The 56,061-nt window shown below is 44.3% G+C and overlaps 3 protein-coding genes across 4 annotated transcripts; 2 read left to right on the top strand and 1 right to left on the bottom strand.

Annotated features, from left to right (window-relative positions):
- The first annotated feature begins 8,432 nt into the window (after positions 1-8,432).
- PWP1 (PWP1 homolog, endonuclein) lies at positions 8,433-24,621 on the top strand. Its single transcript, XM_068664826.1, has 15 exons — positions 8,433-8,571; positions 8,714-8,772; positions 9,484-9,668; positions 10,109-10,194; positions 12,053-12,149; positions 12,713-12,823; positions 13,507-13,637; positions 14,981-15,054; positions 17,052-17,148; positions 17,784-17,845; positions 19,533-19,644; positions 20,659-20,749; positions 21,629-21,750; positions 22,173-22,278; positions 23,050-24,621. Exons 1-15 carry the CDS (start codon positions 8,506-8,508, stop codon positions 23,163-23,165), a joined length of 1,515 nt encoding a protein of 504 aa, XP_068520927.1. The 5' UTR covers positions 8,433-8,505; the 3' UTR covers positions 23,166-24,621.
- A 187-nt stretch (positions 24,622-24,808) lies between these two features.
- On the bottom strand, positions 24,809-39,752 carry PRDM4 (PR/SET domain 4). Of its 2 annotated transcripts, none has more exons than XM_068664805.1 (11): positions 39,540-39,752; positions 38,983-39,116; positions 38,172-38,357; positions 35,245-36,039; positions 32,452-32,601; positions 31,120-31,259; positions 30,291-30,376; positions 29,473-29,600; positions 28,904-29,218; positions 27,340-27,508; positions 24,809-25,986 (listed from the first exon to the last, which is right to left on the bottom strand). In XM_068664805.1, exons 2-11 carry the CDS (start codon positions 39,113-39,115, stop codon positions 25,680-25,682), a joined length of 2,409 nt encoding a protein of 802 aa, XP_068520906.1. In that variant the 5' UTR covers position 39,116; positions 39,540-39,752; the 3' UTR covers positions 24,809-25,679. The 2 variants fall into 2 exon arrangements, with proteins under 2 accessions (XP_068520906.1, XP_068520916.1); XM_068664815.1 differs by having other exon boundaries at positions 31,120-31,238; positions 39,540-39,751.
- Positions 39,753-42,399: 2,647 nt separating this feature from the next.
- ASCL4 (achaete-scute family bHLH transcription factor 4) lies at positions 42,400-46,814 on the top strand. The gene has a single exon (XM_068664833.1). The coding sequence runs from the start codon at positions 45,699-45,701 to the stop codon at positions 46,263-46,265; it is 567 nt and encodes a 188-aa protein (XP_068520934.1). The 5' UTR covers positions 42,400-45,698; the 3' UTR covers positions 46,266-46,814.
- Positions 46,815-56,061: the final 9,247 nt, after the last annotated feature.

Consider the following 56,061-nt stretch of genomic DNA (forward strand, 5'->3'; position numbering starts at 1 on the left):
GAGAAGACAGAAGAGCTGCACCGTCCTTATGACAACTCTTTGCTTCCTTCATCCCTCTTAACATCCACACCCACTTGTCTCTGAGATATCTTTGAAGTTCAAGACAGAAGAGAAAGATGAAAGCTAGAGGAAAGGATGTGTTAGAAATAAGATGGTTTCTGGAATGGTGCAGAACCATCAAGTGAGTCTTGATTTTTTTATTTTTTTTTTTTTTTTGCGGCTTTTGGGCAGACTCCTCATTTGTGTTATATAAAAGCAGGAATGGTTATGAATGTTTTGCGTTTGTTATGGTTTTCGTGTGTGTATGTATGTTTTTATTTTCCTAGCAGAGTAGTTTTCTTCGCTGCCATCCATTGTTGTGGTTTTATGGGAAGGTTTCTCTTCACTTTTTATTGAGAAACAAATGAAAGATCACACAAACCACCAGTAATCGGCAACAAACACAGAGATATTGTCTTCCGTCCCACAGATGTAGCTTCAGTACTGGCTTGTGGCTTCACGGACGCGTTTGAGGTCATCTGCAATTAGCAACACAGGTGAAACTCTCCTTCCCTTTGCTTGTCCTTCTGTGAATGTTCAGCTTCTAAAATGGCACAGACAGAGGACAGAAATTAGGATGGCAGATATCTGTCAGTAGACAAAAAGTAGAGCTAAGAAAGAAAAACCAAGTTTTTCACCTCAAAAAGACGGACGGATAACTCTGGCTTATTCAAAGGTATCAGTCTCTCAGTTCTGCTAGATGCCTCTGAAAATTGCCCATTTTTTGCTGTTAATGCTCCAGAGGAAACGTTTCCACTGAAGACACCAACTTAGGGCACTTTGAAACAAGCTAGGAGGAAATGCATTAAAAATAGAGGAGCTCAGCCATAATTCAAAGTGGCAGCTTTAGCCCACTGTGTCCACAGCTTTAACGTTACTTTGAAATGTGTGTTTATCTTATATTTCTTTTTCTTTTCTTTTTTTATTTAATATGAACATAATTCTCCCTTGAGCATAACATATTCCTTCAGTCGGCTGGATGGGAAAGCTTGACGTGTTCCATCACGTAATGAGGTCCTTAGCACAAACGTAGTGAAAACTGAAGGCCTGTTCTCTGAGTGCACCTTATGGTATCTTAAACCCCCTTCAGCCTGACGCTAATCCTTTTAAAACCTCCAATTAGATTTTAATTCATCATTGCTAAGTGTCCTTGTGTTAACAGCACTGTAAAAATGCAGGGCAGCATGCGAAAGCAGTGAGTTCTTCTTTACATTATTGCATTACTCTGAAAAAGAGAAAAACTAATCAGATTGCTGTTCCCAGTGTAAAACGCTCCCTGTAGCTTGAAAGTACGTGTGCAAAGCCTCTCCTTGGATGTCTTGTTCAAATCAAGTCACAAAAATGGAGGAAAATGGTATTAGAGGAAGATTTTTGGAAAAAAAACCCTTACCTCCAGTGGTGCTGAGCGTGCACTTGTTAAAGTCTGGCCTGTTTCTCCTTCAGTCAGTGGGAGCACAGCAAGGCTGTAAGGCGTTTTAGTGCTCTAGCAGACAGAATTTCCCATCCAGTCGTCGGCGCGGCTGTGGTTGGCACACCAGCAGGGCTGAAGGCCAAACCCTGCTGCCCTAGCCCAGCACAGCCCTGTCTCAGCAGGGATCACAAACATCTACTGCAGTTACATGAGCGAGTTGCACAATTTTGAGGTTTCTGCTGAGCAGAAACGGGAGAGGGAAGGCTCCCCTTGTGCTTGTTGATCACAGCCCCTACATTTCCAATGACTTTATTAGAAGCATCTTATATTTACGTGCTGTGGAGTGAGCCCTGCGTGGGGTGGGAAAGATTTTTATAAATTTAGACCTGCCCAAGAAAACATCAACCATTCTAATTTTAGACAAGTTGCATCCCATATCCATCTGGTTAGTGGATCAGGCTGATGTTTACTGTTTAGTAAATTGCATTTGATCTATTTTTTTTTTTTTATAAATGTTTCTTTGAGGGCATTGCCTGCCATCAGCTAATGTAAAATAGTGCCAAGGACTTAAAAATAAACCCTTAGGGCCAAGCTGTGCTAGCTTCACATACCACAAACAGTCCCATCGAGCCAGGGAAGCTGGACTGGGCATATGAACCACAACCCCCCCGATGTCCAGTTACAAGTCCTGCTTCATTTCATAGAGATTGATGACTTCCTGCGATTAAAAAAAAAAAAAAAGAAAAAAAAAAAAAGGTGCCAATTCACCCCAGTTAAAAATATATTGAGGTCAAAAAATTATATTAGACATGACTGTAGTCTACCAAATCCAGTCCTGTGCATGGGCAAAACTCCAAGGGAAAGGGATGGGAGTTTCTGCTCCGGAGCTTGCAGAACAAAGCTTACAGAGAACTATGACAAAACATCAACTTTGTGTAAAGTCTCCCGGTGCGTTTGTATAAAGGTTTTTGAGAAATCTTCGCTAGAACACACCGGAGAATAATAAACTTGCACCTTGATAGAATAGCTTTATTTGTATATACTTTGTGTAAATTTTTAACCGGAGGGGACGTGTCATGCCTTGTACATAGCTGACGAGAACGGTGGCAGTGCTGTGCACTGCTGTTTAGGGGATCCAGGTTCTCCCGTCTTGGGTTTCCAACTGTAAAGGCGACAGGAGACTGCTTGGGACCAGCCAAAACGTAGGATGGATAGATGCTCACCACCCACTGCTTGTAAACACAGCAATAGGATTGGAACAGGTGTTATCCATGGAGAAGATCGCTTGCCTCCGCTCCTGGCTGAAGGACAAGTGCCTCTTTTGCTGTCACCTCCAGCAGAAGTGATTTGTGGTTTCAGATGGTCAAAGAGCGTGGGGGACGTTCAGAGCCCTGTTTGGAACGGTCTTTCGTAGGAACCTGAGCTTACAAGGAACCGGCGCTTCTTGTGTAACAGGGGAAGGTCCACGAAAAAGCAGTGTGTCCGTACATCTACTTATCTGTCTGTCTGTTTATCTAATATCCCGGTGTTTCTGTATTGAATGGTTTCAGTAACCCGTAAACAAGTGATTGCTCCTGTTGTGTTACTGCTTCGAAATTCTCTGCATGCACTCCAGCATATAATTCTTTAAGGAAAGAAGTTATACATATTATATATATATATATATATTGTAGCTTGCAAAATATTCATGTTGAAGAGCCATGTTTTGTGCAAATTGTACATTTATGTTGTGAGCAATATTGCAATATGAACTTTTATCAGTTGTTGGCATTAAAACACGTTTTTATTGGTAGTAAATTTGTCACATTATTTTTGACCGTAGGTATGTATCCCAAGCTTCCAAACTCAGGCATTAGATCAACTACTGAAGGAGACTTCTTTCTGTGCAGTAGAAATAGCGCAGACTTTTTCAGCAAATAGACAGGTATGCGAATCCCGTGCTGTTTCACGCAAGCTGCAAGGCTGATTCTTCACGCAGTTTATCTGTCAGGCAATACTTCTCTTCCGTCAGTGCTGGAATTTGTGTCTGATGTGAGGATGCTGTTGCCCTCACCTGTACCAGAACTAAAACCTCAACCTAGCAAAGCAAAGTGCTTAACTCCTACTGCCCTCTGTCTCCGCAGGTGCTTTAATATAAATACAATGAGGACTGAAGAAACTTCCAATTTCCTGTCGGATAGCAAATGTCGTATTTTCAAATGTTCATGCTATGTAGTTTTCAATTTAGGGGCTAGATACAAGTGTAATACCACTATGGCTTTAGGAAAGCTACAGTGTTTGGAGCTTGACCTTAAAACTTTTACCTGACTTCTGAACATCATTGGTGGCTTTGTTTGCTCAATGTTTACCTCTGAGAAATGTATGCTATTGATTTAAATGTTTAATATATTGACTGCCTTTTTGTATATTTGTTATCATAAAGGTTTGGTTTAAATGCTAACAACTGTAGTCTATTTTCAGACTTTAAATAACATACGGTTCTGTATTTGGAAGGCAAAGTTATTAATGAATATAGCGATTTGGTATTTTATTCCTATTTTATACAGCTGCCCCCATAGGTTATTATCAGACGGCAATGAGTACTGCTGAACAGCAGGTGGAACTCTCTGGAGCGTGTCTATGAGCCATCTCTGTTCAATAAAAATCCCATTGTTTTCTAGCCTAGACAATGGCTGCTGTGAGTGTTTTTGTTGTTCCTTCTCTTGCTCAGGTGTTTCTTGGTGTACTTCAGACAGCAGCAGGATCGTGGGGGCTCCCCCAAGAAGCATCTCCCAGAAACTACCTGGGTTCAGTGTTTCGCATCGGGAACTTTTGGTGCTTTTTCTCCCCACTCACTGCTGTCAGTATGGCCACTGTGCCTCTGACAAAGTGACATGGAGGCTGTTTCCAAAAATTTCTGTCTGAGCCCTGATCTGTTAAAAAAAATCATGTCAGACAAGGGAATGGAGTGCCATGGTGCTTAAAATTAAGCATCTGCAGACGCATGGTAGCCAGCCAGTTTGGATTTGTGAAGACCCAAAAGTCTGGGAGCTTGCTTTGTTATGCAGTGTTGCTGTAAGTGCATACAAATAAATGCCAAATGGTTATCAAGGAGAATTCAGAATATGGGGAAATGATTAATTCTAGAATGACAGTGAAATCAAGCTTTGAAAAAATCTTTTCATTTGAGTGTTTTTTTAACTTCTATGTTTGAATTTATTTTTTTTTTGTTACCTTGTAAGATTTAGAGTCAAATCTTTTCTTTAAAATGTATCAGATTATTATAAAACAGGTTGATCCAGGAGGCAAAAGATGGTAATATCCCTTCAAGTATGGCCTAGAAGGAAAAATCCATACATGTGAGTCATGCGAGTGAAACATTGCTCCAAGTGACAGGGTGACTCCAGACCAGGATCCTGGCACTGTCAGGTGCCTGCGGGCTCTGCAAGCCCAGCTGTCCAGGAGCTGAGTGTGGTAAAGACAGGTTGCAAGGCTACAAATGTCAAAATTTAGTAGCAGATGTAGGCCTCCTTGCCTTCCTTTCCCAGTATCATTCACTGGGGAAAAAAGCAAAGCAAGCTTCACTTGTAACAAACTGGTCTGGCCTGTCACCTTTCCCAAGGATAATATCAATACTGGAGCAATTTAGTATTATTTCTGGGCATCTGAGTTAACTCTTCCCTGAGAAAAATAGAGAAGCTCAGACATACCCATTACCAACATTGCTCTGCATTCTCTGCAAAATCATCTGTGCTTCTGTTACTCCTCTCCTCTCCTCTCCTCTCCTCTCCTCTCCTCTCCTCTCCTCTCCTCTCCTCTCCTCTCCTCTCCTCTCCTCTCCTCTCCTCTCCTCTCCTCTCCTCTCCTCTCCTCTCCTCTCCTCTCCTCTCCTCTCCTCTCCTCTCCTCTCCTCTCCTCTCCTCTCCTCTCCTCTCCTCTCCTCTCCTCTCCTCTCCTCTCCTCTCCTCTCCTCTCCTCTCCTCTCCTCTCCTCTCCTCTCCTCTCCTCTCCTCTCCTCTCCTCTCCTCTCCTCTCCTCTCCTCTCCTCTCCTCTCCTCTCCTCTCCTCTCCTCTCCTCTCCTCTCCTCTCCTCTCCTCTCCTCTCCTCTCCTCTCCTCTCCTCTCCTCTCCTCTCCTCTCCTCTCCTCTCCTCTCCTCTCCTCTCCTCTCCTCTCCTCTCCTCTCCTCTCCTCTTTTCAAAAACGAGTGTTTCAAGGGGGCTGTTGTTCCAGACTAAGAGTGTGGGCTGTCTATCTCCAAGCTTTGCTACAAAGATCTAAAATGACATCCACAAATCTGCGCAGATAGCCTTGCAGCCCAGAATGCTGCTTTACATAGCACAGCCCTGCTGCCTCTCTGCCTTTCTAGAGCTTCTCAGCCCCTCTGCTCTATGAGCCAAGAAGCGTGTAAAAAAAAAGGGTCTCTTCCTGAAATCATGAATACTTGAAGCAACTGGTATTGGGCCATATTCTTAGACAGTCAAGTAGCAAGTACGCCCCACCGCTGAGAGAAATAAAACCCTTAGCATCTCCCCTCACTGCACAGCTGGAGGGGTGGGAGTCTTCTGGTGTTTTCATGAGTGCATCTGCCCACGGAGATGTGACGGTGCCCTGACACACTCACACGTACCCCTTCTCCTCCGAGTGCTCACCCGTGTGTACGCTGACACGAAGGCACACAGGCCCCACCCCCTGCCAGCTGTGAGAACAACAATTATAAGTAAAACTTGCATATCTTGGCAGAGCCACAGCACTTGGAGCTATGCCAGTTGGTTTTTCCCATGCCCATATGTTTACTGACTTTTCTTTACTAGCAGAGCCCTAGTGTGTTGTATCATTTTATGCTTATTTTCAACTTCATCCATTTTCTGTGTGAGGCTTGCTGAGGCCCTGACTGTGTCCTACCCTCTTGTCCTTCTTGGTTCTTCACCTCCCACACTACCCTTTTGCCCTCTGCTGGATTTCTACCAATACATTTAAAGTCATTTTTCTCAACTGGGGGACAAACGTGACTGTTCTCCACACCCAGCCACCCTTCTTCCAGCTTGCCAAGTGGTCGCTGACTGGATTTCTCCCTCTTCCTTTGTGTTGGCTCCAGCAGTATCTTACAGCAGTTAGTGCTGGGGTGATAGAGTTTTCCCAAATTCTCAGGGCACGTTTTGGGGAAACAGATGCTCCATAAAGAAATAAAAAACAAGTTAATGGATAAGTAACAGATCTAGTTTATTCCATAAAGGTAAGCAAAACCTAAGATTTTGGAGAATAAGCCTTGGCGCAAGGATGCTTTATCTTCTAAAGCGGGGAGGTTGGTGATCTCCCAGAGAACACCCTGAGATCATGGATGAAAGAAAACCAAAGTGGCCTTGTTTCAACCACCTGAAAACTTGCCCATGCCTAGCTATCAGTATGAGAGTTCTTCCCTCCAGGCTATGCTGCCGTGTGCAAGCAGGGTATGTTGTCTCCCCTGACAAGATGCTGCCCTATTGGGATCTGATCTTCCTTTGGTTTCCTCCGATTCATGCTCTTTATTTCAGAGCAATATCTAGGGAATGCAAACAGAGAATCAAAAGGTAACCTTGAGGACTTTTGTGGCTGCCCTTGGTGTTTCAAAGCCACTCATAAGCCCTTCTTTATGTCTGTCCAAAGTGAGAGGATTTCTTGATGTTGTGACTTCCCTTTTAGCTGTTCAGCATCTCTGGGACTGCAACACATACTTTGCAGCTCATTTGAGAGAAGATTTTTTTTTTGAGTGTTAGTGTATCAATGCCTTTACCCTTGTCTCATCTGAAGAGGTGAGCTGAACCACAGCAACAAGCCTGCAGCATCACTTCTCTCAAAACACATAAAATTCCCTTTGTTTTCTTGCTTACAGCCCGTAGGATTTGTAGTATGAACCTTCTCATGGCCTTGTAGTACCTTCCAGCTGCCACATTAGAAACGCTTACACTGTTTCTGACAGTTTCAAGATATTTCAAGGTCTCTGCAGAGCCCTGGACTCTGGAGCACCCTTTTTTTGCAAGTTTTCAAATAATTATTGGGACGCTTACTGGCACTGGTGGCTTCTGTATCTCTTCAGGTCTCCTCTCTCCTTCGCCCTTACTTAGCATGAAGGGTAATACTCTCCAAGCACCTTGACACATACCCTAAAAAAGAAGTTGGCCCTTCCTTTCAGAGGAGCCGTTTTTTTCCGACTGACCCTGCTCTTCTTCGCTTGGTAAGCCCATGACAGAATAAAAGTTTACTCTGCTTAGCCAGGTACCTTCACCCAGCTGAACCATTATGATGAGACATGGATGAGAACTACCTGGCACTTGTCTCCTCAGGTAGGTTGGGATGGGTCATATGCCTCAAATTCTGCATAAGCGGATCCAGAATTAGGGACAGTGTTTTGGTGCTTTTCACTTTGGACAAGCAGACAGGCAGAAGGCTCTGCCACCAGAATAGGTGGCTAAACTGAAACAGTGAAACTTGCTGCTATCAAGTCTTGCCTTACTCTGCAGAGGTGCCTCGGTAGAAAACGAAATTCAGCTCTGCTCATTAGAGGCTAAGAAATGGGTCTGAGAGAGATTCCAGGCACAAAACAACTCCAGGGAGGTGGTGGAGTCACCGTCCCTGGGGGTGTTCAAGGGAAGGTTGGACGTGGTGCTTGGGGACATGGGTTAGTGGGTGACACTGGCGGTAGGGGGATGGCTGGACCAGATGATTTTGGAGGGCTTTTCCAACCCTAATGATTCTGTGATTGAAAAGAGCAGCTATTCACTGGTACCTGCGGCTCTGTGAGCTGTTTCCGACCCATTTTCCCCCCTTTGTGGAGGCGCGTGTGTGCCCCCTCTGGGCTATGCTCCCACTGCAGGGCGAGCCGGGCACCGACCAATTCCCAAGATCCCTTCCCAGCCCCGCTAATTAACTCCCAACACCCCCCCCACAGTCCCCTCCACACACACACCCCCCTTCCCACCGCCCCTCCTCCCCGCCTCTGCCCCTCCCTCCCGAGGCGCGCGGCGATGACACCACCCACCCCTCCCTCCCCTCCCGTGACGGCAGCGCCGCGCGCCAGGCCCCGCACGCGGCGCCGCCATGAGCTGCCCGGTGCCGTGCGCAGCCTGGGTGCGGCGCGGCGTTGCCAAGGAGACGCCGGACAAGGTGGGGGGGGGGGGGAGCGGGGACAGGACCCCCTCAGCGCCCCCAAATCCCTTCGGTGTCCCCCAAATCCCCTCGGTGTCTCCCCTCACGGTCCCCTCGGTCTCTCTCGGTGCCCCCCTAACGGCCCCGTGTCCCCCCTCAGGTGCAGCTGAGCCGCGACGAGCTCCGGCGCCTCGTCGGGGAGGCCCGCGAACGGCTGAGGTGAGCTGGGGGGGTGGGGGGGGCACGGGGTTAGCGTTGGGGTCAGCCTCGTTCATGGCTTTATGGGGGGTGGGAGAGGGGCTGAGTGCGCCCTCAGCGAGGGGATGGCTCTCAGGCTTCAGTTTAGCATCCATAATTATCTCATTTCCAATTCTGGCACTGTCAGGCAAAGTGCGTCCGCTAAACAGACAGATGATGCTTGCATTAGAAATCACAGGGTCACTGCGGTTGGAGGAGGCCTCCAGGATCACCAGGTCCAGCCACACGTGAGAGCCGCCTTGGCTGGTTGCTGCCTGTGTGTGCAGGAGGGGCCTGGCGCATCCCCATTAGGTCCTCAGTCCACGTCTGCTGTCCAATTCTGCTGGATTCCTTGCAAACATTTACAGAAACTGAATTAACCACAAGGAAAGGCGAGAGAAAGAGATCTAGACACACTTCAGTTTAGTTCCACCAAAGAAAACTTAAGCCACGCTTTGTTGGGAGAATGTGCAAGATAAAACTTTTTTCTGGCAACCTGAGAACAACAGTGTCTTTTATTTTGGGAAAAGACAGGAAAGGAATGAGTAGATCTCCTAATTATTGATATAAAGACTGGAGATTCACGTGAACAGCCAGGACTGTGTGCTGAAATCTTGTTACCAGTCCGCTAAGCGATTTCCTGGAAGTGCTCAGTCTGTGTCGTTTCCTCAAGGGATGTCTGTCTTTGAACAGGGAGGATGCTGATGATAGCGATGAAGATGAGCAGGGCCAGACAGCAGATGGCATGGATGTTGCCGCTGCTGAAAGAGCTGAGTCTTCTCCTAAAAATGACGACCAGGAGGAAAATGCTGAAAAGCTGACTGACGATGAACTGGCTGAGTATGATTTGGATAAGTATGATGAAGAGGAAGACACAGGTAGGAGAAATTTCCATATCAGATACGCATTGTAAATGAAGACCCTTTTTTTTCCACTTCTTGTGGTACATGAGGCATGGGTACCCTAAAACTACAGAGTGCTTTGTTTCCAGTGCTGGAAATTCACGCGTTGAATTATTTCCTCGTCCCAGTTTAGGAAGTGATTTAGTGAGTGTAACAGTTTAGTGTCCTCCTCCCTGATGCTAGAACTGAGCGGCATTGGAAAGGCTGTCACTCCCCCTGCTGCAGTGCCAGAGCACTGCAGCCAGAGTCCCTGAAAGCACTAAACAATGTAGCTTACTGAGGTTCTTCTTGTGTTTGGAACTTGGAAGCTCATTTAGCCCATTCCTGGTATTTCTGCAGTACAGGTACTGATACAAGAGTGTCTAACTTCACCTGTCCTTGACGCATGTAAGATATGTTCTGAAATTCCCATCTAGGTGATACAAAGCTGGGAGAGACTTTAGCTGGTCTGGCAGTGTATGGGAGCAATGATCAGGATCCTTACATCACTCTAAAAAGCACTGTAAGTACTATTCAAATGCTAAATATCTTAAACAGCATTAGCTTAGAATTCATTTAAGTCTAATTCTCTGCCAGACAGCCTTGGGGTCTTAGGTGCTTGCAGCACATTTAAAAGGCTTGCCTGGTTTTTGCTCAGACAGAACTTTTTCCTTTTAAGGCTGCTTTGTGCTGTCCCCTTTATGTGCACTTTTTACCTTGAAGTCAGATGTTAAGGCGAACTGGCTGATGATTTAGGACGTGTGGTTCTGTACATGGAGGTGGCTTGTCAGCTCTCTGATCGGACACAGAAAGTGCTTGAAGAAATAACACGTCTCAGTGTTGTGTGAGACAACAAAGAGACAATATAATCTAGAGAGCTGCAAGGAGGGAGGGACTGTGATCATCTGGGGCAGGGGGATGGAGTAGGTGAATTTTTGAGACCTTTTACTAAGCATAAAGGTTCTGATTTATTTCTGGTTACTGTAGTTTCTGTACTATTTTAGATTCTTCACCAAGATTTAAAAATTAAAAGAGTAGCTGTAGGCTCCTACCACAACATCCAGTTTGTTTGTAAGGGACCCTTGTCAAACGTGTGATCTCACACGAGACGACGTGGTGGCTTCACGTACCATAACAGAGCTCAGGGAGAAATGCAAATGTGCATCTTTAAAACAAGTTCACCTGCTGTGTGCATTTTGGGGTGCTGTATGTTTTGTGTGTGTTCCATTGACTCATTAATGATTTTTCTTGCTCACATGTACCAGCAGAGAATATAAATGCTTTGAAAGGGATTTTATAGTCAGTGGTACCTGCACTGGGAGAATATGAGCTACGTGGGTCCCTTCCAACCTGGGATATTCTAAAAAATTGGCTTTCTTCCAGACAGAGAAAAGGGGAGCTCCCTTTTCTCAGCCCTCTATGCTCAAATCCTTTCCACGGCTTCTGAATACTTTTTAGTACTCTCCAGCATGCAGTTTGTTATTGGTGTTTATTACCACCGCTGTTGAAGACCAAGCACTGCACAGCATTAACTTGACTAACTCAAAGCATTGCAATACCCAGTAGAATTCAAATATTGAAAAAATGCTTGGAGTGAATAAAAAAGAAGTTATTAAAAGCTTGCAACATGAAAGCCGAAAGGTCCTGTATGTGTTGTATATTTGAAGGGCGGTGGTCTGTGCAAGTTTACTGACTTTTATGTACAGTTTTTAGTTTTCCACTAACAAAAATTCCCGAAATGCCTTCCATTCCTCGGTAACAATGGAAATTGTATGGAGGCTACATCTGTTCTGGTGCAGCTCAGTGCCCAGTATAGCTGCAGGCAGTGCTTTTCTGGAAATATTTTCCAGAAAGTGGACAACGCTGTAATGCTCTCGGAATTGCTTCCTGTGTGTGTGAAGAGCAGCCACAGTGTGCTTATTGTGTGAAACTGTGTTACATTACATAAATGCCCCAGGCTTGAGAGCCCAAGGGAAATAAGATACAAATGTGGGCCTCTGGTGGTGATTTTCTTTTCAGCAATGGGTTGCATCGTGGTAGCCTCAAGAGATGGTTTCATGTTTAGTAATTAAACATTTCTCTAAATCCAGCTAGGTCTGCATAAACGCTCCTTCAGCCTGCAGAACAGCTACTCAGTATCCCCACAATGGAGCCTGGTTCCTGCCTTTTTGCATATACCATCAAAAGATTTTTTTTTTTTTTTTTTTTTGGGGTGGGTGGGCTACAGGGTGCTGGTTTTCGAGTGTTTTGAGCTCTGGTTAGAAAACATTACTGATTCAGCCTTTTGTACTTGTGCAGTCGTGTGTGTGTGTGTGTGTGTGTGTGTGTGTGTGTGTACGTGCCTTGCTAACGTCTGTTGTCCTCTCCTTTTCACTGTTCAGGATCAATATGAACAGGAAGACTTTTTGATTAAATCCAGTGACAATCTTGTCCTTTGTGGCAGAGTTGATAAAGACTACTGTAGTTTGGAGGTCCATGGTAAGTAACAGGATTTGTTCCTTACAATGAAGCTAGGAAATAGGTTTTGCCTGGCCTGTTTGTTCCATATGGCTGTGTAGAACAAGGAGTGGGGGTTGTTTTTTGGAGTCTTCAGCTTCCTACTGTGTGAAAACTGTCTTTTACCCTGATTTCCCCTGTGACTGAATCTAGACTTATTTCCTTTTTTTAATTATTGATTCTATAAAATTAATGTTTAAACATCGTTAAAGTCTCCTCATGTAGAAGATGTGTGAGTACAGAGTATTTATTTTGAAGTGATTCTTAAAAAGTAGTATGGAAAGCTAGGAACAAACTTTAAATTTTGCTGAACTTGTCACTTCCGTATCTCAAGTACGCAGGAGAATGTTAGTTCGTTACGTATAATTTTGTGATCCATAACGTAAGTATTTGGAGGCTCTGGCCTTTACGTTGAAACTCTGAACCCATTGCAGATTTGCATTCCAGATCACCTTGGGAGTTTAGTATTTGCCACATCTTCCTTCTATAGAGTTGTGTGGTTTTCCTCTTCATTTATGTCATGTATATCTCTAATTCTTTTCCAGTTTATAATCACGAAGAAGACTCATTTTATGTACATCATGATATTATCTTGCCTGCGTACCCTCTAAGTTTGGAGTGGTTGAATTTTGATCCTAATCCTGATGAATCACCAGGTAAATGACAAAGGATACTGAAATTGTCAAGTAAGAATATTTCTACTTGAAAAGTATGTTACTTTCATGTTGTCACTAGGTAGTTTTCTCCAGTGGGACTAAGAAATAAACCCAAGATGCTAAGAGGGAAAAACTGTATAACAGTTTTAATCTTGGTGCTGCTGGCATAACAAGTCATGTGACTAAAATATTGGTTTAATTAGAAATAGTTATTGTTAATTAGCAGACCAAAACAAGCTCTTCTCTAGTCTGTTATTATTTTTTTTACATTTGTAAAATGTTCCAATTCATTACAGCCAATGCAGTTGGTTAACTTTAAAACACAATTAGATTTATATATACTGATGTTTTTAGTAACCCTTTTCCTGTTTTTACAGACTTTTTCCATATCACATAGAGTTTGTTTTTTTGTTTTCCTTACATGTGGTGCTTTATATGTCTTCAAAAAGGTACTTGTATTCAAGGGGAAGAGTACTAAAGAGCAAGTCAAAATTTTCTGGCAACATCTGCTGCCAGTATTTTTAAACCACTTCTTGTCAGTTGTAATCATCAAAACCATTCAAATAGAAAAATCTGGCATGTAAACATAAATTTTACCTAATCAAAGAAAGCAGCAACATCTGGGTTGCCATATACACTGTTTTTATAACTAAAAGTGGTTGCCTTTGCATTTTTCTGTGTAGGAAATTACGTTGCAGTGGGTAACATGACCCCAGTTATTGATGTTTGGGACCTTGATATAGTGGACTGCTTAGAACCAGTCTTTTCTCTTGGCAACAAGAAAGAGAAAAAGAAGAAAAAGAAAGGAAAAAAAGTAAGTATTGGTTAAATGGAAGAAACATAAAGTAAGGATAATGTTGTTATTACTTCTTTCCTACAGTGAAAAAAATAAAGCCATAGGTAGTCTGGTTTAATTCCCACTGTCGTGTTGAAAGATGGTGTCTAGACAGGTTACAGCAAGTAATGTTAGGGTAGCATGCAGGAGGCTGAAACTGCTATTTTCCCATGACTTAGAGAGTTGATAAGGCATTGAGAAATAAAGGACAAGGTTTACTCTAATAAAACACTGTTAGTCAGGATTCACCTCTGTTAGCTTTATCCATCTAGAACTGAAGCATGTTTTAAGGTAGTCATCAAGATTATCTAGGGTGAATGCATAGAGACACGCCCAGAGAATGACTGTGTTGCTTTTAGTGGACTGCGGAGAAAACCTTAATTACCAAAGAGTAAGGCGTAGGTTTTGACTCAATGCCAGGTTCTGTGATCTGAATCCTACCCTTGTTGTAGACCTGAATGTGCCTTGATTTGTCCAAATTCTTGGGGATGTAGAGCAAATAAGGAAGATAGCAAAACTTAAATCTTCTAGACTTTTATTTATGGTAGATGCTTCATGAATTACTTAAAGATTCTTTTAAACTAATATAGATGTGAACATTTGATGTACAGCTAATCTTGGTTTCCCAAAGGGGCACTTCAGTGTCAGTCAGTTGAAGAACCCACTCTTCAACTGTTTAGGTGGGAAGGTGTTTTACTTCCTGAGCTCTCAAACCTTCTCATTTTAAAAATAGGAAAAAAATACCCCTAGAAAAGGAATTTGTTCTTTGAAACTTGCTTCTGAAAATCCTTGAGTTATTAAAATTGCTTTTGAAGGTAATCATTCATAAATTTTACCTCAGTTTGAAAAGCTGGTTGCTCTGTGTATGGATGTTCTGTGTATGTAGAAGAGAGTGGGGTGACTTACAGGTGGTTTTCAGTTGCTGTGCTGGGAGACTCCTTCGAAGCTTAACCACTTTAAATTAGAATTTGCAGGAGCTGGCAATTAAAAGGGCCAAAAGTGCAGTTGATTAAGAGGAGAGAGAGGAAACCGCCAGCAGCATTTAGAAAAAAGTTGAAGGAGCTGCACATTAGCTGGTGAAAATGAAATTTCTTCTATAGCCTGAAGGGAGTTATGGTTCTGTAAGCTCTCCTGCTGTGGATGGAGCAGGAGACTTGGTGTAGGAAAAGTGCAGGTGCTGCAGTGCTATCGAAAGCCTTGTTGCAGCAAGTGAGAGAAAATATGGTTATTTCTGAGGGCCTTTCAGGAATTCCCATTAATGTTTGATTTCCTTTAAAGGTGTAGCATTCTAAAGCCTGTTTATGTTGTATCCGCACATACAGAATTTGTCTGCAGAAGGAACGGTGGAAGGACACACTGATGCTGTGCTTGATCTTTCATGGAACAAACAAAGCAGGTAAAAGAGTACTTGAATAGCAATGGATGGATACAAATCGGAATACCGAATTAGGCAGATTTTTTTCCCACAAAATCTTATGTAATATAACATTGAACTTGAAAACAGTGCTGAAATGAATCATTTCTCAAAAATGATTTTTTATTTTTACACATTTTATTTGTACACATTTTTATTTGCAAGTTGTCCAGGAGAAGGCAGGGCTAAGGTGTGTCCAAGCCATTCAATAAATCAGCTACATTTAGGTCAGATGGACAAATTGGAATAGCACAAGGTTTGCCCTGATCTGATTTTTTTTTTCCCTCTCCCCTCTTCCTTTTGCCCTAGCGCCGTGAACAGAAACCAGCGTGAAAGCCCTGATAGCACAGCTGTAGAAATGACTCTGGCTTTTGGGAATTCTCTGTTGCCTGAATGCACTAGCAATAAAGTGGTGCTATTGAAGCAATACAAAGCTGGCCCATCCTGGGGGAGAGGTCAAGGGCGATGTGCTGACTGAAATAAAGATGCCACTTGCTGTTATTGCTTAGGTGGTTTTGAACAATTCAGCTGTCAAAGGATCCTCAGAATGGGCCTTGAAACTGTACCAGTCAGATAGACTGATAATTTTTTTTTCCTGCTGTCATAAATATCTCTAAAGATGCACGTAGTCAATTCTGCGTACTCCTGATCAGCAGGTATCAACATTTACTTAAAGTTCCTTGTTATTTAGACAAAGGAGGAAACACCCACATAGACATACAATAAGCATACATAGGCTTCACCCTTAATTTACAGTGCAGTCTGTTGTTCTTAAATTATACATAGGAGCAGAGTGTGTTAAGTTATTGTTCATTCTACCCATCTGACAAAAGACTAACTTTCATATTATCTCACAATGATTGTTTTGTGCTAATATGGAGACAAATCACAAAAATTACAGCTGCAAGAATTAAAGTGTCTGGAATGTATAATTCAGTAACGTACAGAGTTATGAACACACTGATACCAATAGATCTTTCAAGAAATTAAAGCAGCCTTTGAAATGGGAGGCTTATGAAACAAAGAACTCCTTGCAGCAGCTTATATTTGAATGCTTTTTTTTTTTTTCTTTAAGCAAGACATGCTGTGACAGCTCTCTATAAATAACTGTCTGCCTGTAGGTCTTAATGGTACTTACATTCATGTAAAATATTCTCATAGCCTTCACTATGCATTTTTGTAACTTTTTCTTGAAACATTGTTTGGGAGAACAGTTTTTCCAGAAGACTGCTAGGTCTCTCAGTCAGAAACACTTCCTTGCAGGAGGGAACGTGGGAGAAGAGCTGTTTCAAGCAGAAGTAGCACGTTGAGGTTATAGATCTGTTTTTTAAGTGCAGTGGCTGTAGTGTGTATTTGACAAGCTTTAGGAATGTTTTAAGTTCCTTCTGATTAAACCTCAAAACTTATTGCTATTGATGCAGTTGATCAAATTTAAGTTGAAATGTGGGGTCTGTAAACTAACTGTTAAATGTTAGTGGTTCCTGTGAACATTGTAGGATGGGCATACAGTGTTGGGTCTTTATTAGTTATATAAACACTCAGATACCAGAGAGCAAAATATTTTGTTAAAAATAGGTTTGTCTGACTCTTAGTTGTACGTATGTGCTGACAAACGGAAGCTGTGTAAGTAACATTTAAAAAAACCTCTTTTTGTTAAAGGAAACAAAGCACCTAGAAGCCTTTCTCACTTTACTTAGCTCAGAAAGTCTTCCATTAAGTGATATTTTTAAGTGGTGTGGGGAGGAAATGCAAGCAAAAATGTCAGTGATATAATATTTTACTAAAATAACACGGTCTGTTTGTAGTCTTTCCGTGTAACTTAGAATTACCTTCAGGGAAGTTATCCCTTAGGTTTGAGATATATAGACCATAGACAAGTGTGCTTAATCAGGCTCTGTATGTATTTAGGATTTTTGACCACTATTAATTTGTGTCCACATAAAGATTTTTTTTAAACTTAACTTTTGATGCATTATCAGGAACGTTTTAGCAAGTGCCTCTGCTGACAGCACTGTGATTTTGTGGGATATGTCCGTGGGTAAGGCCGCAGCCAGCCTGACGCTACACACAGACAAGGTATGTAGTAATTGCTACGTGTCTTCCACTGTGAAAAACAGAGAGAAAAATACTGCAGTTTTTCACTAGCTGCTTGGTAGCAAACCCATAGAACAACAGTTCTATAATTTTCCAGCCATCTGTGCAGAATTCTTTAGATTTTTGAATTAGTTGCTTTTGCAGACAATATTGTATCTGATTTTAGAAGTGTTACTTTACTTATCCTTAAGGAAGTTTTGGGAAGACTTGCAGTAGGCTTTTGTTGTTTGTTTGCTTGTTTGCTTTTTTAAACACCTTTTGTATAAAAGCCCTGAAGGTTGGGAATCTGATTGTGTTGCTATAAGCTACAAAAAGTAGCTCTCTGAACATAAGTCAAACTGTAAGCCTTCTGTAAGGAAACCAGTGTTGTTTACGGTGTGTTCTAGGTAAGAAAGCTTTAGATAAATTTTACCAAAATGTATAATTTAGAAAATGTATATATGTAGAGTGATAGGTACATCAGAAATGAACTAATCATCTTGTTTCTTTTGGTGAAAGTGCTGGGATGTTGTATGTTTTTTTTTGTGTGTGTGTGTGTGTCTACTATGTCTGTTCAAAGAAAGTCTCTGTGTATTATCTTAATACTTTATTTTTTTATGAAATCTCCTGTTATCTAGGTCCAGACTTTGCAATTTCATCCATTTGAAACTCAGACCCTTATTTCTGGATCTTACGATAAGTAAGTCAGGGTAATATTTTCAAATGTTACACTTAGGATGGCTATTAATATTGAATGAAGTCTCACATTTTCTTTTTTTTTTTTTTCATTTGCTTGTAGCACTGCCAAATTTTAGTAAGGTTATTATTTTTTTTCCATTAAAGTAGCCAGGTTTGTACGTGGCCAAAATGCAGCTTTCCTTACCTCTTTCTCAGCTTAGCTAAATCTTTTAACCATCTGGACTGTAATTTCCTGTGCCAGGTGTCTGCTCCAAACTGAATTTATTTCATAATTTGGCATTTTGGCATTTTCTGCATTAGGAGTGTGCCACTGCTCATCCCTGCTAAAACTTATCTATGTTTTTCCAAACTGTAAGATCAGACGGGAGATATAAAGGGCTTTCAAGTCCCAGTCAGCTCTGCATAGCCCCTGTTGACAGGCACGCCGTGGCCAAAACTTAACAGGCTGTCCTGTAATTGCAGCCTGCAGTTGCTGTGAAATGGTTTGTCCGCTCACTTGGACTAGATACTTACAAGTTTTACCAGCCAAAAAAAAGTTCTCTGTTCTCTAATCTCACAGGGATAACTTTTAAATTTTGTGCTATAACCATGAGTTTTATTTTAAATTAACTTTTATTCTGCTTTTAAGCCTTTGCCTTGTGTTAATGTATTTAAAAACTCATTGGTGTTTGGCCAAGCCTTTATGTTCTCTGGCTTGTATTATGCTCTTGCTACGTCTGCTTAAGTAAAAGTATTGGAGAAAAACCTTGCGTTGTTGTTGGGAACCTGCTTCTGTCTGCTTTCTTCCCCTCTATTTTCTTCCATAAAAATATAGTCTCAGCATTTGGACTTTTTTCAGCTTCTCAATTCCTTTTTAGCTACCCCTTTAATCCCATGCACACCTATAAACCAGTATATTGTCCATAAACTAGTACACTGCCTCTGTGGATTTCTCTTGTAAAGCATCCAAGGACTGCAGGCAATTCAGTGAATGATGGCAGATGCTTTCAAAACCTGGAAGTTAGACCATAAAAAATTCTGTATGCACTAAAACAGCTTTAGAAAATGCCTGGTAGAGGAACTGAGAAAAATAGATCTCACATTTCTTTGGCTTTAATTAAAGGTAGAGTGGGAATGAGTTACATTGTGGATGTTGATTGCAGTGAGATGTTGCAAGAGTCGCAGCATTGCTCCTTTCTTGTGCTTGCATCCAGGAGCTTTTATGGTTTGGACAGATTCTGCCACCACTTGCCTGAGCAGGTGTCTGTAAAGAATCCCGAAGGATTCGAACTAACGCCCATCTATTCCTTCCCCTTTTCAGAGTAGCAGTTACCTAACCAAATTTACCTTTATTTATTTTGGTTAAAGCGTGTTTGAAAATTTATATGTATCAGACATTGGTTTCTGAATTAGGGCATTATTTTTGCACAGCAATTAGTTGACTTTAATTAAGTCAATATATGATAATTCAGTGATGCATATTATGATCTGTATAATAAGAACCTAATGTATTGAGCAAGTTTGGGCTCAGTTTGCTTAGTCTCACATAGCCCCACTGAATGTAACCAAGGTGCAACTGTGAAGCTTATGTAAAAAGCTTGTGCTTATCTGAGAGGTTTTCAGCATCTGTTATTTAAAGACTAAGTACTGAAGTAGTTTCCGTTTTAATTTTTGAATTTTTTTCCCCTTCCTATCCGTTTTCCTGATAGATCAGCCGTGCTGTATGATTGCAGAAGCCCACAGGATAACCATCGAATCTGGCGGTTTAGTGGTCAGGTTGAAAGAGTAATTTGGAATCATTTTTCACCTTGTAATTTCTTAGTGAGTATATACACTTGGCCTGTTGGCTGTTTTGTTTAGCCTGTATTTTTGTGTTTGTGTTTCTGAATCAGATAATAGAGCTGATGGGGAGTTGGGCTGTCAGCATTGCTTATTTCAAAACGCAACATGACAGAAGCTGTTCTTAGGTAGATTTTGCAACATATGGATAGAAATCAGTTACTTACTTGGTATCTTCTTCTCATTGTGACAGTGTGAACACAATTGATGCCGATCCTTTTTCATGCCATCTTTGCTATGTTGTCATAGCATTCAGTGCCTGGGATATATTGTCTTGTGCGTAGTTAATGTTACGTTTCATACAGTGAGGCAAATGCAGCTGAGAAGTAGCTAATTACAGTTAAGATCCTGAATGCTAATTCAGTGTTTCACATCAGCACTAGAGGGCACTGTTCTCTTACCTGGTATAAAGTAAAAGTAGCTTGTTTTTACCAAGATTTTTACAATAAAGCTTTTGAACAGAATTTAAAAACAAATCCTTTTTGATATCTCTGTTATCTGCCTCGTTCTCTGTTGCTTTGTGTATACAGCCCACAAAAGCAGCTGCTCAGTTCTGTTGGGTTTGCCGTGTAGATCTCTCTCAGTATAGTCACACTAACTTTGCACAGGTCTACTGGACAGCTGCTGGGTGGCTCCAGAAAGTTTGAACTGTTGGTTTAGAGATGAAAGGCTCTGTATTTCATTGCCCAGCATTACAGCCAGCCTTAGCAATGCAACTGTCTTCAGTTCAAAATACAATGAAAAAATTTGTACGGGATTATGGCTTCCACATATGTCAGTGCAGTGTAGTTTAGGTACGTGGAACAGCTCAGGCACCGGGTCTGCAGAGTCTGACCTGGGAAGTGCAGAACCGTGTGTTACACGCCTGACAGAGAAGCACTGTAAGTCTGTCCCAGACTACAGGGATTTAATAGAGGGTGGGTGTTATGTCATAGAAGCTTTCTTTAAATGAATGGCTACAGTTGCTTGTTTTTAAAGTGTTGTGGTTTTCCTTAGGCAAGCACAGAGGACGGCTTTGTGTACTGTCTGGATGCTCGCTCTGATAAGCCGCTGTTCACTCTGAAGGCTCATGAGGAAGAGGTATCAGGTAAGTTGAGCGTGTATCGTGTTTGTTCCCAGTGGTAGGGCTTATTGGAAGATGTCTTCAACTGATATGACTGAGGTGGTAGTGAATCCTTCCTTAACAAAACAAAAAAATGGTTGTGTGTAGTGATCAAGAGTAGCTGGACCGTGAAGCAGTCTGTGCTGAGAAGCCAGTGTAAGTGAAGGACTTCAAAAACAGTGATTTTTTCCTCAGCAAATACTGTGAAGAATAAACATGTCAAAACAGATCTGTTCATTTGGGATACAATCCCTGTGCTTTTTGGGTGAGGAAGGACTGATACTGCGGAATCAGGTCCAGAACTGTAATATTTGCCTTCTGCATCCATAATTATTTTATACCGACATTCAGTCTGGTGGTGACCTGAGTATGGCACATGGGAAGGTTTTCACCCACTCTGCTCTAGGCTACTTTGATCATTTGACCAGTATAGGAGCTTCAAAAACACAACTTGAAGCACCTGATTAAGTGCCTAAAATGAGATCGTATGAGTATGTCCCGTTATCTTGGATAGCTACAGAGATGGTGCTTGGCAAGTGAAGGAAAAAAACTACTGGGGGAAGTCAGGTTGTGTGAAGTAAGAACTTTGTACAGTACTACTTCGTAGTGCTACTGTCACTAGATTGAGAAACGAAATAGACCTACATGAAGTTAGTTTGCTCTCAAAAGATTGTTACTTCTCTCAGGGTAGGGAGCAGTGGTAACATAAAGCTGTTAATAACTATCTGCATCTTTTTGCTGGAACAGAGCTTTGTGTGAGGAGAACATGAGGTTTGTCCCTATGATTTCACTTCAAAATGTATCTTCACCTCTGAAATAGCATCACTGTGAGAGCATCACAGAATCACTTTCTTAATCTTCCAGGGCTACAGCTGAGCAGTCAGGTCAAAGGGTGCCTTGTGACATCATCTGCAGACAAATATGTGAAAATCTGGGATATCCTGGGAGACAAACCAAGTTTAATCCATTCCAGGGATATGAAAATGGTAACTTTCATTTCTTGGTTCCAATAAGGGTTTTATATAAACTGTCTGCTGAATCTGTTTTCTAACTTAAGTCTTGTTTTACATAACATCTTTTAGGGAAAAAAAATAATCCCATCTGTGTATTCTGTGTAAATCGTTCTCGTTACAGTGCTTCAAAGCCTTAGACTTGAAAATTAGATACCATGTTCTGGAGCAGAACTATGGGTACTCCAGTGTGTATTTGCTGGGTTCAAGATGAAGATGTGATTTATTACTTGTAATTAACAGCTCTTAAAATTTTGTAAAGACACAAAATTAAAGTTTCAAGAAACAGAGAGCTTACATTCGTTAAAACTTGCCTGGTGAAAGTATTTGCAGATGGTAAAATTGTTTAGATATTAAAATAAATAAATAAATTTAAAGTCTTTCTTCGTCCTTCCCAGGGTGTTCTCTTCTGTGCAGCTTGCTGTCCTGACTTACCATTTGTTTTTGCCTTCGGAGGAGAGCGAGAAGGGTTGCGTGTTTGGGATATAAGCACCATTTCTGCAGGTAACATTCTTACATTCTGGAATCTTGATGTTCTCTCCCTGGCCCTCCGAGTGTATTTGTATATACAGTAATGTAGTATGGTTGTGAGAGAAACTGTAGGTTAACATTTTTAACAAAGTATTCAAAGACTGGATGTTTTCACACTTTCAGCTTAAAAATGTGATGTGATTTTTTTGTTATTTTTTTTTCTATCTTGGAGAACTGTGTTTGCCATGAATTATTTTCTTGTAGCTGAAGTGTAAGACCTGATCTCTTATAATACCTATGTCGTATTTGTTTACACAAAGAACATAAAGAAAAAAAGTGCCACATTCTTGAGTACCTGTAGGAGTAAAACTGAGGACTGGTTTTGATCAGTTGTCTTAGTTGCATATAACTCAATGTGTTTGTTTTTTTTTTTGTTTTTTTTTTTGAGAAGGATTTTAAGAGCTTGGTGGAAACTAGAGACTGAAAGCAGAAATAAATAATTTAACTTGTTTTGCTCTACAAAACTCGTCCATTTCACAGTACTTGAGTAAAGGAGTTATGCACAGGGAAACATGTAGAGATTCTCTGGGGGAGAAAATAACACAACTTGTGATTTTAGTCATGCATGGGAGGTGAATCGTTCTGATATGTAAGCTTAAAATCTCTACTCTGAGTAATGGGGGAAAGCTTTGAAACTGCATCAGGTTAGGATTTCCATTCTGTTTGTTTGCCATGCTGGATACTTGCTGCAGTGCTCTTCTCTCTGGGAAGTAACATGTACACAATCCCTTACCTGTGTTGCAGTGAATGAAGTTTTTGGCAACAGAGAGAGACTTGTTCTGGCTGGTGCAAACTCCGCAGCTTGCAGCTCCTTGGCCAGCAGTAGCAGCAACAACTCAGAGACAGCCATGGAATCGTGATGGACCAAAGCTCACAAAACCAAAGTAATTAAAGGGACTACAGCTCGTGTATTCTACAAATTCCCCTGTTTGGAAATAGTTCATAGAAATGATTGGTGTCATGCAATCTGCAGGCTTCTTCATCTCAAAGAAACGTGGTCATGCGGTTTAGCTCTTGTCAGGAGTTCTGAGTTTCTGCCTCTATCACCAGCTTTGAAAGACTGAATGACTTCGGTGGGCCTGAGATTATGATCCCTGAATTAGGGGCTGCTGTGTGTGGAGTTGAGATATGAGATTGTCACCAGAAAAGCGTTCTGCTGCTCTCAGAAGTTTGTCGGATACTGCAAAGGGGGTAAAGAACGTGTAATGGCATAAGGAACAGTACTTCGGTCAACAGTTGTGTCACGTCAGACAAATGCTGAAAGAAAGGGCAAGTGTAAATACTCAGATGATTTATCCTTGAGACTGGACTTACAGATTTCTAATACAGATTTTAAGTTTTAAAGATTTTTTTAAGTTATGTATGAAAGAGTATTTCTTGAATAGTAAGTTGGAGTCCCTGAGTAGAATTGTGGAATGTAACACCTCCAATCACCAATATCAAACCAGAAATATCCCTGCTCCTTCCCATTAAGATCAAGGATTTCTTTTCCCTGGTTCCACAGCACCTGAATCTTACTGATGTTGCACGTGTGCTGCTGATAGGGTTTTTGTTCATTTATTTTAAAATCTAAATGTGGTATCTGTAAAAAGAATTTGAATTGAAATAAGGAGCTACTGTTCAGAAGAGGGTAAGAGGCTGTCAGGGCGCAAAGTGGGAGCAGGGATCTCAGCTGGTCGCTGTCACTGCTATCCATTTCACCTGCTTGCATTCTTAACCCCTCGCAGGTGTTTCTGCCTGAAACCTGAAGGCCCAGAGGAACCCCGAGTGTCAGCCTAACCACTGACTGAATTCATTTGTAACAGCAGGAACCTCATCAATGTTCCTTGCCTTTAAAACGAGCACCAAGTGCCTTCCCGTAGGCCAGAAGCTAAATGATGCTCAGCCTCCTGTGAAGTGCTTCCCTCTCCACCTTCCAGAAGGTGTCTGCTAAAGCACTGCTGCAGCAGAAATGCCCTGGGTGTTAAAGCAAGCGGTGTCAAAGCAGCTGTGGTGTCTGTGCACACAGCTGACAAGCTGGTACTGCTGCTTTCCATCCTAGCTCACTGGAACTGATTCTGAGGAGGTAAAGCAGAGAAATTAATCGGTACAGGCTGCACCTGGGAAAAGGCAGGGCTGTAGGTTTCTGCTCCATTCCTTAAAGTAAGTGCCTGCATCTAAATCCAATTTGGCTACAAAAGAGTCCTACAAACAACTGGGTTTGTGAAGCTGATGAGGTAAAAGCACCAGAACCACCTCTGCTCAAGTGCTCTGCGTTGGAAAGCTGTAAGTTTTTCAAAGCTTCCATTTGAAATAAACGCTTCACGTTAAACTCTTTGAGGGTAATAGTTTTTTAGCTCTGCCTGTGGGTATCATTGGCTCTAGATGTTGCTTTCTGTTTCATAGGGAGGACTTGTTGATTGCAAGCAGGCACCTTGTATCCCAGCTCTCCGTTGACTAGATGCAATCCCCCTTTCTGATAAAAAAGTGCTGTTTTGTTCAGAATATATAAGTATTACAGAAGAACATTAGAAAAGAGCCACATTTTTAATTTCTTTTTACCAGGAAAAAAAACAAGTGAATGAAATACATTTTCATTCCATAAATAATAGTAGCAGCAAACCCTCCCATCACTCTAGGTGGTAAAAGGTTTACAGCATAAGACGTAATGCATACTGTAAACACAGACCATCTGTAAGCCTCTTCCTTACTAGTCTGCAGCCTTTACCTCTTCACATTCTTATTCTGGCGAACAAGAGTGAGGAGAGGCAGTAACCGTTCTCCAATAGCCAATTTTTGGTTTTCTGAACCCTTCTGTAGCGCGGGGTAATTGCTTTGTCTTCTAATGCTGATCTCACTGACTTCCAACCGAAGCATTATTTTTTATTTTTAGAAGGAACCCTGAGCACTAACATTCTTTGCTCTGTGCCAAACCACATCCTTCAGTTAAAAAGTATTAAAAAGAAAAACACATCAACTGCCACCAGCATTTCTGTTTTTCTTACTGTCAGGGCTTTGGCAGTTAAGGACAGTTGGCTTACAGGTTACGGCGACCACTCGGCTACGATTCTGGGTTGTGGCTCTTCACTCAAAGGACGATGCGAGGTGTGTCGTGTGTCCTAGCGCTGGATGGATTAATCTGAGTGATTTGGAAAAGAAGTATGCACAGCGTGTGTGAAACATCTCCGTTCCTCACCTTTCCTTCTTAGCATCTGTAAGTGCGTGATCCGTTCTCGTTCAGTGTTTTGGCTACAGAGTTCATTAAGTGGCGATAGTGGGGAGACCAAAACAAAAGGAATTTGACATACGCTGACTGGGGAAACAAGAGTTTTTTGTGGTGTTTTTTTCTTCTTCCCCAGTTTTAATGTCCAATAAAATTTCCCTCTCCATTTTCTTCATTTGTGTCCAGTGAGGGCATCACCTGCTGAATAGACTCCGTTGTTAATCCTACAGTCTTCAGTCCTCATTGAGTCTATTAATTCCTCCTCGGAATCCTCCTCTTCCTCCTCCGGGGCTGACAGGCTGGATGTGGGACCTTTACATATTTTTAAGTGGCGAGTGAGGTGATATTTGGTTAGGTAAGCCTTGGTGCATTTTTCACAGACATAGTCCCTCTTTCCTTCATGTGAGTTGAGATGCTTCTTCAGGTGATTTGTCCTCAGGAACAGCTTGTCACACTTGGGGCACTTGATTTGCCGTTCTCTGCCAGACAAAAAAAAAAAAGTTAGTTTGCTTCTGCAGCAAGGCAGCTGATGCTGTATTAAAGAGAAAAGGGGGTTGCCAGCATTACTGCAACACTGAAGTGTAAACACTGTTCAGTTTTCTCTCAGAAAGCAGCATGTTCACAAAGCCCTTTTTCTCTACTCCCCCACCACTGGCCAAAGTCAAGCTTTTTGGGTTAACTCCTAGCGTGCAACCAATGTTTATCTTTTCTGATAATATGTTTAAAAAGAATTCGGCAAGGTTTTTGTTTGTTTTTTGAAGTAAGACCAAAGCCTGGTTCAGCTCCGTGTTCTGGCAAGGACAGAGGTATTGCCGTGGTGGATGGGTTATTCTCCCTGCTTCCCATCCTGCACAAACAGGAAGGAGAAAAAAAAACACAAACACACAACAAAAATGAACAAAGCTGCTGAGTGGTAGCAAACCTCAGCCATAAATGCTAAGCGGAGCATTACCAGACTGCAGCAGTCAAATTCTGCAGATGACTGTGCAAAACGCTTCCCAGCAGCAGTGCTCCCAGCTCTGGCTGTAAGATCAAGCAGCAAAGCAAGTCTCTTCCTCCCTCCCTCCCTGGTGCTAGCTGCACTGTGCTGTCTCCTAGGAAGCAGGAAAGCAGCAGCAAGCTGATCTGAAGTGCATACAAGAACCAGATGCCGAAAATGAGACAAGCAGAGGGATTAGCTTTGGGCAAGCAGCCTGTAAGGGAGGAACTTGGACTGGGAGCAACTCCAAACAGGATGGATAAAAGCCTCAGAGCCAAGGGCCTGGCAGAGAGCTGAGGGCCTGGGAGAGCTACAGAGAAATGGGGGAGGTGGATGGAGCCCTGCCCTGCCCTGCCCTGCCCTGCCCGTGGGCATCTCCCCCTACAGAAGGGGCAAAGAGCACAAACGAGGCTTGGGGTGGAAGTAACAGGTGGGAGCAGATCCACTCCCCCAGGTGCAAACAGAGAGAGAGACTTCACTACCAGCTGGGAATAACAGTACTGAGGAGTTTGATTTCTCATGTTGGGACTCAGAAACAGTTCTCAGCAGCGAGTTAAATGTACATTGACTGCCTGACCCCCTCTTCAAAGCGAGGAGCGCTCCAGCATGCTATTGCACAAGACAGGGAGCGTGCCTGGAATTTCCTTTGTCATGGAAGGATTGCAAACAAACACTCGGCCAGGCCAGGCGCAGCAGCAGGCCAAGTAACGAGGCATTCATCCAGACCGACATCTCTGCTATTCTACAGGCTGAACCTACACTCCCCGGGCCAAACGCTTTGCACGCTGCAAATTTTCAGGCCGTGAAGCTTCGTTATTTACTGCAGCCCCACACATCCCCAAAGACCACTTACTGCGTGTGAGTAAGTACGTGCTGCTTGAGGTCCTGCCTCCGCATGAAGAGCTTTTCACAGTAATCGCACTTCAGGTTCTTCTCCCCGGTGTGGATAACCATGTGCGATTCCAGGTGAGCCTTCTGGGTGAACGACTTGTCGCAGAGGGTACAGCGGTAATTCTTCTGGCCTGCAAGGACACACGTACAGCCACAGACTGACAGTAAGCAAGCAAGCAAGCCTGGCCGCTTCTGAAACTCTGAACACTTCTGCACCACTGAAACCTTCACATGGTGCATGGCACTGCGCTTTGTCCTTCTAAAAACCCTTGACTGATTCCTCTTCTCCCCTTCCCTGAAAGTCAAACTTTCCACCGCTTGTCTACACCAACCATGCCTCCCTGTATGAGGTCTCAAAACATCACCAAGGGACTAGTAAATTTTCCAGCAGGGATTCAGGCAAACATCCAGTAAGACTAGGGTTATCCAAGATGAATTCTTGAGTAAAAATAACGGTAGCCTCCTTTTTAATAGTAACCATCAGGGATGTATTAATGTACAGTACCTTATCTCCACTAATTTCCCATAGGAACTGTCTCTGATGCCTTACCAGACCCTAAACACAGATACTGTCTAGAAAAAACAAGCGCTCTTATCTAACACGCATACAAAGCTGACTGGCTCTTTGGTAACCTGCTTTAATCCCATTTTTCTAGTTATCTATCTGTAGGTCCTCCATTGCCAGAAATACTCCCAACCTTACTGAGAGAACAGAGGAAAAATACCCACATGCCTCTTGCTGGACTGGCTCTTCACCCTCTCCCCTCTTCTCACCCTGTGTTAAATGTATTTTCTTACCCTCTATCATGTTCTTACACAGCTGAAAAATCTTTCACTGTTTTTTCCTCCTCTTTTTCATTCTCAGATCTTCTGACAACTCTTCCTTTATCTCCAAAGCCCCTAGTGATATCCAAATGCACACAGAAGTCGACAGCATACTCAGACTTTTAAGCTTTGATGAGTGACAGTGCTGAGCTTTATCTGCTTCAGTCACCAATTTTGGGTCTTGTGCCCTTTGCTTAAGATGAAAAACCAAGCAGGAACGAGGGGAGAGGTCTCAGCCCCACAGTTAAGCGTAAAACTGTCCCCGCTACAAGCCCTCCAACCCAGCTGGCTTCTCATAAGCAGAAGGGAAGCCTTGTTGTACCATAGCTGCCAGCACGGGAGCTGCTGGGAGGGAATAAGGGATTTCTGTCTTTCAGACAAAGCCTGACAATTCTTCCCAACTGTAATGTACAAAACACTTAACCAACAGTCTTTTAGGCACAGAACTGAACTATCAGTCAGAGCACAGGGCTAAGCACTGCCCTATAAGCACTGCCCTATCCCACGCCAACCAGAGCTCTCTGAGACCATGCCCCGCGATTAGCACAGGGCTCATTCCTGTAGCCAGTCAGGGTGCTGCTCTGAGAACAGGGGCAAGAGCTTGGCTTTATGGACACGAGCTACACCCCGCCAGCTGGCCCAGGGACCAGAGAACGGGCCCTGCCCCAGTGTTTTTATGAGCACAGGTCCCCAGCCCTCACCTGTGTGTATCTTGAGGTGCGTCCGTAAGTTGCTGGGGTCGCTGAAAGCTTTGCTGCAGAAATCGCACTTGTGCGGCTTCATGCCCATGTGCCCCATGAAGTGGACGTGGAGCTTGGAAGGGGAGATGAAAGCCTGGGGGCACATGGAGCACTTCCACTTCCTTTCCTTGCCGTGGCCTGGCCCGTGGCTGCTGCTGTGGCCCTGGCTGGGGAGGTGGCTGTGGATATGGCTGCTCAGATGGGCCTTGAAGTCCGCGTAGGAAGCGCACTCCTTTCCACAGTGGCAGATGTGCACGTCTGGATGTTCGGGGACACCTTTGGGCACAAAGCATGGCTTTTAGGGAGGCACAGCAAGGCCTGACGGAGCGTGAGCCATGCTAACACTTTGGGGTAGCAAAGCCAGCTGGAGCCATCTTCACTCCAGCTCCTTTCAGGAGTAAATGGAAAAGACAACTCTAATGTACACCACTCAGAACTGACAAGGAACACCAAGCACTCCCAAGTCACAGCAAAAGGCAATTCATGCTGGGTAGTCCCTGCAAAGCCCACAAAGCCCAGTGCTTCCTTACCGAGCTGGCGTGCGTAGTCCCGACTGTAATAAAAGAGAAGCTCGTGTTCAGGTGGGATGTCCCGGGAGGTGCAGAAGTAAATTTTTCCATCATGAGGATAAGCTACCAGATTCTGCTCTTCCCGGTTCCTATAGCAATAAAGAGAGTTATGAAAAAAGTGCTCCAGAAATACAGAAAGAGGGAAAAAAAGAAAAAGAAGATTCCTATAAATAGGTAACGAGAACCTCAGTGCTTGCCAGCACATTATAAAAAAATCACATCTGTCACTTCTGTCTTTATTTTAAAGGAAAGTAGAGGAAAACTGGACCTTAAAAACCAATCTGCTCCACCAAACAAAACTGTGGTATCTTACTGACAAAGTTATTAATAGACATTGGAGTGGGCTGAGGGAAGAGAGTTTAGCATCACTAAAGGAACTAAAAAAATACTTATGTTTTTCATAACAACCCCCTTAAGCAACAGAGAACACATGAGAGAAGATATCAGGCAAGTCTTAAAGCAAATTTATCTTCAAACGTAACTCTTGAACACCATTTGCAAGATGTGATAACTCATCTTCTGAAGCTGTACCTTACATATATTTGGTTCCCGGTATTTGAAACCCAAGAAAGCATTCAGGTTTGGAGCTGTTTTACTACAGCGCGTCCACAGGTTCCCCTGTTATATTCTCTACAGGGTCCTATTTCACTCTCTCCCCTCACTCCAAGACACCTGGATAACTCCTGCAGGTCCCAAGCTCAGGAGCTGTCTGGGCAGCCAGCACAGCCTGCCGTGAGCCCGGACTCCCAGCTACTTAGCACAGCATAGGTGGCTCTCACCTGGCTTTGCGTACAAACATCATCCAGTTACATTCATTTTCATCCGTTGTAATGATGCAGAACTCCAAGACACCGTTGTGATAGATCTACCAGGAGAAACAGATGCAATCTTAGGATGAAATGCAGCAACAAACACAGTGAAAGAGAGTTTCTGCCTTTAAGAGAGGATGTGTTTAACTAGAATGCGCCAGGAGGTCACCATTGCTGCTGCCAAGACCAACAGCCCTGTTCTTACACCCTACTTTCCCCTTCACACAGAAATCTTGACCTCTCTGCTCCCCAGGAGACTAGAAAAACTGTTTATCAGCAGCTTTCCCCACTCACCACCTTCAGCTCCCAGCAGAAATGCATCTAGTTCATTTTCTTCCAAGCCACGTCTTGTGAATAATAGCACCTGGGCACACGGTGCCTACTTTATTTATATAGATCAATTTTATTTTCTCAACATGAAATGATGGGAAAAAGAAAGCTGTAAAGCAGCTTCCCTACAACAAGTGATTTATCACCTGTGGAAACTTTCTATAAGCAACACAAAACAAACAAGTGCTGCCTAGAAAATTATACCCAATCTCTGCTGCAACGCCACACAAATACTGGAAACCACATGCAGCCCTTGGAAAGAAAAGGCATTAAAGATGTTTGGTGGAGGTCAGGACTGACTACCAGCATATATCACGCGATATACAGCTCTGCTCTGCTGAGATTAAGTCTTAAGCAATCAAACTGCATTAGTCTTTTGGTTTTGGCAAGGACAATAATGTGAAAGCTGCCGTGTCATTTCACCAGATAAAGTCATGCCTGCAGAGCCCGTAACCGTAACACCACCGACCTTCCAGATGTGACTAGCTGCTTTGTCTGTCCAGTCAGCCACCTCCAGAGAATGGCTCTGCTGCCCGATCAGAGGTCCAAAACAAGTCCTGACAGGAATGGTTTCTCGTGTCCACACACCTAGCAGTAGAAGACCGACATCTGCAGAAATCAGTTATTTAAACAACGAAGGATGCTTAATAAAAAGCTGGGAAGCTTATGAGGTAACGCTCCAGGGGGGATTATCTAGGCATAAGATCATCAAAGCTTCTATTTCACATGTAGAACACACCTAATGCAGAGACAAGAACCACCACCACCACATGACACTATCAGGAGCCGCTTTGTTGTAATTACAAATACTCATTTTGTCTGTCAAAAGCAGGCAATTTACTTTTTAGTAAGCTATACAACTAAGAGCCTAGCCACTTGCACCAATTAAAAGTTTCCGTGGCACTTTCTGCAGAAGCAGAAAACACTAGTTTCAGGAACTACATTTCGCCTACCTAATCCCCAGGAATTTCCAGAATTGTTGCTGGGCATTGTTAAGCAGCTTCTGCATTTCTCCCCAGAGGCAGCTGTATTTCTGTCATGGGCAGAGGGATTCCTGCGTGTATATTATTTATTATTAAACATTTACATAGAGAGAGCTACATGAACACACTGCATAGCTTTCAGGAATAAACTGGGAACTAGTGGAGCTTGAAAAGAACAAGTGTAATCTACGCTCAACAAGCAGCAGCACTAAGCGAGCCGATAATCACATTCTTCTCTAGCCTTCAGGTCCTTAGGGGATTGCACTGTGCTCTTCGGCTTCCAGGTGACAAGGGCGTGTAACACAGTTACAAGGTCCACATCCAATGAAAAGGTCACAGTCTACATGCCAAATGTAAACGGAGGGGGGGGGGAAAAAGAAGCACTCGTGATCAGTTCTCCAATGACAGCATCCTGAAGACCCCCAGGTAGCAAGCCAAGCTGATGAACAAGCAGACAGAAATCTCTTCCTTTATTTCTAATCGGTATCTTCCCCCAGACTGCAAGTGCTGTAGGTTTTTTTTTTCTTATCAAAGCTGTGCCTGGCCTGTTTAGCACATGATAAAAATAAACACCATACCTTGCTTGTGCTTGACCTTATCAAGTGTTGGAGTAACGCTGCGTGGCAGCACCCCTAGCTGAAGTCTAAACAGTAACTGGAGGACAAGAAGCTCTTGAACAAGAGAAGTCGGGGTGATTACAGAAGAGCCTCTGCCTTGCAGTGTTTCTTTCCCATATTAAAATCCCTACAGTTTGGGATTTCAGGTGGTGAGCGCATTACAAACTGCTGCACAGGAACAAACACTCAGCTGTTTCTTACCCACTTCGGCTCCCATGAGAGACTGCCGGAGGAGCAGCTGCTTCGGGAGGGAGAGCCTGGCTCGGCTCTCTATCGGGGTGTCCGGGACAAAGGTGACGGGCCCGTGATCCGGGCAGTCTGATGGGTACGCCTTGTCACACAGCGTGCACCCTGCAGGGAGAGGAAGGGACAGCAGGGATGAAACAGCTGAAACAGCCCCCGTGCTGCAATCAGCTCCCCGCCAGCATGTTCTAGCTCAGCTCCTGCCAAAGCCTGTTTCTACCTGCTTTAACCCACCAGTTTGAGGAGCTTTTTGCTCAGAAGACTGCAAACCCTCCTGTTACAGTCAGGTGGGCACCAACACATCACCGTTCCTATCAAATTCACATCAGCCACGAGGAAAACCTGCCTGCCTGATGACCACTAGGCTGTTCCTACAGGAGCAGTGATGGAACAGAGCCCACTCTTCACCAAAACTACTGCAAAATCAATGCAAGACAGTAAGGTCTTCTTTCTACAGTTTTTTTTTGAACCCACAATTATTTCCTTATTATATCAGTTATACCCCCTTGTTTCCATTTAAATTCAGACAATGCAGAAATCAATGCAGCACCTGAAACCTAACCTTGCTGTTCCTTTTGCAGGACACGTTGCAATAAACTCCTAGAGTACACCTTCCTGAGATGCCACTGAAGGGAACCAAAACAAGCGTCCAAGAAGAGCCAGGATCACCACTTACCCACTCTGTCATTCAGCATACGCAGTGCCAAAAACATAAACCACTGAAAGTCCTTGGTCCAACAAATTCAGGAAAAAGCACATCATAAAATGCTCTCACCTCAAAAAAAACAACATCATTTTAATTCTCCATGAATGGAGCAACCAACACCTACTCAGGAAACGCTCTCCTGACAAATCATTCTCCTAAAGAAAGACGCTCAGTTAATTAAGCAGGGTCTCCACAAAGACCTTCTTTGGCCCCTTGATGGCCCAACTCCAGCACAAACACCTATCACAGAAGCAGTCTTCAGCAGGCGTAAACAACAGCTCCCTTATTATTTTTTTAAGAGATTTTTGGAGAGAGAGCGAGATTAGCGTGCTGGAATCTGACCCCACACAAAGCGCAGTTCGAGCAACTCTGCAATTACAGGCAGGAAGGTACCCACTAAATTAGCAGGTAGAGTTTATATTAGAATTGCCTCATGTGTACGAGTGCAACAGCCACAACAGCCAGACCCAAGTAAGGAGAAACTTGTTGTAGCTGTTTTTAAGCCTTGCCTACCTCAGGCCACCAGGGAGCTGTGGAGTAGCCCCAGGAGTAAAAGTAACCCCAGGGGCAAAAAGGAAAAAATGCAAGTTGTAGGCATGCGACACAGCCACTTGGAAAGGTTTAGGGGTTGCTACCTTTTTAAGAACTGAAGAAAACAAACAAACATTCATTCTTTGGCATGTGAATTTCTACTTCTGTCCTTGCCAAATAATGCATAAAAATCAGAGTGATTACTGCTCTGATTCAGAGAGCCAGAACTGTAAGCAAAGATGACCAAAAAGTGTCCTCTGTTTCACAAACATTTAGGTCTGCAGCAAAGGCACACTTTTTTTCTTCCTACTTCGGAACACGGTAAAAATCTTTCTGAAAAAGGCCCTGATTTCTGCCTTGTCAGTGACAAAGAACCATCCAGAGGCTCTGAAACAACTGCCCCTCCTTAACAAAAAGTTAAAATGTAAACCTTCCCAAGTCAAAGAGTATTTTGCAAATCACATGAAAGCACTGGGCATGCTATATCCATTGTAGTGTCCCACTGGTGGTGAATAAGAGAGGAGATCTCATCACTAGCATGTTATATTTCGTAGTGTTTTGATCATTATTTGTTCAACAGGCAACTGATGCTAGTAAGAACTCCTGAGTGCATCACCTGTAAAACCTTTCCTCCAAGAGCTGTGATTTTATCAGTCTACAGCCACCTGCTTTTAAGTTCTATCTTATCACTCAGAGTAAAAGATTTAATTCCAGTGTCTCAGTGGATTGGGAAGGCAATGCACTAACCTGCGCCTCTCCCAGTGCTAACCAGGCACTGTTTCAATTTCTTAAAACTGTTCTGCAGGCAAAGCTTGCCGTAAGACAAGCAGCTGTAGGGCCAGTTCGGGTGCAGGAGCAGCAGGCAGCAATGCTGCCACGACTGAGACAACTGCACAGAAAAGCTGGCCTTATGCTTCGGTGGCAGGACGCCAGACAAGCTGCGGGTGGAAGTTCAGATCTCCATCCCTGCAAATGAGAACTTCACTGTGCTCAAACACCCCTCCTTCAGCTACGACAGGATTGAGAGAATACAGCGTCCAGTGCTCCTCTTTTCCTAGGAGATCAACTAACCTCTGTACTGAAGTCCTTTGTTGAGAATAATGAGAAATATTAAAAACTTCCCTCCCTCTCTGCTCTTTTTTTCCAGTAGGTCCTGTTGAGAACAACATTTTCATGGTGATTGCTCATGGTTTAATAAAACTTCTACAAAGTCACACAACATTAAACTCAACAGCTAGGGCCACCTGATTAAATGCACAGCTTGTGTTTGTCTTTGTCTTTAAACACAGCCAGAAGAGTCATTTGTGATTGGACTTTAAAAAATAAGAGTCTTATTTGAAAGGGCAGTACCAGCACAGCCACTAAAGGCATGAGGCTCATAAAGAGCTATGCTTCCAACCTGAAGGCAGCATGGGAGAAAATGCTGTGAGATTGGCAGCAAGAGCCCTGCCATCCCTCCAGACAGCGGCAACGCGGCGAGCCCAACCCCAAGAAAGCAGCGAAGGCGCACTCACAGATGGTGAACAAGGTTGCCATGTTCTCCTTGTTCGAGTTGGAGTCTTCCATCTGCAGGGAGGACGGTACGAAAGCCAGATTGTCCGCAGACACGTCCACGTGGCTTGGCCCCATGGCTACTTCCTGATTGATGGAAGACACCGCCACCGGCTCGAGGCTGAGGCCCACTTCGTGCAAGGCTACCGAGTCCAGGGAAGCTAGGTTGTGTGAGGTAGAGAGCGCCACGCTCACAGAGTTGGTGCTCATGGCCACAGTATGAATGGAGTCATTTAGTGTGCTGTCCGCTATCCCCGTCACCCGCCCGGCGATGTGGTCGGGCTCCATGACGACGGGGAGGTCCAAAGTGCTGCTGTGAATGGGGAGGACGCCGCCGTGCCCCACCGCCTCCGACGCCAGGTTACTCCCCACCGCCTCCACGCTCAGAGGCTCGTGGCTCCGGGAGCCGCTGGGGATCTGCGAGTGCTCCCCTGCTACATCGTCCATCGTGAGCTCCTCCGCCATGCCGTCGGTGGAGATGGGGCTGGTCACCCTGGACACGCTCTCCATGCTGATGGCGGTGTCCAGAGCTACCTCGTGGCTCTCGGCGGGGTGCAGGTTCTGGGCACCGTGCGCGCTGACCGAGCGGGAGTCCATGGACACCAGCCCCGGCTCCAGCCCCACGGTCCCGCTGGGCTGGTAGGGGTCCAGGGCCGAGGGGTTGCTGGGGACCGACAGCGCTGAATTGCTGTCCACGTTGATAGTGTTGGGATGAATGTATTGAGGCGGAGGTCTGTCAGCCAGGTAAGATAAGATACCTGGTGGAATGAGAGGGGAGAAGAAAAGAGGGTGAGATGGTGTAGGTTTTCAAATCTCGCACAGAAATACCCCATTGCTGCAGAGTAATGCACTAAGACCTAAATCCTTGAAGGCACACTCCTTGTTATGGCCAATTAAAAACCACTGATCCCAAAACCTTCCTCACAAACATATGCCAACCTGACTCTCTTGCCAGACTACCTTTTGACAACAAAAACAGAGCTTCCACCCAGCAGAGCAAGTCTCTAGTTATGTATCTCTATCACTCTGTCAAAGAGCCAAGTTTCTGGCAGCATTTAAGCCAGGCTCTGAACCACGGCAGGGTTCTTTGCATTTTGGGCATTACTTTTCCTTCTTGAGAACCAGCTCAGAAAAGACGGAGGGCTTCCAGTAGAATCGAACATCTGATAAACCCTGTTTCATCTCCGCTAGAAACAGTTGTCCACGATACATCCTTTTTTTCTGCTTAGGTATTTAAGTTTTAACAATGACGACTTCCTTCCTCTGAGACTAAATGAAGCATCTCCGAGCCCATCAGCTGCAATTCCAAAGGACCGCGATAAGGTCTCTCAAAGGTATCCTGAGTCATCTGCTCTCTTTCCTTAGATGAAAAGCATGCTTTTTCTCCTCAAAACAATAGCTCGGTTAAATATAAATTAGAAACCTTAACATCTTTTCTGGTAGTTCTGGAAAGCTCCTCAGCATCAAACAACCTCAGAACTTAGGATACAGAGAAACGCTAACCTATATTTACACAGTACCAGCTTCTCCTGCTAGACAAAGCTGAAAAATCTTGGGAGGAAATTCATCAGCACAGTCAAGTAAACAGTACTTCCAGTGGAGACAGAGAAAGATTTTGCAGATTCTGCAAGACCTGAGTCAGCATGTTTCTTTTTGGCCTTGAACCCTCTGAGCCATTTGTTGCTGTAAAAATTTTCCACGCAGACATGTCTGTTGTTATAAGCATGCAAGTATGGTCACTCCTTCTGCAACACAACCCCTTAAAAATGGTGAAGCCAAGAAGTTAGTAATAAATGGATAGTTTCATTTCATCAGCTGCACCAAACATTTCTGTGAGCAGTGGTGCCCTGCCGCTTGAACAAGAGGATGTTGAAGGCAGCATGATGACTGACAGGGGAGCCCTAAAAAATACCTGACTAAACATCAAGTGGACTATTTAAAAACAAAACAAACAAACCAAATACGTATTTCTGCATCCATTATTCCACCTCAGAAGAATGGCAAATACCTTTGTCCCTCAGATGCACTGTCTCCTCCTCCACTCTTTGCCCACAGAACGGGCAGGCATGCAGAGCAGTAGGAAAGGTTACTGCGAAGCAGTTGGCAAGCCCAGCCTCTAGCTGTCAGGCAGTTGGACGAGAACCGGGCTGCTGTATTTCATTTCCTCATCCAGGCTGAACCAACAACACTCACAGGGTGACCTTGAAGTTTATCTAACCCCTTCCACCCTGTCAATCTTAGCTACAAAATGAAACAAGGTCTACCTTTAAAGCTGGAATATCCATGTCTTGATACACTAACATGTAACATTCTACATTTATACTCCAACATGCACCCTACAGGGGAATCACCATAGAAATCAGTATATTGGGCCTTTGAAAACTACCCTTGAACAAAAATGAAGAAAAACGGTGCCATGGACTAAAGGGGTGGGAAAGAGCCCAAACTCCTCAGCCAATGACTTGTTCAATTTGAGCTCTGAACTACTGTAACCACTATGTGCCGATCAAGTGCTACTTCAGACTACAGGAGAACAGCAACAAAAACAACAACAAAACAGCAGCAGTTTTCAAACTACAACATGTCATCTGAGATCAAAATCAGCCATGCCTTGTTTTTTGGTTTACCTTAAAAGAAAACAACAGGAGGAACAATAAAAGGTTCAGTTTAACTAGCAATTGCCCTGCAATTCTCTTCACATACATATATACACATATAGCGACAGAGATCTGAACATGAAGGTGTGTCAATGACACACCAGACTCCAGGAAAACTCAAGAGAATTTACAGCTCTGCTAAATATTCAGGCTTGGCTGCTTCAGGACAGAAACCAGATGGCTCTTAAAACAGTTTCCTTCTCTTTTCCCACCCATCAGCACAGACCACTTACCAGGTAGAATGTGTCTGAAATAGCTGCTCTCCAGGTGAGGGTATGGTGGTGGAGGTAGGGTGTAGTTTCTCTCTGGTATACCACACATCACTCCTCGATCCCCAATACCCATTGGGAGCATCAGAGACAGAGCAGAGGGCAAGGAACTCAAGGAGGGGCCCAGGTTTGGAATCGCAACAGGCAAGCCTGGAAAAGAAAATGCTAATTTAAATTCAGTGGGACTACCTGAGTTTATAAACAACCACGCTCACAAAGAGGTTACTAATTCCTCAGGAGCTCGCTATGGAAGGACAACATGGAACTGACAGCATAAGGCGACAAGCTTCAAAGAATGGATCAGTGATCAGAACAGTGAGAGGTATGCCTGAATGTGGGGAGATCTTTTTGGATACATTATGCAGGGTCTGCTACTGCTTCCCAATTGTAACAAACTTCTGTCTGTGTCCCCTGAAAGAACACCTAGGAAAACAGCTTTGCTTTACAGGTGAAAGACCATCATTTTCACCTGAGTGAAGATAGACATAGATGGGGACAGAGGTGCAGTGACAGGCTGTATTTCAAAGGACTCTGCTGTCACCCACCTACCCAGTGCAAAACACAAAAGGAGACTCCCACTAAGGCATAAGACTGGTAAGTACGCATCCCTATATTGTTCCCACATAAGGGATGGTTTATGGTCTGTCCTCCCCCATTTCCCCATCACCTAATTACCTGCTGAAGACATGACTTTAGCCAGGCAGCTACAAGCTTTCACATGACAGTAAAACACAGGGCAGCAGCTGCAGCACCCTTGGTGGGGCTCAGCCCTTACCTGGCGCTGGGATGGCGTTGTGAGTGGGTGACGCTGCCAGTCCCAAGTGGCTCCCCGAGACGGGCAGGGCATTGCTGACAGAGGACGAGCTCAGCTGGTCCATCCCTACAGGGCTCAGGTTCATTTCATTCATTCTGGAGGGGAAGGGAGCAGAGAAGGCAGGTCAAAAAAAAAAAAAAAAAAGAGAGAAACAGAAGGAAGAGCATTCCTGCTTACTGGCTGCGCTGTGGAGAAAAGGGTTGAGCAAACAAACTCAGATCGAGACGTAGAAACGCTGCCTTCGAAAGACAAGCATTAAGCACGCCGACCACTCGTGCTGTGACCACACCACGATCGAGGCACACTTATCACATCTGAGTGCAATGACCAGGATTAACAGAATCGGTCCCAAAAGCCCAACCTGCCCCCAGCCTTCCCTTCCCCACCCCGACAGCACAGCCTCCCCGAAGCTCCCCCCGCGGCACCGCCACCCACGACCCCGGGAGGGCCCCGGGAGGGTCCCTGGCTGCCGGGGGCTCCCCCCCGAGCACCCCCGTGGGGACTCGAGGCCGCCTCACCTGCGCTGCGCGGGGCCCGGCGCCGGGCCGGGGCCTCTCCCGGCGGCGGAGCGGCCGCGGCCGCAGCCGCATCGGGGCCCGCAGCAGCCCCGGCCCGCAGCCGCCGCAGCCCCTCGGGCAGGCGCCTGCCCCTGCCCCTGCCCCTACCCCCGGCCCCGGCCCCGGCCCCGGCCCCGGCCGCAACCGCCGCCACCGCCGCCTCATGGGCGGGGCCCGGAATGAGGAGGAGGAGGAGGAGGAGGAGGAAGGAGGAGGAGGAGATGGCGGCGGGAGGGGGCTGCAGCCGCTTCCGCCGCCGGGCGCCACAGTCAGGAAGCGGCGGCGCCGCGGGGCTCGGCCCCGTGCCCGCAGCCCCCTCAGCGGGCGGCCCCGCCGCCTTCCCCGAGCCCCGGCCTCTTGTGGCGAGGCTTTGGGATGTCCCCGTTATCCCCTCCCCACCCTCCCTGCCCAAAGCGGTGCTGAAGTAAAGGGGTGAACGGCTGCCCTGTGTTATAAATAAAACGCTAAACGTACGGTCTGGAAGGGTGGTTACAGTTCAGTATGCAGCAAGCGGTTCTTTTAGGGGTGGAAACAGCCTCTTATTTCACTTTAGCTGTCTGAAAATGAGGCATCTCCATGCTGTGCTTCATCCCATCCCGAGGTCAGTATGAGATGGATCCCCTGTGGAGCTGTCTCGCTGTCTCTGGCCTGTATCTGGGACCTACGTGATTAGTTTAGAGCAGATGCCTACCTTCTAGAGGACTGCTTTAAGGTGAAGCAAATCCAGGCTTCTGCCATCTGTCACCAAAGGAGTGACATCTTTTAGAGGACCACGTGTGTGAGAGTCTCTCAGGTTCTCCACTAAGCCAAATAATGCTCTAACCGTGACCAAGTGTTTCTCAGTCAGCCAAAAAAAGGGCTCACCAAGTCAGAAGGAAAGCCTCAGGTCTTTACGGACTGCAAAGCTTGTGATGGGGGGTTAACTGTAATTATTATTATTATTATTTTTTGAGTGTAGTACTACACATTCATATGGTTGCTGCTAATACTGTGCATCTTTCTTAGAAACCCTAGTGAACAACTACAAGCCCCAAAGTCTCTTCCATCACACTAATCCTCTAATACGTAGAAGATGACTGGAGACATTAAATTTTCCCTTGTCATCCTTGCAACTTCACACTTGTTCTCAATACATCCCAACTCTGTCCCGAAACACCAGGTTATCCCAAGCCCTGAGCTCGTCTTAATGCCAATTACGACAGTGCAGTCTGACCAGAGAACTGGCCTTGCCCTGAAATCCTCACATTATTCCAGCTCTCTGAACTGATAGTAATACTTTGAACCTAGGAGCCAGATTGGGTGCAGTCATAGGCAGATAAGTATTTTCTCCTACTAGCAAGCATGACTTCTTCAGGGTTCCAGCTTTTCTTGTAGCCACTTTCCTCCCTTGAACAAGCAATAGTTTAACTGCTGGCGTAAAGCACCAGTATCAAAGGAAAACAGTGGGACTGTGAAGTGTCACTGAATGAGAAATTAATCTGTGTCTGCAGAGACGTATTCTGCATGCCCAAGGTATTGTGATAAAACACATTCCAGAAACGTTTCTTCAGAAAGGGAAGATATTTTTTATATTTGAAACAGGTGTTATATGTGAAGTGTTTTGATAAGACAACTGCGCCACGTCCTCTGAAACCTCAGTTTATTGACTTGCTGTGTGGTACTTGCTGCGTGAGAACAAATTACAGAGCTATTTTTCAAGTTGCATTAATATCCTGGAGACATCCTGAAAAATAAGGGGGACTCTTGAAATCACGGGGAGAAGATGCAGTTAGCACGCGTTAGTATTTCTCTGCGGCGTGAGCAGAAGTCCTGCAGGACCATGCCCTCGTGTCACAGCCATCGGTTCTCTCCTGCTGTTGTTCACCTGCCTGGGGCTCTTTCTCAGGGTGAGCACAGTTACACTGGGTGAAAACTGTGCAAACAACAGTGGTTGAGGCCAGCCATTTAACGTATCCAGATTTTCTTCCATCTTTTATGGGGTTGTTAGCTCTTTGCATGCCCACCTGTATTTTGGTTAAAGTCACAGCACGCAGCCTCTATAGCTTAGATGCAGCACTCCCTTTGAGCTAAAGAGCTGGAGAGAGATGGCCCACACTGCTAAAACTATTAGCAAAGCACAAATTCTTTCTTATATTCCTCAATCTCAATCTAAATTGCAGTTTTTACTGTAATTCTGTGATATGCAGTTAACATGAGAAACAGTTAATTTCAGTTTTATATCTGTTAATAAACTGTAAGAGCCCAGGCAATCTACAATACATATAATACGTACTGGAATTCAGTATAATTACTGAACAGTAAAATATCAGAAATGCATAATGTTGTGAGGGTTTCTTTTTTAACTCCTGATGCATTTTCTTCTTCCTCCTACTCATGTAACAGGTTCACAGATAAAATAGTTGAGACCTCATCCGTTGGGAAGTAGGTGAACTTGCATGTGTTCAGCCGACGCTTGTGTTTCTATTACAATATTTTCAATGATGACTTTCATTTGAGACGCCGAGGGACATGGTGTCAAGGAGAATCTGTTGCTTTGAGTAATTCAAAGTAATTCAAAGCAGTCACTCTAACACAAAAATGTCAGTAGTATTATTCATGATTCTTGTGGGAGCGAGTGAACAAGTCGAGGGTTCCTCTGTACAAAGATTACGCTCTTGTAGATACTGTGTTAGGATATATGCAGTTAAAACCACAACTAAGTTATATCTGGAAGGAAGACGCCTCGATGTTTTATTTTTATGTATGTGGGAAATATTTTCTCTTAGTTTTGGCTGGATAATGAAGTGCATATAGTGAAGTAAAAAGAAGCAGAGAAAGAAGGAAACCTGTTTGAATGCCACAGGCAACAGAGTATGTAAGGAATGTCCCAGTGTCCCCATTTAAACTTTGTACTGAGAAAAAAAAAAAAAAAAAGGCAAAACATGTGATAGAAGTGGAAACAGCACAGCTTCCAGAACCTCAGAGCTGGAATATCCTCTTGCAACAGCTCTGAAGCAGGACTTTTCTGCATTCGTAGAGCTGTGAGTAACACCTGACTTCTACCTCCCAGAAAGCCAGCCAGGCCCTCTGCTTCCTTTCAGCTTGGAGGATGTGGCATTCGGGAGTCAAAGCATCATCCGGGCAAAGGTGTGACAAGAAGTTAATTTGGGAAACTTCTCATTTGTAATTGAAACTTCTAATTTCTTAATGATTTGGGAAAATTCTAATTCTAAGGATGAGGATCAAAAGCTCTTCTTAGAAGAGGGATGTTATCCATGCAGTCTTCACCTGCTCATCAAATTAAAAAGAACACGTGGGCCAGTCCTGCAGCTTTCCCAAGCCTGTGCACATAGCCACATCAATAAGGACCTGCACTGTGTGAAGGTCGGTATGAGCACCATGGATTGCCCTCACCCTCCTCGCTCTCTCACAGGGGACCTGCCACGGGACACGTGGTGTGTTGCCTTGTGTGGCTCCCTGCCCAGGGGCAAAGCCCTGTCTGAGGGAGTGACACGAGATCTGTCAACAAGATAGGCCGCCCAGCGAGCGCTTGTGGTGTGTTTTCTTGCTTCTCTTGCTCAGAAACACGATCAGCCCGCAGGCTCTGCTGTGAGACCATCTCTTTCAGCCACACGGGTTAACAGATCACATTCACCTGTAATATTTTTTTTTTCTGTGTATTTCTCTAAGCAATTAACAAGGTGGGTTTTTCTGCAGGAGGAGCAGGTGTCTGTTCAGCACAGGTGCAGATCTGACCCCCTGGGAAGTGCAGGTGACCTGCATTTACAGTAAACACGGTAAAGAAGTCTGGCAGCAAAGAATAGTGCTTTTGATGACAGAACTGAAACCTAACCCTGCCTTTTGAATGTGGCCGGGCTTCTGGCAGGGTCACGGAGAGCTGTGAAAAGTTTTGTCACCTGAGAGCCCCAAGAGGGACGCTGCTGTTTCCCTATGTGCTGCTGCAAAGATCCTAGACTGGGGAAGGTCTTTGCTTGTGCTGCTTATGACAGAGAACAGCATTTCCTATAGAATAATTGCACACATCAAATGTCCTTTTCCTACTTCATTTATTTGCTTAGAGGCCAACACCTTCTTTGCTTTAAGAAAACTTTTAGTCCTTGCCTACCTTAGTGCTACAGTGAATGTAATAATTTCATTTAAAAATTCTGTCCTGAAAACACTTCTGCTAGACACCTCTCTGACAGCAAAATACATAGTACAAGTGATGCTGAAAAACAAATGCCATTCAAGAGCCTCCACAGATGTTTAAGAGGCAGAAAGGGGTCTTGATTATTTGATCTGAACTGAGTTGTACATACCACGGGGTGTTCCCCAGTAATTCTGGCCCCACACCCATACCTCCCATCTAAACAATGGCAGACATTTTAGAAAGACGTTTGGTTGCGACTGGATAAGATCTCAACTTCTCATAAAATGCATTAGCTAACCATTAGGTAATGCTACGAAACCTTCAGCTTGAGTCACCGTCTCTTGCTCGTCAACGTTGGTGACGGAGGTGAAAGTAGATGGATACTTGCCCAGGATTTTGAGCCATTTTGGTGCTGATCCTGCCCCTGGCATAAATGAGAGTAGAGGACTGTTCTCATTTACGTGTTTGGAACAGTCTCCATGTACGTTCATCATACTTTGAAGATTACTATCTGGACTGCTCCTGCAGCATTGTTTTTTTGAAGCTGCAGAACGGGCCAGCAGGTTTACAGAAGCTGACTTGAAAACGCACGCTGACATCACTGCTGCAGGTTTCTGACTCAGCAGAGACATAGATGTGTTTCTCAGAGGGGAGGATGTTGTTTCAGTTACTCACGCTTCAGGGACTGTTTGGCATGAAAGACTGAGCAGGGCGGAAACTTTCACTTTGAGCAAAAGAGCAGTTTTAACAGAGCCTGCATGCCTGTACCTCTTCACGTCCATCCCTTCCCACAGATCTCCCAGACAAAATGTTCAACTCGCCAAACTGATGGTGGCAAAAAAAGAAAGGAAATTCGCTGCCAAAAGTCCTTTACTTTTCTCTATCTCCACTCCTTGGCAAGCTGCAGGCAAACTGGTGGGTGCAGCAAGGATCTGGCACGGCTGAGATGGATTTTCAGCTCCCCAGTTAAAGCATTTTGTAGTGTCCCACTAGTAAGCCCCTATCTACATGAACATCTAGAAACAGCTACACTGGAGCAGCCAACCAGGCCATAATCTCTATATTTGACTACCTGAGGCAGGTGCTTATGGTGCTGACCAGAACAGCTCTGCAATGAGAAGAGACAGGCACAACGTTGCATATTTTTTGAAAATGCTCATGTTCAATTTGTGGAACTCATACTTCTTAAAAAGGCCTCTGTTCGGGTGAAGAAAGCAGTTTTCCTCTTGTGCTTGCACATAAGCATTCTTGATCTGACATGACTTGCAACCACAAGAGAGCACTCTTTCCTTTGAAGATCTCTCGGCTTCTCCAGAAAGCTAGAGACGTGCCGTATAAGTTTTGCAAACTGCTCGTGAGCTGTTTCAGTTAGACCAGAGCAGCCGAAACAACAAAGCTTGCAGTTGTCTTTTGGATTTCATTGTGAAAAGCCTTTGGGTAGTTTTCAGATGACAGAAGATCCTTGGTTCCTGAAAGGGAGGAGTTCTGCCAAAACTTTGAAGATCCCTGTAAACTTTGCAAATTACCCAGCTTTTGGAGACAATTATATCAAACGGTATTGTGGATTACAATACATGAGAAGTGTTTAGAGCCTGGAAGATTATTTATGTTTGGCGTTAACTCCTATGGTCATAATTTCAAGCGGGGAGAAAAGGAATACACAGGAACCCTCTTATTATCTTTTGAAATATGAAGATCAGAGGAAAAGAAGGGTTTAAAGTGTGGAGTGATGGTCCTCAATACCTGTCTGTAAATTAGCTGGCATCCTGCATCTATAAAAACATCAAGCCTTAGAGCTGATCGACAAGCACGGAGTGGACCTCATGAGATGTTCGGGGTGCTTTGAGATCTGAGTTTTTACACACCGCAGGAGGAATCCGCAGCCTGCGGGGCAGAGTACCTGTACAAATGTTTCCTCCTCGTTTGGATTGATCCGAGATTTGGAAGCCAAATTCAGGAGCCGACCTTGAGCTGGTGAGGAAGGACGGAGCATGGACAGCGGTAAAGATGGTGATGGACTGTTGAACAGGATTGCATTTTCGGGAGCTATGTCCCTGGCTAGCAGCCACGTGCATCCCCACGGGGTCCCCCTGAGAGAGCCCTTCGGGGTTCCCTTCCACCTGGACCCGTCTTACTGGGAGCAAGCCTACGGCGGGCACGCAGGTCGCATCCCCTACATCCCGTTCCCTGGCTACGTGGGCGTCTATGACTATTCCTTTGAGCCTGCCTTCATTCGAAAGAGGAACGAGAGGGAGAGGCAGCGGGTGCGCTGCGTGAACGAGGGCTACACGCGCCTGAGGGAGCACCTGCCCAAAGAATTTGCTGACAAGCGCCTCAGCAAAGTGGAGACCCTGCGAGCTGCAATCAGCTACATCAAGCACCTGCAGAGCTTGCTGGACTGCCATCCCCTGGGGTCTAACAGTAAGGAAACGCTCTCCACCAAGGAGCTCCCGGATGGCCCCAGTCCTGGTCCCCTGCGGGAGTGCAACAGCGATGGGGAGTCTAAAACCTCCTCAGCTTCATCCCCCTACAGTGAATTTGAGGAGGCGGGCAGCTAGGAAATGGCCCCCTGGAGACGGAAGCCTTCACGATCGGCTGCAAACCAAAACTAAAACCCCAGGGATTTTTCTACAGATTAAAACGAGTACCAGGAAAAGGGAGAACAGCTAGGAAAAAAAGATAAAGGTATTTTCAATCTGTCGAAGGACTTTAAATGTTGTCTGCACAAAACTTAAAGATGATTCTTAAGCAAATAGATATTGCTTAGGTTGTTTCAGCTGTGTTACTAAACTTTGGCTTGTTAAAACCAAAGCAACTTTTGTCTTCCACTTTTCATTCAGCTTTTATTCTGTTTGTCTGTTTTCTTTTGCCTTTCACTCGAGGAGACAGCAAAACCAGATAAATCCATTTCAGGAAACTCCCCTCTGCTTTATCCCGCTTCCTCCTTTAAGTTTTATTGTCTGTTTTTCCTGATTGCTAGCCTGAGACATACCGGGTTACAAACATTTGGACTGGGAAAGGTAAGATCTAGATGACGTGTCTTTCCCAACATTTTTCTTAGAAAACCCACAAAAATACTGCTACTTCTGAAAAGACAGTATTTTTTTTTTTTTTTTTTAATAAATAAGCCTACATCTGTGAATTAATTTCTTTTACGGCTTCTTCTAAAGTGAAAGAAGCAACTCATGCTTTGGACTCTATTTGGTGATTGTCCAAAGGATAAATTTTGGGCAAAGAAAGTCTGACCCTTTCACTCAAATCCATTCTAGAAAGTGGTAGACAGAGATTTGTAAAACTGCACCTATAAAAGCAAAGCTCCCTTCATGATACAGAAAAATGTTGCCAGCCTGTTTCTTTATTTTCTGAAAACCGAGTTGTACACAAACTAGTCCTGATTGTGTCTTTCTGGCAGGTCAGAGATTATATGCTTAGAAATGTGTTCCTATGGTGGTTAAGTCCTGAAAGGTACAGAAATGTACATTAAATTAATGTACAGAAAGGGTAACATTAAATATATCAGTTTATATCTGCATGAAAATGTAGGCATTTCTCCTTTTGATCAGAATGTTGCATTACTGTTTCAAAGAATACACCTTTTCAAACTGATATATCAAAATATATGAAATACCTATAATTTGGACAATGTCTACTTAAAATGAGAACTTTTCTCCAAATTGCTCAAAAAATCTTTGTTTTTCTAAGGCCAGATTTATTTAATATTTACCTATGTGCTTAAATCTGATTCTGAATTTGGGGTAAGCTCCTTCTTACTCATACATTTTGCACAAACTTGTCAAACGTCTGCTCATTTTTGGCCTCATGTTGGTGAAATGGTTTTGTATCTTTTTATCTTTCCTTCACATACGCCGACTGACCACCTGAAAAAATACTTGTGTATAAGTGAGAACACATACTGATTAAATACCTCAAATGTGTCCATAAATTTCATTTAAATAAAAAAAAAAAGAAAAAGGAAAAAAAATGAATATATCTTGGCTGTGGCTTGGTGGTGTTTGTTTGTTTGTCTGTTCTGTTTGTTTTCACTTTCAATGGGTAATGAATGGGACATCACTGCTTTCAGGAACCCTGAATGTTCAGCAAAGAATAAAGAAAATGGATAGAAAGAGCAGACAAAGAACTACTGATGAAACAAATTTTTTAACCTAGATTTTTAAACCTAGATAGGGAGGTGGCTTGTGCTGTTGGCATCTGATCAAAATTATTAGGTGTAAAAATAATGTGCTGATTTCTAGAATACTGCTATGAATATTTGCACGCGTTTAGCTGTTGAGTGCCTGCTTTCATGTACTTGCGGTGGAGTGACTTGCATCTAGCTATTGCTATAGCTCTGATCCCAATTATTTCTTCTTAATTCACAGCCAATAATTCTGAAAAACAGACACTTAGGCAAACCACGCACAATTCAGAAAAGGAAAGAGCCTAAGAGAGCAAGTGGCTCAGATCATTCACTCAGCCTGACCATACTGAAGAGGCACTGTAAAAAACGTCAGTGGCAGTCACAAACTTTGTCCTTTATTCTTTGGGTGGTAGGCAGCTTCCTTTTCTAAAGACTATTCTGTTTTTTTGTAAGAGCTGTTACTTCTGCAGGTATGTTTCCCAGACCCAAAGAGTTTAAGCACAGTTACCTGGACAGTTCTCGCTAAGGATCTAGAGATGAAGCACTAATTTTGGGGTGCATAAGCATTCATATTTGTTATCCAAGAAAGGGGAGAAGTGCAAGGTAGTGGTAGGAATGTCTGACAGGGTTCTACTATTTTTATATCTTTTCTTCTTTCCTTTTTGGCCTCTGGGAAGAGATTCAAACTCTCTCTGTGACTCAGTTTTGAGATTTCTGGAAATATGGTAACTAGTGGTAACTCTATCAGCAAGTCTGGATTGCATTTCTCCATCTACACAGAGATTAAATCTCTGTTATCTGTGAAAAAATACATGCTTCCTCAGAGTACCTGAGTCAAATTCTGTGAAACACATAGCTGTTTGTAAAGCACTTTGAAGATGAAAAGCAGTTAACATACATACGTATAATGACAGTAAGTAACCAGATCAAACTAAACCAGTACAAATAAAAACGACCAGAATGCCTGTTACTTTCCAGGCAGGAAGCATCAGATAACTCTCCAAATACGTTTTTAGGTCAGATGCTTATCACGGAGGTTTGACCTCTGCGTTGACATATCCAAGAGCCATAATCCTGTGTTTCCAAATCCCAGAGGGAGGGTAGGGCGTGCTGCCTTCTCAGTGATCAGCTAGTCCAGATGGACAGAGAAGCAGACTGAGCCATGGCTCTGCCCCCTTTAGCTTCATCTCACGTGGGATGTGCCTCAAGGGGACTCTAACCGAGGGGGGAGCATCTCCACTCTGGGCCTGTGCTTGACCATCGCTGTTGTAGGATGACCCTTCCCATGTGAGGTGCAGGCTGATCTGCTGCATGTCTAGGTGGGACTGGTTTATTTCTTGTATATCCTTAATATTCTGCAGTCAGAACCAAACCTGGATATTGTGAAACCATGTTTTGAGAAAGACCCCTGGGCCTCAAGTCAAGGAGATGGATTAAAAAGTCAATATATCAATAAGAAGGTGTTTATATACACATTTCAGAATTCGCATTTCACTCTTTAACAGCTCTGGAGACGTCCTTAAAGTACCTCCTGACCCAACCTCAATAATGAAGCTGCAAAAACTAGAATATCACAGGTAGATTAATTTCATTTTAAAGGAAAATGAGTTTCTGGATGAAAATGAAATTATTTCTGTGCAAAAAAATCTGTGACCAGTTGAACCCCTCCTAGGGAGGTTGTACATTTCCTTTCTCGAGTTTCTGCTACCATGCAAACCTGTTGCACACCTCTAGCACAGGGAAGTAGAAGACGGGTAAAGATTTCCCAAATATGGGTCAGCGCTTCCTACGTGTGTCAACAAAGATTTCAAGTGAATGCTACATTTCAAAAGCTTCTTAAGCTGTTTCTGTCTAGACAAAGGTTTTCTTCAAAGCTTCTAAAGTGTATCATTACGAGACTTTAAAAGCAGACAATGATCCAACTTGTCACCCCGAGAGTTAAAGTTTTAATAAAAATGGTGACCAGAAGAGTTCTCTCCATGTGGTGCAGTCACTATTTACAAGAGAGGTGAACACTGATATCCCTAGGCAACCGTGCTGCAGCTTTATCAAACTCCTGCACACAAAATTCAGACACTTTAATCTTTCTATCAAATGTGAAAAAACCCACGCATCTGTCATCTTCCCTCTTCTGCCATTAAATTACAAATCCATTTGCTCCTTGATACTATCAGCATTTTAAAGATGTGTAATCCTGGCCATGGGATTGCTTTTAATCCTCTAATAGCTATTTAGCTGATTTCTTTGTAAAAGCCTGTCTGCACTCCTTTCATGTTATTTTACTCAGTGTCAATAACGTGGCCAAAGAAAACCAGAAGGCACTGCAGAGAACTCATGTTCAGACAGTAAAGCAATCAGGGTCAATTTATCCCACCGGAATAAATGAACAGGGAACAGCCACAGAAAAATAAAGAATCTTTGAAAACATTTGCCACCAGCACACTTGGAAGTAGGCAAAAAAAAAAAAAAAAAAAAAAAAAATCTGCAACATTTCAAGTGCTACAAACAGGAGAGCCCTGCTGAGGTTGGCTCAGGTCAATCCCTATGGATGCAAAAGGTTTCAAGTCAGTCTCTGCAAAACAGAGTCTAAGCTCATATAACCTCAGCCCGTACCTCGTCAGTAGTAACCCTCAGCATGCAGGTAAGCAGCTGTAAAGTAAGAGAGAAATTTGTTCCAGATAAGTGGGGAGCAGCAAAGTTGGATGGACCTCAATGGATCTCCATGAAGTCAATGGAGGATCAAATACAGACAGGGTCAGGTTAGGATGCTGGTGAAATGAGCGCAGACTGCCAAAAGCATTAGTTTGCAATTTACAGCAGTTTGGCAAGATGGCAGTGCTCAGAAGATGCTCCAGAGCTGGCTGAAAATGTTACAACTGGCATTCTTTTGACTGAACTGAAAACATGCTTCTTTCCAGGGAGTGAGGGCAGCTACCCTGAGCCAAGACCCTGGAAACTCAACAGGGAACAAGACGGTCATTTGATGCTCTGCGCAAGAGGCTGGTGGTGCTTTTCAGGAGTGAAAGGGCCACCTTGTTTAGTCACCAGTGTCCTTCCCCTACCCATTCATATCCACGTTTCGTGGTCATTCCTGTCAGAATATTCCTATTTTTCTGACCTACCATTGTCTGTGGGTGGGATTTAACAGGCTGTGTTTGAGCATCCCCAGTTCAGCAGCCTTGCCCTCTCATATCTCGTGTTGAAAGGCAAGTCGAAAGGCGGGCCTGGGGAAAGACACGAGTCCCTGTTTGCAGTGCCACAGCACTCTGCTCCGCTGCAGTCTTCCCACTAGGCCTTTATGGGAGCAAACCTCTCACTAGGCTCAAGGGAGATGTTCTTTCTGCATAAAGCCCTGTGTGAGAGTCACCTGGGGGCCCAGCTATGCTCGGTTATCACCGTAGTTGCCAGAACTCATCCCTCCAAGGCCTGAGCATGCAGCATGCTCTCAGGGTAGGCCCACCACCATGGCAGCTACTTGAGAGCATGTGAAGGCTGCGGAGCCTTGCCTCCACCACGCCTGGGCTGAGGTGAGGGCAGAGGCTCAGAGCCTCAGCCTGGCAGTGAGGTACAGCCTCGGAAGAGAAAACCTTTCCCTAGTTTACAAAACGAGCTGAAAAATGAAGCGAATAACAACTAAAACCCAACTCAGGAATGGATAGTGCAGGTACATGCACAGGCTGGGTTTATTGGATGCACTTCAAAGGAAAAGCACAAGAAAAGGTTAGTTTAATTGGCTTCCTTTTATTTGTCATAGCTTACAAAAGAACCGTTCCTTCCTAAGAAACACAGTATCTGCATGCATACAAGCTGGAAATGTTGGGGTACCCACAGCCCAGCCCTGGAGCAGAGCCCTATTACTGAGTTTTCTTGGGAAGACCAGGAGCCACACGCATGCTCACAGTCCCACACCTTGCAAATCTCAGACAAAGCAAAATAAAAAGTTTTTTTTTTTTTTTGTGTGTGTGTGTGTCTTTTGTTTTGTTTTGCTTTGTTTTGTTTTGGTCTGATTTCCAATGGAAACAAAGCTTAGACAACACACTGTGTGTGAGAGCTCCCATCCCCTAAAGCTTCTGAGCTTTTGCTTGTTTTTCAACAAACCCCCATTCATGAAAAGAAAGTCTCAAAACACAAATCGCATTTCTCCAATTCTTGACAAAATAAGGGGTTGGGCAGAGGCGGGGAGCCCAGCTGAGGGCTTATAGCTCTGGCTGATGAGCTGTGGTGCTCGATGCACAGTTCCAGATTTCCATGCCACCCCTGGGGCAACACAGAGAACAGGCAGTGCACCCACTTTTTGGCCACCTCCAGTCATAACTTGGTGTATTTGTGTAAACCAAGGAGATTTGTCAAGGTTGATGCATTCGTCTATGAAGCTGGGTGGTTGAAGACCCTGGTTCATTACCACCACTGTCTTCAGATATGGCTGAAGGGGCCAGTACTGCTAAGACTGTGGATTTCCTGAGCAGGACATACCCATCCACGACCACATTCCAGTCACGTCAGCTGTCCCATCATGTCTGGATAGGCTGCACCGATGGGCTGAGGTCAACTGCATGAAGTTTAACAAGGCCAAGTGCCGGGTCCTGCACCTGGGGCACAACAACCCCAAGCAGAGCTACAGGCGGGGAGAGGAGTGGTTGGAGAGCTGCCAGGCAGAGAAGGACCTGGGAGTGATGGTGGACAGTCGGCTGAATATGAGCCAGCAGTGTGCTCAGGTGGCCAAGAAGGCCAACAGCATCCTGGCTTGTATCAGAAACAGTGTGACCAGCAGGGCTAGGGAGGTGATCGTCCCCCTGTACTCGGCTCTGGTGAGGCCACACCTCGAGTACTGTGTTCAGTTTTGTGCCCCTCGCTACAAGAAGGACATCGAGGTGCTTGAGCGGGTGCAGAGAAGGGCGACGAAGCTGCTGAGGGGCCTGGAGAACAAGTCCTACAAGGAGCAGCTGGGGGAGCTGGGCTTGTTCAGCCTGGAGAAGAGGAGGCTCAGGGGCGACCTTATCGCTCTCTACAGATACCTTAAAGGAGGCTGTAGAGAGGTGGGGGTTGGTCTGTTCTCCCATGTGCCTGGTGACAGGATGAGGGAGAATGGGCCTAAGTTGCGCCAGGGGAGTTTTAGGGTGGATGTTAGGAAGAACTTCTTTACCGAAAGGGTTGTTAGACACTGGAACAGGCTGCCCAGGGAAGTGGTGGAGTCACCATCCCTGGAGGTCTTTAAAAGACGTTTAGATGTAGAGCTTAGGGATATGGTTTAGTGGGGACTGTTAGTGTTAGGTCAGAGGTTGGACTCGATGATCTTGAGGTCTCTTCCAACCTAGAAATTCTGTGATTCTGTGATTCTGTCTCTGAAATTGCCAATAGATCAAATTCTCTTTTCAGTTTGGCCTGCTTGATGGCCAGTCAGCCCATGGGCATCAGCAGGCAAACATGCTTTGCACTAGTGGAACATGCTGCCTTTTGTCCTGTCTGCTGGGGACAAGAGATGAAAATATAAGTACTTTGAGGGGGTTTTGGATTTGAGAGGAGGAAACTGAATGAGTGAACTGTGAGAGGCTGACGGATTGAAAATTTAATAAATGGATTTTTTGGTCTTTTTCTGTATTTGCTTTACTGCCAGCATTATGATATATTATGCCACTCTCTAAATGTAGTTCTTTAAATTTAAGAAGCACTGAAGAAGTCCTGGACTAAGCTGCAGAGGTCTTGTCCCAGGGGAACTCATATGGAGGTGATCTATACATCTCCACACCCAGTGGCATTAAAGCTCACTGATGCTTAATGAATGAAACTGTGTAATGTATAAATAAAATAAGGTGGATGTACAAACACAGGCGTGTGTGCTGTGGTGTTTTCACACCGGAGAAGGAGGAAGGATGAGGTGGAGAAGAGAAAGTGGTTTTGAAGTGTGGCACACCGTGTGATATCAAATTAGCTGCATGGCTGAAACCAGGGAAATAAGACCAAATTAGATATGACACCTTTGGGGAGGATTAACTTGTGAGAAAAAAAAAAAAAGAAAAAAAAAAGGCTTGAAGATAACTTGATAACATATAACACGTTTGCAGGCAAACCCTGTGGAGATGAAAAAGAGCTGTGAGATCTTGCGTAGCAGAAATGCTAATAAGAGTAAGCAAAGCAGTCACCCTCCTCAACTGGGGCATAAAGGGAAGCATAGGCAGGGCTGGAGAGAGGGCCTGACACCCCATCAGCCAGTGTGGGTGTTTTCTACCGTTTAAAGTGCTTTCCATCTTGAGGCTGTGGCCACTTTGGGCACCCCTCACAAATGTGGCCATGACCTGCTGCATCTGTGGTCTCTGTCATGAGCCAGAAATGAGAGGTGGGGCAGGCTGGGGCTGAACCAGACACTGGCTCTTCATCTTGGAGGAGGAACACAGAATAGCAGAGAGGCTAGGAGAAGCCTGGCACCATGATGAGGAGCATGGAGCATGCGGAGAGTCCAAGCACTGGAGGTTTCTCTCTTAAATGAGGAGTTTCTCCATGAGCACCACTCCTGCATGCCAGGAGTCAGAAGTTTATTTACATGTTGCTACTGTCCATCAGTCTCTGTAGTTCTCTTTTCTTCTCTCTGCCTTGTTTGCCCCTGTAGCTCTGGCTATTGCTAGAGGGGCAAGGGTATAGGGCCATGGCCTGGCTGTGTAATCGGTGTCCTTCTCATACAGCAGCCTGACCTTAGCATCCTTCCTTCCTTACACCTCTCTAATGACCATGCTATGTGCTGATCTTGGTGAAGATGGATGTGCCTTGCAGCAGCTGGGCTGGAGATGGGCAGGAAGCTATTTAATAAGCAAAATTATAAATAAATAAATAAAACTATAAAAAAAAGCAGCAATATGATTTGATCACTAGTTATTGTGCAAAAAAAAATGGCTGAGACCACAGCATTTGCATGACAGTGTATATCTATCTGCCTGCACCCCAGCCACACCACAGTTATCTGCCTACCATCACCCCTCATTCATCTTTCCCTGTCAGTCTTTGCCAAGCACCTCCGAGCGTATTCCTTATCAAAGCGCTGAGCTGCTGTGAACAGGCTGTGCTCTGGCTGGGGAGCAGGGGGTGATGACAGCGTCCAGCCCACCATCAGCAAGCTTGGGAATCACGTAATAAACCCAGGTTACTTCAGCACTGGGTTTCTCCTCCACTTTAGCAACAGTGTGGCCCTTTTCTTGAAGCTGTGCTGGGAACAGCAGCAGATCCTGAGCACACAGATAAGCCTGCCCGTGAGCATCACCCAGGCTGTACTCCCACTTCTCAGGGATGCTGATGCCCCGTGGAAGCGGTGGTGGCACATCCCGAGGGGCCTGCCGGACACATCAAAGCTGGGCCTTGCAGCATGTCACCACGACACGTGTAGCACAAATGCGGGGCATTCGCCTCTGTTTATGTGCTGCATGCTCCGTTGCTTTGCATTTTTCAGTGCTATGAAAGCTTCAAAAGCTCCATTTACATTAACGAGCCCATAAAGCATAAGGTTATTAAATGTTGTTTATAGTCCCCTGTCTGAGAAGCTCATTCAGTTACCAGCTGGCTCAATTTTTACTAAAGCTAGTTTCAGGAGGGCGCCAAGTTGTATCTACATGTGCTGTAGGAGCTCACGTGGAAGGGACAAGAAAAAGAACGACAACGCAATCACAGTGCAATGGTTGAGTTACTCTGTAGTAGGAACAGTCAGCATTTTCAGAGCTTTGTAATTGGAAAAAAAGTTGTGTTATGAGGTCATTCTCTTAAGGAACGCATTTTGCATTTGCATCTTCAGTGTAAAAAGTCACAATTTAGGTCATTCCATCACCTGATAACCACTGCAAAGCTAATAAAATCACAGCATATGTTGAGTGAAGGGTATCAGGAACTGTGACTGGGCAGGAGATGGCTGTGCAGAGGGCAGACTAGGTGAGAGCAAGACGGTCAGCATTGGCATTGTGCAGAGCAGGCATTTTTGGACAGCAGCTGGATCAGAATGGTTGGAAAAGAGTTTAGGCAGAGTTAAGGGAGATGTCTGGTAAAAGATATTATGAAAGGAGCCCAAGGTTTCATCCATGTGGGCCTGAGTTCAGACTGCCAGAAAGGGGGCACTAAGAGTACATTCATGGTTTCAGGGTATCGTCTCCAAGAAGGAAGCCTAAAGTGGGGTCTCTGGCCAGACTTCCGTTGGCTAAAACATGTTAAGAACACATCTAGGAAGGTCACTGGTGAGTTTT

This window comes from Anas acuta, chromosome 1, assembly GCF_963932015.1.
Source record: "Anas acuta chromosome 1, bAnaAcu1.1, whole genome shotgun sequence".
Lineage (NCBI taxonomy): Eukaryota > Metazoa > Chordata > Aves > Anseriformes > Anatidae > Anas > Anas acuta.

Excerpts from the sequence above, each read along its gene's own strand:
- PWP1 (XM_068664826.1), top strand. The coding sequence starts at position 8,506 with ATGAGCTGCCCGGTGCCGTGCGCAGCCTGGGTGCGGCGCGGCGTTGCC. Across the intron at positions 19,645-20,658 it reads TTTCACCTTGTAATTTCTTA|GCAAGCACAGAGGACGGCTT; the intron begins GTGAGTATATAC and ends GGTTTTCCTTAG. Across the intron at positions 21,751-22,172 it reads ATTCCAGGGATATGAAAATG|GGTGTTCTCTTCTGTGCAGC; the intron begins GTAACTTTCATT and ends CGTCCTTCCCAG.
- PRDM4 (XM_068664805.1), bottom strand. The coding sequence starts at position 39,115 with ATGAATGAAATGAACCTGAGCCCTGTAGGGATGGACCAGCTGAGCTCG. Across the intron at positions 36,040-38,171 it reads TTTCAGACACATTCTACCTG|GTATCTTATCTTACCTGGCT; the intron begins GTAAGTGGTCTG and ends TCATTCCACCAG. Across the intron at positions 31,260-32,451 it reads TCTCATGGGAGCCGAAGTGG|ATGTCGGTCTTCTACTGCTA; the intron begins GTAAGAAACAGC and ends TGATTTCTGCAG.
- ASCL4 (XM_068664833.1), top strand. The coding sequence starts at position 45,699 with ATGGACAGCGGTAAAGATGGTGATGGACTGTTGAACAGGATTGCATTT.